The sequence below is a fragment of the Manis javanica genome, chromosome 13 (assembly GCF_040802235.1).
Source record: "Manis javanica isolate MJ-LG chromosome 13, MJ_LKY, whole genome shotgun sequence".
In the NCBI taxonomy this organism is placed as follows: domain Eukaryota; kingdom Metazoa; phylum Chordata; class Mammalia; order Pholidota; family Manidae; genus Manis; species Manis javanica.
This window is the reverse complement of record NC_133168.1, coordinates 92326282-92387229: the sequence shown is the minus strand read 5'-3', so window position 1 is coordinate 92387229 and position 60948 is coordinate 92326282. Positions and strand designations below refer to the sequence as shown.

Genomic DNA, 60948 nt, shown 5'->3' with positions numbered 1-60948 from the left:
CATGACTTGCGCCTGTGTGTATGTAAAAGCAGAAGAGAAAAAGGAAAACACACAGCCTCAGAAACCAGGAGCTGAGATGGATTCTTGTGCAATTGGCCACTCAGAGCCCCCAGTTAGGCCTCGTTAACACTGCCCGCCCCCATTTGTGTTTCAAATAAGCATTCGCAGAGGTCTGGGAGGAGGAGTAATGAAATCTGAGAGAGAAAATGAAGTGTGACAGTATTTCAGAATCTAAGGAAATGCACCCGCAGGTTCCTGCCCTGAGTTCTTTGTGCCCCTTAACTGTGTGAATGCACCCTGGGATTGGAAATGGGGACACCACCACACCCCCGCCCACACCCCTGGGTCACGGGCCCTAACTAAGCTTGTTTCTGGGTGGCTTCCTGGGACTTTCAGGGACTCACTTTAAAAAATGACATTGAATTTTATGAAGCATACTTTCACGTCTGTGACCTGCCTTTTGCCCAGAGGCTCCCCTCTCCCGGTGTGGTGTCCCTGTTCCCGCGGGCTGGTATTCTGTTACTCTGGCCTGAAGCGAGTTAGCAGCCAGCTGAGCTGCACCAGTTACATCGCCTGGCCGCTGACAGGAGCATAGTGACGTGTTGGAGCATGTTTATTGTGCATACGAACTGGAATGGCACTAGGACCGTGTGCCTGTGTTGGCTTAAACACTGGGATTTTATGCCCCTTCCGCCTTCCATCAGCTGGTAGCTGTTGGATTTTACAGTTATGCATTCGGGCTACAAATAGAGTAATAGTATTTTTGTTTGGCCAGATGTGGGGTGTGACCTTTGACATGGTGCTTGGCTGTGCCTGGGGATTTGATTCCTTCAGTTTAGGTGAAATTCCCTGCTTTGCTTCCTCTGATAGGGGAATACGCACTTTGGCTCTTTCCACTAGAGGTGGAGGAAGACAGGAAGAGTACAACTGGAACACACAGAGGGTATTCATTATTTTACTGGGTGTGATTCAGTTGGCGGGCTTTTCGTGGGAGTGTGAGCCTCCTGCGGCCGTTAGTTCTGCATACTGAGAAAGCGCTGTAATCACACTCAGTTTTCTTTGCTCTGTATCTAATTTTTGACCAGTCTGGGAGGACGAGTCCCTGCCTTTTCGTGGTGCCTTTGGTGCCGGGGTTCTTGTTCATCGAGCCAAAGAATGAACTTCGCAAACAGTCAAGGTAGGAGAACAAGGTTAAAGGCTTTAATTTAGAATCAAAGTGAGAGGACAGAGCTCCTAGCTCACGCCAGCAGGGGACCTGAGAGTCGTGGTTGGCTCGTTGTCTAGGGGATGTACGCGCAGTTGAGGATTTTCAGGAATGGGGGTAAAGGGCTACGGGTGCAGACTTGTTAAGTGGTCCCAGAATGCTCATTTTTGATGAGTAACAGAAGAAATTTGCTGCTGTGATTCTTTCTCAGGATAGCAGTGTCCCTCTGGGAGCATGTCAATTAAGACCGCCTGGCCTGCGCCCAAGGTGGGCTGGGTGGTTGCCTGTTTGCTAAAGTGTGTTAAGAATCTTACTTCTTAAACGTTTTGAGATGTTTCTAGCCTGGCTTGTTTACTAAATGAATCTTTTGCTCAGGTTGCGGATTACTTGGTTAGGATCAGAGAAGGAAACACAGCATATAGGTACAGTTACAAATAAGCTGGGCCTTTTGGCAAGCTAAGGTAAATTTTAGTGCCATGATCTAACTGATACAGAGAAGTCCCAGGTTATGCTGAGAGACTCTTCATCTGCAGAACACGCAGACATTCCAGGCCGAGTCGCTCCTGGCCTTTTGAGCTTGAACTGATTTCACGGAAGAATGTCTATATTCTACTCTGGTATCTTCACCCTGGAGAGTTAGTGTGACTGACTGCGTAATGCTTATCACAGAGTTTCGCTAGGGACTCCTTCGCACATTGTTACGTTGTTCTGACTGTAATGATCTTGCTCTGCTTTTTCTCTGGAGGCCCTCACCCTACTCTGCCTAAACCCACGGTCCCTTGTCTCACCAACACCAAATTCAGAAAGGTGCTCTTACCTCTAAGTAACTCTTGTTATTTTCCAGAGGCCCCCTGGAACATGCCAGAGGAATTTTTTCTCCTCATTAGGGAAAATTTGGCTAATTTGGCTTACATTTATCTCAGCTGTAATTACCTGGAAAGCACTGTCAAAGGAATAATGCTAAACTTTATTCAGTATTTTACATTACAGATATTTCCAAATATCCTTATATCCACTGTCTTATTGTAGATCCACTTCTCCTCAGCTCTTTAACCATTGTAAATGGCAAGTCTTTTGTTATTTATAGTTTATTACTCCTAAACTGGCAAAGAACTAGATGCCAGCAGCGGTGCTTATCTGGGGGCGAGGTCGTGTCTGTTACAGGTCCTCGCTGGCTCCCCACACAGCTGGTCAGACGTCATCATACAGCGGTCAGCTCCCAAAATGAGGGTGAAAACCCCCGTTCAGAAGTCTGCCTCCCTCAGCACCCAACATCACCTACAACTTCAGTTAAAGAGAGAAGGGTGCAGCTCCCAGCTATGCCCAGTGTTTTGCCCTGAGGATTTTCCAATCTTACCACCTTTCTTCCTGTTTGCTGGTTCTGTGATCTTTCTCCTTCCTTCTCAAACCAAATTTTTTCTTAAACTTCTCTACAGTGTTGTTTCGGAAGAAATATCTCACGTTATAAAAAATGGCCTGAGTTCCTCAAAATATATTACCTGAGCTGGGACCGTGCCGGCTGGCAAGGGATCCCTAAAGCAGGTACTGGGCACGGAGGCCACGGAGGCATAAGCAGCCAAGGAGACAGAAAACCCACGCCGCCTCTCTCTCACCCACATGCCTCACTTCGCCCTGATTGGCCCCGGAGGATGGCTGGCTAGCCAGAGACGGGTAAGATTCCTCAAGGGAGGAACAACCTAAGACAGGCACAGTCGCAGAGGGGCCATCAGGAGAGAACTTGGGGGCCAACAGAGGTGAGGCGCAGATCCTCACCGCCCCCCGCCTCTGCAGAGGCCTGAATCTTCACCATCTCCGAGCAAAGTCTCCTCCTCCCATGGCTGCGTCGCTGCCCAGGCTCAGCTTGAGACAGGGACCCTGGGCTTAGACACAATAGGGTGAGGGTGGGGGCCTCTGGAAAAAGCAAGGCAGGGTAATTACAGTCAGAGCAGTGTGACTACGTGCAAGGAAAGCCCCTATCAGAACTCTGTGTTAAGCATTATGCACAGTGAGATCAGTAATATTCCCCAGGTGAAGGAAAGTAGTCTGTGTTTTTATTGTGCTAATTGTTTGTAATCGTGTGTAAGATTTACTTTAGCATGCTAAAAGGCCCAGGTTGTTTTTCTAACTTTAAACCTATATGCTGTTTTTCCTCCTTCATCCCGTAATCAAGTAATTTGCGAACTGGACAGTTCACTTAGCAAGCTAGCCCAGCCATAAACAACAGCATAGTAAAGACAAGAAAGATTCTATCTTAAAGCTAAGATTGCATTTTAAAACCCAGGAAGTTAAGAAGTAAGATTTTTAATGTCCTGCCAGTGGGTTTCAACCCTGGGCAAAGTTCACTATGGATTCAATGTGACCAAAGAAATGACAGTAAAATGTTCTTGGGGTGAAGGGGTTATACCCAACTTTCAATCACTAACATCCCATCCATTCAGAGCGAGTCTGCATGCAGCAAGTCCTCTGGGACTCTGCCTACACAGCCATCCCACACAGACATCCTCTGGGGCTCTGACCTCAGTGCTGCCACCACTCCAGCCTCTGCTCTGCTCTCCTGCAGCCTCGCAGCTGTGTCACCGTGTCACCCAGAGCACTGGGTGGAAGCTCTTTCTATAGAGTCAATAGCAACATATTGCCCAAACACGTGTAGTGAGCTAGCTGACAAGGCCCAGGTGAGAATCCTGGCCACAGGAACTTCCATTTTATCCACACTTAACATACTCTTTAGCGAACATACAATAACTCAGCCCACCTTAGAGGTAAGGAAGGCAGTCTTAATTGATATGCTCCCACATGCATCCCACATGCATCCCACATGCTTCCGAGCAGTGCATTTCTTGTGTTAAGCTAATTTTGCAGAATTACCCAGAGGACTGATAAGAAACTTCATGTCTCATCAAAGAAAAACATCTTGAGACCACTTAACAAGTCCACACCCCTAGCCCTTTGTCACATTCCTGAAAAATCCATAAAAGGGGGAACCGGCAACCTTTCAGTGTGCCTCTCTCTCTGAGGTAGCCCACACTACTGTGTTCCTGCCCTTCAATTCTTGGTTGCGGCAGGGACAAGAACCGAGGAGAAGACACAACGCCCTCCTAACAGGAGTCCCAGGCCAGGGGAGGGATGGGGAAAGGAGACGGCTGGGAGGGCAGGGGGAGAGGGGTGCCCCAAGCATGGGAACACAGAGCTTGGAGAGTGCAGAAGGGAAGCCTGGAGGAAGAACAAGGAGAGAATGGCAGCAGCTGGGGAGGGAAGCCACGGAGCCTCAGTGGTAGTGACACAGGGACTGTGGGTGCAGACCGAGTAGGGGGGGCCTCCGGAATAAAACCCCTACTGAAACTCCATATGAAACAATTAAGCAAAGTCAGTCACATTAATTCTCTAAAGTGATATAAGCATTCTTCTGTGAGATTGATGAAAACTAAAAGCCCAGGTGTAACTTGGCCTGAAATGTTTGAATATCCCCCAGATAGGAAAATACCTCAGCATAGCCCTTGTCTTCATTGTGTCAGTTAAATGACACTATTGTAAAATTTACTTTAGCCTGCTAAAAGGCCCAGCTTATTTTCTTTAACTTTACCCAGATGCTGCTTTTCTTCCTCTAGCCCTAATCAACAATTTGCATCCTAGGCAAGTAATAATGGCAAGTGAGCCCAGTCACAAACAACATAGTAAAAACAGAAAAGATTCCATCTTCAAGATAAGATTGCATTTTAAAACCCAAGAAGTCAAAAAATGGGTATCTTAACATAGCGGACAATGACTCAGCTACCTTGGGAGCAGGACCAGGCAGTCTTGATTGATATGCTCGCAAACCAAGAAGCTGCTGTTCTGGGAAAGAATCAGAGCAGTAAATTTCTTGTGTTAACTCTGCAAAATAATCTGGAAGACTGATAAGAAATTAACTGTCTCTTCAAAAATAAGCATTTGGGGGCCATTTAGCCGGTCTGCATCCCTACCCTTTGTCTCTCAACCACCTGTAAATCCCCTACACGACGCAGAAACCCAGGGCTGTCTTGAGCCCTCCGGGCAGGTGCAAGCCAGGAGCTCTGCCTGCCTGCTTCATCTCTAAATAAAAGCCTCGCACTTGCTCTCCTACCTTTAGTGTTTCCTAAGTTCGTTATTCGACTCCGTGAACAAGAAATCCAGCATTAGCTTCTCTGAGGAGCCCGAAGACGGGGAGTCCCCAGAGCCCCGTGCCTGGGCACAGAGTCGCGCACCTGGTGCCAGAGGGCCTTGCCAACTCCCCAGAACACGTGGGGAAGGTGCGCTGCAGCCCACACAGCCATGTGAGCCTGGTGTTCCAGCAGCAGCAGTCCAGGGCGTGGCATGCTCTGGGCACCTGCACACACCGGGGCAGGACGGACTGCTGGCTGCAGTGACCACCCAGCAGTCCCAGGCCTACTGCTTTGTTTCTGGGCCCAGAAGTTCATCTCTCTAGGGTTGAAGCTGGTGGGCCGTGCAGGAAGACAGGTCTGACCTGGGCCACCGCCCTGCCAGAGGCCCATCTGCCCTCCTTCTGCCCAAACCTCCCTCCCTATGTGGCTGGGGAGCCTGAGGTCATCCCTGGGACCACCGTGCAGGCAGATGGCTCTGAGGGTGCTGTGGGCAGGGCCAGGAGGAGGAGGGTGGCCTGGGTGTCCCAATTTTACCTCCTGTCTCCTGGTCACCTGAGGCTGTCAGTAGGGCCCACTTCCGCTTCCCCAGTCCCCAGTCTGGGTCTCCACCTGCAGCATAAGACCTGGAGACTGTCTCCAGTCTGGAGCCCCCCAAGGGGGTGTTTGTGCTGATCCTGCAGCTCCCCTGCAGGCCAGGCCTCCCATCCTGGGAGGGAGAACACATCCTGAGAGCCCTGGGGGAGCGTTATGGGGGGAATCAGAGCCCAGTGCCTCCGCTCAGCCTCCCCAGCCTTTTGTCACAGACGTCAGGCCACTCAGCCAGGAGCCAGGAGCGGGATACCAGGGGCCTCACACCAGCCTGGCCTGGGGATGGATGGCTGAGGGGCACCATGGAGGAGGACTGGGGACCTGGGAGCTTTGGTGGGTGCTCTGAGGTGTGAAGCATGGAGAAATTGGGCTCAGAGAAAGGCCCCCAATGGAAGGAGTGCACATCTTGGAGGTGCTTTGAGACCAAGTTCAACATTTTTTGGAAAGGAATTTCTTGGAATGTGTGGGGCAGCTGTGTGTCATTAAATGGGACAGTGCTAGACTGGCGCCCTGCAGCCCTGGGACCTGACCTACTTGGGTTACGACATCTGCAGTGGTGTTCAAGACGTGAAGAGACACCCCGGGGCATCTACTGAGTAGATTTTGGTGTCTGATCATAACCTATAGGGGTCAGGAAGGAAGGTCCAGTTTCTGTTTGAACAGCCCTCCCCAGTCCTGCCAAGGTGTGCCGCCCTGGGGCTTGGAGCGCCCCGCTCTTCCTGAGCACCTTACAGGGGGAGGACAGAGGACGGAGGAAAACCTGCGTAGGTCAGGGACCCCTTCGTCATAGAGTTTGAGGGCTGGGGGTGGGGTGGGCTGGGGCACACGATGTCTGCAGGAGGGGCAGAGCTTTGAGAAGAAAGAGCAGTGTGGTGGCAATCCGTTCAGCATTTATTACATTCGGCACACGGATGACCCCAACCCCCAGTCCCCATAAACCTCAGACACAACACCCAGAGCACACTGCGCCTGGGGAGGCTATTTCTCAGGGATGAGGGGAGCGAGTTGCACAGGGGCTCCGCTGGGAGCATGTCCCGGGACCCTGCGACGGCCGGTCACCCCTGCAGCCTCGGATGCCTCCGCTGGGCACCCAGGGGGCGGTGGTCCCATGCAGCACTGCATCATCTCTGTGTCCATCCTGGGAAAGGCTGGCCATGGTGAGGACGGGCCCCAGCTCTTCCTGGACCGTTGTGGCTATGACTCGGTGACTGATGGCACCCAGGCAGCAGTTGGTGTCACGGCGGGAGGCCACCTACTCGAAGGGGAAATCCCTCCACACGGTGGGGTGGCTCGCCTTTGTCCAGCGGGCCACGAGCAGAGGGTAGGACACAGCACGAAGGCGGCCAGGTTGGCAGTGGCTACGTACAGGCCCTTGAGGATGCAGCGGCATCCTGGGGAGATGCCGAAGTCGGCCGATGGAGGAGGTGCCAGAGCACCTGCCCCAGCAGAGGCTCAGGATGAGCAGTGGGAGGAGGAGGAGCAGCAGGCAGGCTGGGGTCCTGGGGCGCCAGGTGCCGCCTGCCCGAAGGGGAAGAAGGTCTCCTCCACATGCAGCCAGGACACCAGCAGGGCCGAGGGCCCGATGACAGCAGCTACAGGGCCACGCGGGTGAGCAGAAGAGGCAGGTTATCCCGGGTTCCCCCCATTATCCTGCTTCCACCCCGTCCCCACTGCCCTCTGGGCTCTGCGCCCTGTGCGGAGGGTCCTGTCAATCACCAGCACCCAGGGAGTCCCTGTCACAGGAAGGCTCCTGAGCGTCACCTACTTACAGAGGAGAAGGCTGGGTCCCAGAGGGGGAGGGGACCACCCTTCAGTCTGACAGGACCGGTCAGCCGTGGAGCTGGGACCCCAGCCCCATCAGTCTTTAGGACGCTCCCACACCCAACATGGCCCAAAGCATCCCTGAGGCTGAGGAGCAGCCCACCCCCTGCCGATCGCCCCAGCCCAGAAGCTCACCTGGCCCTGGCCGGCCTGTAAGTTTACATCTTGTGGGACCTGAAGAACTGCAACAGTCCCTTTCTGCCGGCCCCCTGGCCTTGGGGCTCCAGCTGGCAGGACAGGCTGTAGCTGCAGGACAGAGGGACACCTGTGAGCCTCTGGAGCCACATGTCAGGGGGCCCTTCTCCCAGAGCCTGCCGGCAGCTGCAGCCCACGCCTGACTCCGGCCGGCCTCACCTCTGCTCCTCGTCCAGGGGCTCCATGGCCTGGGCAAAGGACATGAAGTGCTCGTCCCTCTCCAGGTCATACACCCCGGCCATGTGCTTGTGCACCATGATCTCGTCCTGGAGGGTAGCGACCTGGGGCAGAGGAAGGACAGGATGCAGACTGGGGGGGTGAGGAGTGGGGCACGGGATGGTGCTGGATCTTTGCTCACACGGGAACCCACTCTCAGGAAAGGTGGGGGACAGAGGGGTGGCCCGGTGCTGAGAGGTCCGGGCTCCTCACTGGGGGCTCTCTCCTCTCTGAAGCTCACCATCCTGCCTCCCTCCCCCCCCTCGGTTCCCTCTGGGCTCACTCACGTCCTTATTATGCTCCAGGAGTTTCTCTTTAGGCAGGTCAGCCAGAAACAATCCAAGGTAGGGGACCATGCCCTGTGCCACCGGGGTGAGGAGGTGATGAGTCCCCACCTGCCCCAGGGGCACCCACAGAGCCTCCCCTGAACCCCACACCGCAGCCCCCAGCTCCCTTGGACCACCCTGTGCTGACTCCCCACCTCCTTTCGCCCAGCTCTCCCCTCCTGGTCCCTCCCAGGGCTGGCTTTTGGCCATTCCCAGGCCCTGTGGGCCCTGCACCTGTCCTCCAACTTCCCCCTGTACCCAGCTGCTCTCACCCTCCTTCTGGTCACCCCAGTGTCGGCAGCTCAGGACTGGTGGCACCAGGAGCAGGTGCAGGGTCGCCCCCACCGCCCGTGACCCCCGGCACGCCTCTCTCACCTTCCTCTTCCTCTCCTCGGGTCCCATGCGGTCCCGCTGCCTTGCCCTCAATATGGACTCCAGCTCCTGCAAGGCCCAGGACACTCAGGTGCTCCTGCTCCCCTCCCACGTGCCTCCCACAGCCAGACCGTGGTGGATGGATGCCCTGCCCGAGCCCCCTGGCACCTATGCTGTCCCCACCTCCGCAGGCTCTCAGCATAGAGCGACCCCAGCTCCAACACACACAAACTCATGGGGGTCTTTGGGCCACGGCCGCCACCCTGAGAGGGTCAGGGGAGGTCCCTCTGCCTCCCAGGGTGCCCTGAGCACTCACTGTCACCCGGCTATCATCACGGCTCCCCTCACATGACCAGGTGGGGGGTGGGGCACACAGCTGAAGCGCGTCTTGGGCTCCCTGGACCCTGCTCACCAGGGAGGCCCACGCCCCAGGGTGACGGCAACCCTCCATGTGCACAAGAGGAGCACGAGGTCACAGAGGGGCAGTGACAAGCTCAGGGATCCCAGGGGAGAAGCCGACCTTGCTCAGTCACAGGCCCCACCCCTGCTGCCGACCCCAGGCCAGCTCCAGCCCTGACGGGGGCCTGTCCTCTGGGTCCTCACTGGATGCCAGGCCCCCAGTCAAGTGGAGCCAGGGAGGGAGACAGACAAGACCCTTGGGGCCTGGGAGACCCTACTTTCACCATCAGCTTCCCCCTCTCACCCCGCACACCTGGAGTCCTCCCCCAAGTTGTGCCACAGCAAGGCAGAGGACTTGCCCCGAGGACCCCTCCCTTCCAGACCTCCAGCCCCCATTTACCTTGAGGAGACGCTTCCTGGTAACCCACTTGACCTTCCTTGTCAGGTTTTTATACATCCTGGTGCTCCTCCTAAGGGGAGGGGAGAGGAGTAGGGAGATACATGGCCAGCAGGTGGAGAGCCTCGGGGCCGACCCGTTTTCCTGGAGATCCTAGAAGGTCCACTAGCCTGCAGGAGGCTTTCCACCACGGCCCTGAGCCCTGGGGAATCTGTGGCCTGTGGAGGGGCTCCATGTTTCCACCCAGGGCCTCCATTCCCAGTTCTCCCGGGGGTGAATCTGCTTTGGGCGAGGTCGCTGTCCTTGGGGCAGAGACCTCCTGCTGCAGAGCACAAGCTCCAGATCTCCAATGGGCTTCACCCCACACCTGACATTGCAGGAAACTGATTCCTACACGGGTACCCCTGGCCTAAACCACAGGGGTCCCCAAGAGCCCGCCATCCCTGCCCCTAGGCTCTGCCACCTCCCAGGAAGTCCCAGCCCACTGAGCGACACTGCAAGATGTGGGGGTGTCCCTGTCCACTCAGGTGCCCCGGTCCCAGGGACAGGACTACCCACCAGGAAACACATCCCCAGGTCCTTTCCAGGCGACCTAAGGCACGACTCTGCAGGGCCAAGAGAATGGCACGAAGGGCCGCGAAATTCCTGAGCACGTGACACTCCTGGGAGGGAAGACAGAGCTGAGAGCGTGGCCTGCTTCTCTGCTTCTGTCCCCCCATGAACTCCTGACCTTAAGGAGACAGACACTCAGGGAGCCCAGCCCACCTGGTACCTGCTGTGCAGCCCTCCTGAGTGGAGGACTGTAGCTCAACCCAAGGAAGGGGCCAGGGATGGCTGTCCCACCCCCGGGGCCTGCAAGTCCATGTCCGCATGCCCCTGGCAGGAGGGGCCCAGGGACGGTGCAGGGCAGACCGTAGGAACCCATCCTGAGAGCTGGCCAAGGAGGGGAGCAGGTACCAGGATGCCAAGATGGACCCAGGGGGCCGTCCCATGACTCACCTTGGCCACCCGGATCCAGAACTCCACCACTTGGGCCCTGTCCTGGGCTGTCATGCTTGGGGTCCTGAGGCAGGTAGTGGTGACCAGCTCTACCAAGGTGTCAAATTCCCTCAGGACCCTATGCATGGTGGGGGCCAGGCGCTCAATGTCTCCCGTCTGTGACTGCTTCCGTAGGTAGGCCTTGCATTCAAAATAGTTTATCCTGCTGTACAGCGTCTGTGGATCAGAAGGGAGGGAGGGTCATCCAGCTGTGCCCCTGGTGCCCCTGTTCCCAGGCAGGGTCACCTGTCAGACCTGGAGCCCAGGCAGCTGGGGACGTGCTGTGAGCCTCGTGGCCGTGCAGGCCTCGGACACCGTCCAAGGAGGCGCCGAGGACTGGATGCACAGGACCCCATAGTGGTGGGGAGCGGAGGGGCTCTGCTCGCAGGCACCCTCACTCACCTCCTCCCTGCCACACAAGGCAGCTCACGCTTGCCCATCCTAGGGCATCTGCCTCCCATTCTGCCACCCCGTGGATCCCGCTGCCCACTCAGGTGCAGTTTCACCCTAAACAACTCCACCCAGGGCCTTTGTTGGTGTCTGTCTCGCATGCAGTCAGATCCATGGCAGTGGGCTCTGAAGTGCAGAGGCCATGGAAGCCTGCCAGGCCAATGGCCCGAGGACCTAAGGCCCTGGCAGCACCTCCCTGAGCACCCCTCCCCTGCCTTGCCCCTCCCAGCCCACCAGGCCCTGCCCCCTTTCCCTCTGCTCCAAATCATTGGTCTGCAAGGACCCCTAAGTGCCAGCCCTACTGTCCCCCTGTAGACAGTGAGGGCTTGGGGGTGAGGAGAGTCTCTCGCGGCACATGGTGAGTCCAGGGGGAAGTTGGAACGTGGGCCGAGATCACAGGAGTCCACGTCAGGGGCGGCAGGTCAGGGGCAGCCCGTGACACAGGGCAGGCCCACCCCCAAACCCGAGACCCCGCTCCGCTCACCGCAAAGGCCAGGGTCAGCTGCTCGGCCACCAGGCAGAAGGGAAACACCAGGATGTTCCGCTCCTCCTTTCTCGTCACATCCCGGGTGCTCGCAGCACAGGGGTGGGCAGGCTCCAGGCCCGGGTCTGGCTCTACTAGGCCCGGTGCCATTGCTGCAGGTGCCATGGGCCCCAAGCCCGACGGCTCATGGGGCTCCAGCTCCGGGACAAGCTCCATGGCTGAGGCCACTGCTGGGACATCCTCCAGCTCTGCTGAGGCTGAGGCAGGTGACACCTCCCGTCGCTCCAGCACAGGGGTCTCAGGGAGCTCCTGGACGGGCTCTAGGCACGAAGCCGGCCCTCCCCGTGTCTCTGGAGCCACCTGCATCTGCCGTGGGTCTGGAGCAGGACACAGAGAAAGGGTCACCCCGGGGCTGATTCCCCGCACCTTACAATGACAGAAGAGCCCTCACTGCCTTGAAGGGAACCCCAGTCCGGGAAGCCCACCCTAGACGGTCCCCTGGCCACAGCCCCTCACCTTCCAGCTCTACCACCGTGGGCCCCAGGTGCTCCTCCTGGACCAAGTGGTGGAGGACTTGGCCCTCCAGGGTGGATGAAGGCTGGCTGGCATTGATGGTGCAGGGCACATGCTCGGGCTCCCAGGCAGGGCGCCTATCCCGTCCCATCCTGGGGCTGGGGGAACGCCGGGGGGTTGTCAGAGTGAGAAGCTTGGTCTTTCCAGCCACACTGCCCTCCGGGTCCACCCTTGTGTGGGCCTGGCCGCTGTGCACTCCCCTGCCTGTCCAGGCACCTGCCCCTCCCCCTCCTGACCCTGCGTGTCTGTCCTGGGACCCCATCCACTCCCATCCTCCCAAATAGGAAGTCCCCAGTCGTTAGCCTGCCAGTGGGAATCTGAAGATGAGTGACCTGCTGGGCTCTGCTGTGGGCTCATGGGGCTCCAGCTCAGAGGCTGGCTCTGAGGCTGAGGCCACTGCTGGGACATCCTCCAGCTCTGCAGGGGCTGAGGCAGGTGACACCTCCCGTCGCTCCAGCACAGGGGTCTCAGGGAGCTCCGGGACGGGCTCTAGGCACGAAGCCGGCCCTCCCCGTGTCTCTGGAGCCGGCTGCGTCTGCCGTGGGTCTGGAGCAGGACACAGAGAAAGGGTCACCCCGGGGCTGATTCCCCGCGCCTTATAATCACAGAAGAGCCCTCACTGCCTTGAAGGGAACCCCAGTCCGGGAAGCCCACCCTAGATGGTCCCCTGGCCACAGCCCCTCACCTTCCAGCTCTGCCACCGTGGGTCCCAGGTGCTCCTCCTGGACCAAGTGGTGAAGGACTTGGCCCTCCAGGGTGGATGAAGGCTGGCTGGCATTGATGGTGCAGGGCACATGCTCGGGCTCCCAGGCAGGGCGCCTATCCCGTCCCATCCTGGGCCTGGGGGAAGGCCGGGGGGTGGCAGAGTGAGAAGCCTGGTCTTTCCAGCCACACTGCCCTCCGGGTCCACCCCTTTGTGGGCCTGGCCGCTGTGCACTCCCCTGCCTGTCCAGGCACCTGCCCCTCCCCCTCCTGACCCTGCGTGTCTGTCCTGGGACCCCATCCTCTCCCATCCTCCCGAATAGGAAGTCCCCAGTCATTATCCTGCCAATGGGAATCTGAAGATGAGTGACCTGCTGGGCCCTGCTGTGGGCTCATGGGGCTCCAGCTCGGGGGCTGGCTCTGAGGCTGAGGCCACTGCTGGGACATCCTCCAGCTCTGCAGGGGCTGAGGCAGGTGACACGTCCCGTCGCTCCAGCACAGGGGTCTCAGGGAGCTCCTGGACTGGGGCCAGCTGCCTCTGCCATGGGTCTGGAGCAGGACACAGAGAAAGGGTCACCCCGGGCCTGATTCCCCTTGACTTACAATGAGAGAAGAGCCCTCACTGCCTTGAAGGGAACCCCAGTCTGGGAAGCCCACCCTAGACGGTCCCCTGGCCGCAGCCCCTCACCTTCCAGCTCTGCCACCGTGGGTCCCAGGTGCTCCTCCTGGACCAAGTGGTGGAGGACTTGGCCCTCCAGGGTGGATGAAGGCTGGCTGTCATGGTGGACCCTGGGCGCACTCTCGGGCTCCCAGGCAACGCGCCTAGCCCGTCCCATCCTGGGGCTGCGGGAAGGCCGGTGGGTGGCAGAGTGAGAAGCCTGGTCTTTCCAGCCACACTGCCCTCCGGGTCCACCCTTGTGTGGGCCTGGCCGCTGTGCACTCCCCTGCCTATCCAGGCACCTGCCCCTCCCCCTCCTGACCCTGCGTGTCTGTCCTGGGACCCCATCCTCTCCCATCCTCCCGAATAGGAAGTCCCTAGTCATCAGTCCGCCCATGGGAATCTGACGATGGGTGACCGCTGGGCTCTGCTGGGCTCCTCCTGCCCCAAGCCCCAAACTCCTCCTCCCCCCATTCTGTGAGACGGGCAGCGCCCCCACTGGACCCAGTGAATGCTCACATTTGCAGTTCCTCTGGCCACTTGTAAGGCCCCTTGTAACTCAAGGAGGCCCTGAGGACATTGCCCGTGACTCTCCCCGGCCGTGACCTGCGGATGACGCCTGAAGTGACTACCCGACTCGGCCCAGGACAGGGTTCCAGTATTGTGTCTGCTTCCTTCACTCAATTATGCAAAGTGTCCCCAAAGGGTGTGCACAAATACCTATTGTTGCTGAAGGAAGTTCTTCCCGAACCTTCCCAGGTACCCCTCTGCTGCCCCCAGAGGTCCCTCATGTGGCCACGGTGAGGACAAGGACCGGGCCCAGCCACAGGGAATCGCGAGCCTCAGTTCCAAAGGCTGCTTTCCATGTGCTTTTCCAAATGAGCCAGGCTCCAGGCCACTGATGGGTGAGGCCTAAGGCTTTTCATCAGGTACAGAGAAGTAAGCCCCGAAGTGGCCCAGCTTGGCCGGCAGTCCTTTACAGTGCCAGGCGCCAGGGGAGCCCCTCTAAGGCTCCTCCCGTGTTACCATGGGCACCCTAACAGGCTGATCGCCAGCCACCCTGCCCATCAGAGGAGCACACTGCGGCTCAGACACATGTGGGGACACGCAAGACACACCGCGGGCTGTGGGCAGAGGCCCGACTGTGCCGAGGATGGGGTGGGTGCTCACCGGGGGAGCCGCTGGTCCGTGGTCGGCTGGTCAGCGTCCTCGGGAGTGCTCCGGCTGGTGTTTGGAGCTCGTTCCTCCCATGCTGTGCGCCTTGTCTGCCTCCTCCTCACGCCCGTCTGGGGAACCCTGCTCATGTTGAGCTCACTCCGATAGAGAGTTAGCTCACCATCTCGCTGAGAGGGGCAGCAGGGATATAGTCAGTGGGAAATCCAGGAACCACCAGGACGAGGGAGGTTTGTGGCTCACCTGCGGTCCCCCAGCCCCCTGGGGTGCGAGCAAGGAGAGGCACGGGGTGCCCCCGGGAACAAGGTTCCAGGCCCTCTGGAGTGGTCCTGTTGGCCACTCTTGAGGGAGGGCCCTGGGAGGGCCTTGGCCGGTTGCCGGGTGTGGAACGGGGTCCTGGGGTGTACACAGCCTGCCCCAGGTCCGGGGAGATGGAGTAGGTGAATCCATCCACCAGCTCCTCCACGCTCCCCAGGGTGGAGCTCTGCAAAGCCGGCACCTGGTAGCTGGGGAGGAGGCACCCGGGGATGCCTGGACCTCCCCGCAGGGGGCAATGTGGGCCCCAAACTTGACGGAGATCAGGCGCACAGGGCCATCTGCGTAGACATCCAGTCCCTCAGGGAAGAAGAGGACACCCCTGGGCTCAGGACTAACATGTGGGTGGAAGTACCTGGTCCCAACACTCACCTCCATGTCCTGAATGATGAGACCAGAGCTGTGACACTGACTGCCCCACCAGGGGGCCACCACCTCACAACAAGCTCCCACCCTAGAACATCCCCCCTCCTCCCCAGCCTGCAGTCCCACCCCTGCCCCACGCCCACCGCAGACACATTAGGGGCGAGGGGGAAGGGCAGCCGGGGATGGGTCACACAGTGGCCTGGCCCTGGAGTGGCCCGCTCTGGGCTGCCCTGTGTTACCTCGGACTCCCCCAGGAGACACGGACAGAGGCGGTGGAGGAGGTCACTGAGCCAACGCCCACAGCGAGCAGGAGGACTCTCCCTCTCGGCTTCCCTGACTCCCACGCCTTCAGAAGGCTCCGCACAACAAGACCGCATGTTGCTCTGTCGAGCGCCTCCGGTCAAGTGAGCAGGACTGGGGTCTGCGACCAGGAGCTGGGTTCCGTCCGGGTCACAATTGAGGTTCTACTGGGCGTGTCATCAGAGACATCACTTCTTCAAGGGCCCCTCCCTGCATTCAGACACGCCCACATGCCCCTCTGGGCTGCTGACTGCCCACCCTCCTGGCCCTTGCCATGCCTGAGTACACACATCTCCACCAGAGTCTTCCCCACGCTCTCTGGCAATGTCACCGGGGTCCCAGCTTTGAGGAGACAAGAGCTGAGCTCAGGCCTCTTTTTCTCACCAGTTCCCTGTCCTGCTGAGGCCACGGCACCTCCCAGGACCTGCCCAACATCCCAACCTGCACAGGGAGGGTCATGCCAGACATTCCTCCCTAGGGACATCCCCAGGGATACATGGATGACACCTCCAGCTCCTGGGGGCTGGTGTCACGTGTGTCTGACGCACAGACTCAGAGATGGAAGAATGCCAAGCAGGCTTGGCATGGAGCGTGGACCACCATGCAAGTGAGGCCGGGGTCTGGGCCTTGTGATCTTGGGCAAGTCCGTCTCACGCTAGGCCGTTTCCAGGTGTGCACCTGGAAGGGGCGGCAATGAGAGGGGATCCGGGTGTTGTCATCTACTGCCTTCCACCTTCCAAAGGTCCAGGCTGCTCTCAAACTAGGTGCTTTTCAGACCAATCAGTAAATGGGTCAGAGTAGCCCACTGGAAATGAGGTCTATGCTGCCTCTGAAATCCGAGGTGGTCCACCAGGCTGCTGTGCATTATGTGTATGTGGGTGGGAAGAGGGGCCAGATACAGCACCTTATTCATCACCTTACAAGGGAGAGCTTAGCATGCCCACATGATAGACTTGTAGAAACTTCTCTAAGACAAAAGAAAGGCCCCTGAATTTTTGTTGGATTTATTTCCCACCTTCTGACACATGACTGTTTTATCAATATGCTTGATAGGTCAGTGCAGGTGGATCACACTTGTGGCCTGGCCCTGGAGTGGCCCGCTCTGGGCTGCCCTGTGTTACCTCGGGGGTCCTCGGGTGACACGGGAGTTGTACTTCCTGATCACTGCGTCCAATCAGCATAGTACTATCAATGTGATGGGCCAGTGTGATGTCTTCTGGAAGGAAAAGGAGACGAAGGTTCCTTCTGACTAAATGACAACCTAAGTCTGGAGGTCTGATATACCTCTGAGATAGTTTTCTCTCCTTGCCGGCTGAAAGCTAACTGCCCTGCTGGTCTGTACTCACAGGAGGAGAACAAAGAGCATTTTCCTGACCAATACTTACACACTGGCAGCTTGGGGATCAAGTGATGAAGCCCTATGTGCAGCAGTAACGGCAACCTGAGCCACTCTGATTACGTTGACAATCATGCACTGGCATCTCCAAGATTCATCTGTTTTCCGAGTAGGCCAAGTGAGTGACTTCCACAAGGGTATGTGGAAATCACCACCCCGACATCTTGCAAATCCTTGGTGGTGACACCAGTTTCTGTACTCTCTCCTGGAAGGCGTTACTGCTTTCAGTGTGTACTTTAGAGGGAAACCTAGAGGCTTGTGCTGGAGCTACCGCACAGCACGAATTCCTTGCCGGCACAGTCCCCTGTGGCTAGCGAGGAGGAAGGCAGGAGCTCTGCGTTCCTCCAGGACAGCTCGGCGTTGCGCCCTGACACCGAGGGAGCGGCACTGCGGGCACTTGGTCGGGGGGCCGCTCCTGGTACCGAAACCCAGTCCTTGTCCCTGAGGTCAAATCACAAAACACAGTGACAAGGTTTTGAGGAAAGGAAAGAATAGTTTATTGATTTCATAGCAAATGAGGGAGTGGCAGGCTCCTGCCTTAGAGAACCACCGTCTTCCTGACACACAAGTGGTCAGGGCTTTTCGAGGGGAAATCGTGGGAGAGGGGCTGGGGTGCAGACCCATAAAGCGGCAGCTTGCAAGGATCCAAGCAGACATTCCTGTGCTGATTCACTAGCTTTTAGTTTTTCTTTTCTGCTCCCCCTCAGTCCCCTGGGTCAGGATGCTTTTTGAGTCCCCATTTTAGTGAACTTTACTGGCCTTAATTCTCTCTCATCCCGCTCCTATCTATTTTTCTGCCTAACACTCCCAAGACTGACCAGCCTCTAGGTAAACATCCCATAGACATGCAAACAGGCACTTCAGGTCTACAATGGGTGACACCCAGGCAGGAATCCTGGCTATAACTTCCATTTTCTCCACACCATCCTGGTCCTTTTAACCAAAAGAGAGAAGGTCCTGGGTCAGCCCTTAGTAAACATAGCTACTTGACTGGTGGTGGGACGAAGAATTTCTTCCGTCCCTCGAGGTTCCCTTAGCTGGTCTAAGAAACAAATTGACATGAGACAGATTAACAGGAGAAAAAGGAACAAAATTTAATTAAGTACATACAGGGAAGCCATAGACATGTGTTCCACAGACAGGGTGTGGGTAAAATTGCAATATTTCCAGAATCTCTTGGCCTGACTTGAGTGCTTCTCCCTATCAACAGGTGTTTCCAAGGGGTGGAGAGAAGTAGTCCGTCTCCACGTCAGTGGGTCATTACGTGGGCGAGCGAGGGCGTATCTGGACCAGGGAGCTTGCTGGGAGTATTCGCTCTCTTCTACTGCAGCAGGAGAGAGAGACGCAGGGCGACTCCTTGTAGGCAATAAATGACTTTTAAACATTATTTCTCCCTTTGCCTGATTTCGCTTGCAAAGGTGTTTTGCCCTGGGATCTCCCCTCCCTGGAGTTAACGCAGGGAGAATGAGGTCTGTGTGTCATCCTGAACCAAGGAGAAGGGGTGAGGGTCTGCGACCTCAAAGGAAAAGGGAAGTAATTCACAGGAATATAAAACAGAAAACGTCTGATAAACAAAATACTTGATGGGACACACAGAAACCATGAGGGGGGAGAATGGGGAATTTTGACAGACTAAAATGATACCAGGGTCCTTGTTCCCCGGAGTCAAAGAATGAACTTCGCAAACACTCCAAGTAGGAAAGAAAGCCAGGGAAGCTTTTATTTAGAGAGAAAGTGGTTGGAAAGAGCTCCTGGGGCTTGCAGGAGGGGAGGGACAAGAGAGTCCGCTACCCACTGCCCCGCCCGCTCACCGCGGGTGCCCCACCCTCGCCCAGCCCCTTCCCGGCCCCACCGAGACCACCTGTGGCTGCCGGGGCCTCGTCCCCCACCCCGACACGCGTCCAGGGGCTGGGGCTGGGGCTGGGGGTGGGGTTGGGCACACCCGCCTTCAGCCTGGCAGCCCCGCCCAGAGGCAGGGCCAACCCGCGGGCAGGCCGGCAGGTCTCCCACCCTGCAGGCAGGCCTTGGGCTCCCTCCACAGCCCAGGAGCCTGGGTATCGGCTCTGAGTGGGAACCTGGACAAGGTCCTCTAGGCATGTTTATGCTTACCCTCCATCTTGCCTCTGTCCCCTCCGGGGTGCTCCACTAGCATCTGGGATCTTTCCTGCTGCGCCTGGTGTGCTGTGCCACTGCCACAGCCTACAGCTCCAGGTGGCAGCCAGCCCACAGTCAGGTCTTGGCTGCTCCCTACTGACCCTTGGGAGGAGAGGAGGCAATAGGGGCCTGTGTTCACCTTTGTCACCTAACCCCTTCAGCAGGCTGTACACACTCCGGTTCACCTCTTCCCTAAAGGTCTGGAAACAATTGCAGAAGGAACTTAGAATGAAGGACAGAAGTTCAAGTTCTAGCTCATCTGGACTTTTAGAGAAGGCTGGTTTCCAGACATCTCTGACCCGCCTGGCATCCTCACTGCCTCTCTTGGTGCCTTGGTTAAGAGGGTAGGCTTTGCAGGTTGCACTGCCCGGGTTTGTCCTTGTCATTCATTAACAGTGTGGCCTTGGGCTAAAATATCAGAGCCATTGTCAGAGTCTCAGGCATGTCAGAGCCAGTATGGACTGCTTATCAGTACTGCTCGTTTGGTTAGCTGTGATGACGGCATTGAGGGTTTGTAAGGAAATTTCTCCTCCTTTCATAAACCCAGGTATTTGAGCAGCGGGAAATGAGGTAGCAGTCTCTGGGATCCACTTTAGAAAATACTCTGACGTAAAAAGGAGGTGGTGATGTGACAGCAGTACACAGATGGCTGCTGAAGCAGGGCCGTGAGCACGTGAGGGGGGTACCCTCGTGCTCTCCAGACTTCTGTGTATGTTTGGGACTTTTCAGAATATAGAGTCAACATACAAAAGACAAGGAGGTCTCATTCCTTGTATCCCTGCAAACCTGCCAGGGACAGAAGCAGCACTTTAAACAACTGCTGCATTGGCAGTTTATTCTGAGTCTCCCTGTAGCTTCCAGCTCTCCTCCGAGCCACCACCTTGTCTAGGCATGGGCGGGGATCGCTCTCTGTAACAAGGCTTGCCAGGCCCAACGCTAGGGAATTCTTGTTTTGGACTCTGTATTCACATTTTTAAAAAATGACGAGTTTCCTGTTTGAAGGGACTTGAAAACAGTCGTCTTGTTTTCAGGTACGGCCGTCCTCTGCCTTCTCCTTTTTAAATGCTATTAGGAGTTTTATCTCCAAGGAGTGAACAGAATCGCGAGGAGCGGCCTAGGCAGACCCTGCAGGAAGGGAAGGCTTGCAGGTTGAGGAGTGTGAGTCGGTGTTGGCCGTGGCAGTCACAGCTTGCGGCAGGGACAATCGCAGAGACAGCAAGGGAAGAGAAAAATAAAATCTCTACATTAAATCGGGATGGGCTAGGGAGGCGGAGAGAGGCCCGAGAAATTTGGGCGGGCGGGCTGGCATGTGTCTGGGGGCGCATTCAAACCAGTGCTCCCCGGCCCCCCGCCCGCCGTGCGCCCCGGACCCCCGTGCGCTCCCGCTCTCTGCTCGGCGGCCTCTGCTCTGCCCTTGGCGCGCACGCCCCTAGCGCGGCCGCCCGAGAGGGACCTCTCTGCGCTCTGGGGAGTCTCTCGACCTCAGGTTTGGCGGGTGCAGCCTGGAGAAAGCACCTGTATGAAATCGTGCATATTAAGTGAAAAGGCCTGAAAAGTTCTGGGCAAGGGGTTTTGAGCCGAATGTGAAAGCCCCTGTTAGTACCCGACCCCGATACGGTGCAGTACAGTCAGGTCGCTAGTCCTCTTGCCAGAGAGGAGCTTGTGCACCAGGTGGTTTGCGTCTGCAAGCTCAGTAAGTACGTACCGTACGCATCTCTGAGCCGACATTACCTACCCCAGGGATCAGGCTGGCAAAGAAAGGCACTTGAGGTAAAGGTTTGGCTTGACATTAATCCAGAGCTTCTGGAATGAGCTATTTAAAAGTTTGGAATATTCTTGCAGACTTTTTTGCCGTATGCAGAGTAAACTGCTCTCCTGTCCTAATACTGCCCTACTTTATACGGTGAACTTGAAGTTGGTCTGCAGGTGACTGTAGGAAATAAACTTCAGATCAGAAATGTTTCAGAAAAAACAATTGACTGATCGTAAAGTTTCATCAGGCACAGCCTTGAAAGCGTCCAAGATTTTAATTAGAGCTCAAAGGAACTTTGCATACCTATTTGGTGTATTCCTCCAAATCTGTACTTCAACCATCAAAAATATATATTTATGTCTAATTTCTAAGGATTGAGATGTTTGACACCACTTAGTACCTTGTCTCAGTGTTAAAAGTTAAAAGTTTTGGCTGAGTAGAAAAAAGGTTTGAATTGCTTTTAAATGTCTTATTGTTCTTTTTGATGACTTCAAGTCATAATGTTTATTCTCTTTTTCTGGGTTAATTAGCCTATCTCTTTTTGATATTTGCATTCTGATCACATCTCCAAAACTCTGGTTTTAAAAAGTATTTACATCTGGATCCTCTCTGGTGACCATACCATTTTTAGTCTGTGGGGCTACCTAGACTCAAGAATAGTGGCACTCGTGTTCTTGTACGGTGATGTTTCAGCTACAGCTCTGTAACAACAGGTATGACTTGAATGGGATGTCCGAAAGAGAGGTCAGAGTGAACTCACAGACCCAGACCCAGAGACTCTGTTCCACCCCCTGGCGCAGAGCTGCCCTGAAGGGAGGGCAAAGAGAAAGAAAGGTTCTAGATGAGGAGAGGTACACTGGGAGAAGAAAAAGCACGCAGATCAAGGGCCTCGTTCCGGCTTCTCTGGCTGCCCAGAGCCTTGGAATATAGCAAACTCGTGTCCGTCTTTTGACTTCTTCAAGCTTCCCTTGAGCCCAGCACCAGCATTTTTTCTGACTCACTAGCCCCACCATCTTTCTCACGCTGAGCTGACAGAATGCCTTTAATAAAAGCAATTTCATCCCCAGCTCTTTAGGTACACGATTTATTCTCTCCATGTTTATTGGATGGATGATGGCATATGTAAGGTCTCAATAAAAAATGTTTAGAGTGTTTCGTTTTGAGTTATACCTTTTCTGAGTCATCCAGATAACCAAAGAAAAAAACTTGAATAATTTTGCCAGAAACTCTAGACCAATGTTGTATTTGTGCAAAATCCACAAGGGTCTTCACATAAATATTTTTCATTGAGATGACATTTCTAAAACACCACCAATGGATCTCAAACATCATCGGACCATGTTTTACAATCTGAATGCCAATCGATACATTTAATTCTACTTTTTACTTCTTTCAGACTTTATTTCAAATGCCATTCTGAAGTAAATCACACAACCTCATGTGACCAACCTTAAACTACCTTCAGAGCCTCGAATTTCACTTTTTAAACAATTTAAAGAAACAATTCTAGTGACACCATTGACGTTTCATGGATGATGGTTGAAATTTTATTGACTTGTCATTTTCTGCAAAGCAATTTTCTCTTCTCAGTAATTGGGTTTTGCAGATCCATGAGTTCAAATGGCAGTATCACGACCACTCAATATTATGATGTTTTTTGAAATCTTACTAACTTCATATTTGAAAAGTCTCAGTTACTTTCAACCATACATTAGAGTGTTTTAAAAGTCTTATATTACTTTCTAAATGCTTTCTGTCTGCTTTACCATCATTCTTCAACGTAAAACAATTTTTTTTCTTTGAAACTTTCTATTATTCAAATGCTTCTTAGTGTGACACTGAATAATAATGTTCTTTTAATTTTTCCGCATTGATGGGTACACATTTTCTTGACTGAAGCCAAAAACTGAACAAAACATGACTGCCATTCAGATGAAATAGGTAAGTATTAGCACTTCCGGTTTCAGCAAACAGCTTTTGAGCTGCATTTGTTCCCAGTATTTCTATCACCTGTCACCATAAACTACCCGTGGTTTAATTTTTTTTAATGCTTTTCAATTCCAAAAATATAAATTGGTTGTTATATCTTATGGTAAATCTTACACGGGCTACTCTGAGTTCTACAAATACTATCAACTGTGGTAGGGCCACCATTCACTTTGAACGCCCTTTCTGCCCTGTTCTCCCACAAATACAGCAGGGAGGTGTTTGCGATAATTATTCGAAACACTGAAAATCTTACCCAAGCTTTGCTCTCTTTTCCTCCTGGATACTTTCTCTTAATGTTTTATTATAAACTTGGTGTTGTAATTATCAAAGTATTGCACACGTACAACGTACGCAAAAAGTACCGTACAAAGTCAAAAGCCAAAGTAAATCTTACCTACTCAAAAACGGAACCAACCTCAAAACTTGAGGGCTATGACAAGTCGCCACCTCTCCGGTAACACACAGCATTTCATAAGCACACAGCCACGCTGCTCACAGTGGCAAAGGCGGAACTGGCAAAAACGTTTGCAGGTGTTTCTCAGATGTCGCCCATGTATCTATCACGCAGCTCGTGGCGACATTCAACAACAGTTAACTTCGAATGTTGAGTTGACATTATAATTTGTATTGTTAGTTGATTTTCCTACCCCTTGGAGGTACTGTGAGGATATTTTCCAGTCTGTGCCAGATGTTCCCAGATTTCAGCAATGAGACAACTCCGCTGGTGCATACTGGCTGTATTATGGCCTTGATTTAACAATAGAAGGTGCTGGTTGCTCTTAACATGCAAGGACAGGCAACGTTTCTGAGGAGGTTTGAGGTTCAAGGAGCAGAGAAGGGGGACAGGATTATTTGGGATGAAGAAGGGATTCTTTCCAAGATGGAAGAAATTTTGAAATCCTTGAGTCTTATTCTGGATTCTCCCCAAAGCAGGTTCTGGGTCAAGGACTTGAATGCACGTAGTTTATGTGGGAGCTTCCAAAGAGTCCCAGTGAGCGTTTGGGGAAGGGGCGTGTGGATAAGCGGGTTCCTGCTCTGGGCAGCTGAGGAGGGAGCTTGGTCCTTCAAGGGATCCCTGAGACAACACACTCCAGAACTGCCTCAACTCAGGAGCCGTGAGGCCGGGAGATTCACCCAACTAGCCCTGCCCTCTCACTGGCCACAAGTCATCCTGGGGGTGACAATTCCCAGCAAGTCCCTGTTACCCAGGGTGCAGGCCGAGCCTGCCCCTACAGCCAGAGGAAGCCCTGGGGGCATAGAGATATGGGGGATGGAGGTAAGAAGTAGTCCCCTTGGGAGCTGTCCACCAAGCTGCAGGTGACACCCCGCAGGTGGGCTGTAGGGAGGCGGTGGTGTGCTCACTGATGGAAGTGAGGCAGCCAATGGTTTAGCCAGGGCCCCTGGCAGCAACCCTGTTTTCCCCTCTGATTGATCCGGGATGACTGTGGAGGGGGCAGATTGCACTGGGGTCTCTGAGCTCCTGCTCCTGGGCCTCTCAGAGGAGCCTGAACAACAGCACCTGCTGTCCATACTCTTGCTGAGTATGTACTCGGTCACAGGACTTGGGGAACCTTCTCAACCTGGCCGTCGCCACTGATGCCCGGCTCCTTAAGCCCATGTGCTTCTTCTTGGCCAACCTGGCCTCTGTGGGCATTGCTTCACCTCTACCACCATCCCCAAGATGTTGGCCCACCACGTGTCAGGACAGGGACCCCTTGTGATGGATGCCTGACCCAGATGCTCTTCTTTATCTGGTTCGCAGGCCTCGACAGCTTTCTGCTAACCACCGTGGCCTACGACCAGTCCGTGGCCATCTGTCAACGTCTGCATTCTGCCATGTCTACTCCGGAGTTCTGTGGCCTCGTGGTGCTGGCATCCTGGACCACAGCCTTCAGAAATGCCCCGACCCACACACCATGTTACAGACCTGCCTGTCATTCTGCGCCCACAACCAGGTCCCCCATTTCTTCTGTGACCTCAGCCCCCTCTTGCAGCTGGCCTGCTCCGACACCTTTCTCAACAACATGATGGTGTACGCTGTGGGCGCCCTGCCCATCATCACCGCTCTGTGGCCGCCTTGGTCTCCTACGCGCACATCTTTGTTGCTGTGCTGAGGATCCCATCCACGAGAGGCCAGAGGAAGGCCTTCTCCACCTGTGGCTCTCATCTCTGTGGTGTCTCATTGGGGTTTATGTCAGCCCCCCGCCAATGCTGAACCCTTTCATCTACAGCCTAAGCAACAAGGACATGCAAGGTGCCCTGGGGGCCCTCATCAGCAGGAAGCCAGTTTTTATTCTGCAACCACCGCATGGGATGCCTGAGGGACCCAATACAGTGCCCATCTGAACTGAACTTCCCTGCACAGTTCCATAAGATTTTGGAGACTGTAACAACATAGTTCCTTTGAAACATCTAGTCTACTTACTTCTAGTTTGTTCCAGTGCTAGGAACGTGTCACACCCATTGTTCTTTTCTAGCCAGAGTTCTTGTGTCTATTTAATTTGAGGTATTGGCTTCCTTGAACTGCCTACATCTTTGTTACTCTATGTTATGGGTCTTCTGAAACAATTGACTTGGGCAGGAGGCAAGACCCCTATCTATACAGTTTTGGGGACAGGAAGCTGTTAGCTCTTCCAATCTTGTGACATCTCTGACTGAAAAATGGCCAGTTCTTGTCTAAGATCATCTCTTTCTTGCAATTCCTTGCTATTGCAGCCAGAGGCCGCTGACCCGCAGGGACAGGCTAATGCTTCCAGTTACTTCTAGAAACACAGGCTCAGTGGACATGCGATATCCCTTTTGGGTTATCACAGGTGATGATGATATTACTGAATGTTATTCTTTGGCATAGCGCGGGTGAGCAGCTTTCCAGCCTGCAATGTTTGTGCCCTTACCGCCAGCCCACTAAGCTAATGCGACCAACTTTTTGTTTTTATGATAGTAGCACCCCACTTCTAGTACTAATTTCCATATTAGGAAGAATAGCTTACTTGCTGTATTAGCTTTCTGGGGATTCTGCAACAAATTACCACGAACTAGGTGGCTTAAATAATAGAAATTTAGTATTTTTCAGTCTGGAGACCAGAAGTCCAAAATCAGGTGTTGGCAGGTGGGTCCCTTCTGGAGGTTCTGCGGGAGAACCTGTGCCATGCCTCTCCCCTAGCTTCTGTTTGTTTGCTCGCCATCGTTAGTGTCCCTTGTATGCTGCGGACCTATCTTTACATGGCATCCTCCCTGTGTACACACTATATACATTTCTGTTTCTAAATGTATATCTCCAAAATCTCCCCTTTTATAAAGACACCAGTTATCTGGGATTATGGCCCCACCCTACTCCAGCATGACCTTATTTTAACTATTACATCTGCAACAATCCTATTCTCAAATAAGCTCATGTGCCAAAATACTGGGGGTTAGGACGTCAAGATATGAATTTTGGGAGAGCACACAATTCAACCCATAACGTTTGCTTAGAAAATAAGACTCTAAAGGAATATGGTTCAAATAAGACAAAAATTTGTATCTCCTTCATATAACAGAGTTCTAGGTCAGTGGCTGACTCTGATGCTTTAAAACATTCAGAGATTCAGGTACAGTATGGTTTATTTCTTGCCCAGGACATTATTATTGTCTATAAGAGTGAAGCTGTGAACTCGAGATTACAAATAAATAATCAGAGAACACAGGGGAAGCAAGCCCAAAATCTTAAAGTACCATGTGGTTTTCACATTACACATTTGGTTACATGTAGTTGCAAGAGAGGCAGTGAAATGTGGTAGTGGTCTGCCACGTTGATAGGCTGTGATTCTGTTATCACACAAGAGAGGATAAATTTTTGTGGAGAGCCGGCAGTCCACATTCCTTCCTCTGGCCACCAAAGACATGAATGTATGTTTCTTTCTGCCCATAGAATCCACTTGTTTCCTGCCCCAACCCAAAGTCCCATCGAGTCCCATTAAGCTCAGATTCCTGAATCTCTGGCTGATACACAATCTTCTTCATCAGGGTGGAACGCTTCTCCCTTGGTCCAGTAGTTTGTAAATTAAAAGCCCATTGATCTGGCCCTCCCCTCACCCAATGTCCAATACAAGGCCAGCCACAACTCCACAATAACGATCCATCTCACGGGCAGGATTTATTTAAGCATTCCCTGCTCATGAAGTGGAATAAATTCCTTGGTGTTCTGTGGGAGACTCGCTCGTCTGTGTGGTCTCTGGTTTTGCCATCTGAGATGTTCTTCCGGCCTGTGTATCCTCTGTGGCTACATTTGAAGTGAACATGGAGAAAGACACCCTTCTGGGAACTCTGCAGCCATCACTGATGGAGTCGCTGGCATCGAGAGGGAGCCTGGGTATTCAGGGCTCAAGCAGGCACAGGCTCAGCTCTTTGTTTCCAGATAATTCTCTAGAACACTATTTGCTTTGAGTCAGTAACCACACCGGAAGTTCTTTCCTAGACTTTTCACTTTCTTGTATTCAGGTCTCTCTCATCTCACAGTGGGTACCTGAGGTCATTTGACACAAAGGTCTTGGGTGGGAAGGTGTTTTGGTCTTGGCCTGTCCATAGTGATGCTCTGCCTAGGGACACCTGGGGTGCTCATGTGGGCCTGTACCACCTGTGGGAGCCCCGCAGACATTTCCCCAACCACAGCCAATGCTGGGGCTGGACCGGCCCTTTGGTTCTTACTATGACTTCAGGACGCACCTCAGCAGCCACCATCAGGAGACTTTGCGAATGAAGGTTTATTACTCAGGAGTCCTGGAGAGTACGTGGCACACCCGGGGACCACAGGACAAGGTTGCAGGGTGGGGGAGAGAAGGAGGGAGAGAGGGTGTGTTAGGAAGCCAAGGAGACAGCTTCTGTTGAGGCTTCGGGAATGTGGAGGAATCACAGGTTGGCTGGGTGCTTGGGACGGAAACAACGGAACAGTGTATTCCCGCACTCTCAGTGGGACTCAGTGGGACTGAACAGCTTGTTGATCATAGTCATGGAATCCCATTAGTTTATAATAGGGTATCCAAGTAACCTTTACTGAAATAGATTAAAATATAACTAGCATCCTGAATACACCTATAGTGACCCCATAGCTCCCACTGCAGCAGTTTCTGGGTGCTGACTCCCCCCTAACCTTGCAGTGAGTGTATAAAAGGCACGGCCCTGCTGCACTGGGGGTTCACCCTGTGGATAGGAATCCGCCAAGCCAGTGCTGGCACTGATAAACGCCGCTTTTCCCCAAACATCTCGGTGTCCCGACTCCTTGTCCATAGTTCCCGCGGTTCCCGCAGCAGGGGAAGGAGAGAGACAGCACAGAACTCGGGTTCTGCCTTTAGTAGGGTCTGTGGGTGAGGTTTGGGTTTCGGTGGTTCACTCTTTATTGATGAATCTAAAGCATAAGAGTAGGAATTATGTTTCGGGAAGGGAAAAGTGGGGTCATTCATGTGGTCAGTTATCGTGGTTCCCCAGGGCTTTCTAAAAGTGGAACTTCACGGGTGGGGGTGGCCTAATTCCTTATCTGGTTGTATTGCTTGTAGCTGTGTCACATAGCTGGCGATATGTGTACTCAAGATGGATGAATTATTACTCATAGATACAGAAACAGATTGATGGTTACCAGAGGTAGAGGGCATGTTGTGGGGAAAATGGGTGAAGCTGGTCAAAAGGTTCAAACTTCCAGTTATGAAACAAAAGTCCTGGGATATCATGTATACAGCACAGTGACTATAGTTAACAATACTGTATTGTTGAATGTTGCTAAGAGAATAGATCTTAAAAGGTCTCCTCAGAGGAGAAAAACTGTGACACTGTCTGGTGATGGATGTTAACTAGACTTATTATGTCATATGGCAATACAGACCGATATCGAATCGTTATGTTTTACACCTGACTCTAAGAAAAAAAAAATGAGAAGAACAATCTGAGCTATCATTTAGGCCAGGAGTCAGCAAACAGCCTGTGGGCCAAATCTGGCCCACCACTTGATTTTGTAAATAAAGTTTTATTGGGATTCAGAAAAAAAAATGGCCCTGTTTTGAAACGGGTGCCTCAGCAATCAAAAGCTAATCAGCCACTTATGCTACAGAAAGCAATGGCCTTACTGACCACTGTTTTACAGCTCAGGATCATATGGCTTCTCCAGCTCTGAGGACTCTCTGCTGTAGACATTTCTCTCTCTACTGGCCAGTTCTTGTTCCCCGCCTCCATATTTTTCTTCTAATACTTTGCAAAAATAGTGCAAGAAGCAGCCAGTCCATAAGTGATACTCTTGCTCCTTTGAATCACTTCATGCAAGCTCAAAAGCCACTTGGACTATCTTTCAAGTTCTCAATGATTATAGTTTGACCTTGGCCTTCACCTAAGGAGGATACCCAGCTTTCCAGCTTGAACTACCTGTGTCCTCACCACCCAGCCGCGAAGCTAATGCCACCTTGTCATTAGCGTAGCACCTCGCCTCTAGAAGCAATTACTGTATTTGTTAGGACAGAGGTCTGAAGTGCCAATAAAAAAGAGAGAATCCCAAAATGCAATATTTCAAACAAGATAGACATTTACTTATCTCTCTGGTTCCAGGTCAGCAGGCATCTCTGCTCCAGTGCAGACATTTTAGGTCTGGTTTCCATCAATCCCTCAGACATTCGGGCTGTTTGCACACTGGGTCACAGGCACATCCAAATTCCAGCTTGCAAACAGAGAGGGGAAAATGAGCACGAGGGAGATGGGTCTTCTGTCTTAGAGGCTTCAGCCCAGAGGGGACACACATATAACTTGCATTCACATCCCATCGGTGAGAATTTACCTACCAACAGGGCTGAACTGTAAAGGAAGTTAGAAAACATAGCATAGCTTCAAGGTCACAATTCTGTCTGCTGCAGAAGAGCATTCTCCAAAGCAATCTTTGTCTTCCCATGTAGACTTGGACAAATCATTTCACCCCTGAGCTTCCATTTTCTCATATGTAAAATAATGGTAGTAAGAGCAAAGGGACGTTAGAAGGGTTAAGTGAGATAATGTGGCGCATGCATGACTAGCAAGCAAGATGCCTTCAGATGTTAAGTGAATATACATATCTTACATAAATGTGTGTCAAAAGAAAACACAGCTAGTACCTCAAGCCTGTGTTAGGATGAGGCCCAAGAAGCTATCTGAGATTTTTTTAATAAAAATAATCCCACAACACATAATGCCATCTGATCATAACACAAGGGTAATCAAAACAGTATGAACAAATGTTTTAGGACTATACTCCCAACAAAGTACACCTTTTAAAAAGCAAATGGGTTGCCTTCCATCAGTTTCTCATGTCATTGATCATTTCTGCCTGGAGACGCTTTGGAGCAGGGTAGTAACATTTCTTTGGGCGCGATCCAAGCCAGGTGCTGTCTTAAAACTTTGTTGAAAACAAACCTCTTCAACACCATCTAATCTGAGGTTCCTGTGCTCAGCAAAGCCAATGAAACAACGCTTCATCTGCATATACGCTTGCTCAAAAAGCCATGTCTGAAACTGAGGCCTCTTCTGCAAATATCTGAGGATGATGGGCTCCTCCATCACCTTCTGCACTTCTTGACTGTGGCCACGGTCCGCCATGGTGGAAACTTACGAAGACCACCGTTACCCACCTGAGACTTTTTCTTTTGGTATCATTAATCTACAATTACATGAGGAGCATTATGGTTACGAGACTCCCGCCATCACCAAGTTCCCCTCACACATACCCCATTGCAGTCACTGTCTATCAGCATAGTAAGATGCTGTAGAATCACTACTTGTCTTCTCTGTGTTGCACAGCCCTCCCTGTGCCCCCCCCCACACATGATGCATGCTAATCGTAATGCCCCCTTTCTTTTCCCCTCTCCTTATCCTTCCCTTCCCACCCATCTTTCCCAGTCCCTTTCCCTTTGGTAACTGTCAGTCCATTCTTGGGTTCTGTGAGTCTGCTGCTGTTTTGCTCCTTCAGTTATTTCTTTGTTCTTATGCTGCACAGATGAGTGAAATCATTTGATACTTGTCTTTCTCCACCTGGCTTATTTCACTGAGCATAATACCCTCTAGCTCCATCCATGTTGTTGCAAATGGTAGGATTTGTTTTCTTCTTATGGCTGAACAATATTCCATTGTGTATATGTTCCACATCTTCTTTATCCATTCATCTACTTATGGACACTTAGGTTGCTCCCATTTCTTGGCTATTATAAGTAGTGCTGCGATAAACGTAGGGGTGCATATGTCTTTTCCAAACTGGGCTGCTGCATTCTTAGGGTAAATTCCTAGGAGTGGAATTCCTGGATCAAAAGGTATTTCTATTTTCAGTTTTTTGAGGAATCTCCATACTGCTTTCCACAATGGTTGAACTAATTTACCTACCCACCAACAGTGTAGGAGGGTTCCCCTTTCTCCACACCCTCGTCAACATTTGTTGTTGTTTGCCTTTTGGATGGTGGCCATCCTAACTGGTGTGAGGTGATATCTCATTGTGGTTTTAATTTGCATTTCTCTGATGACTAGCAATGTGGAGCATCTTTTCATGTGTCTGTTAGCCATCTGAATTTCTTCTTTGGAGAACTGTCTGTTCAGTTCCTGTGACCATTTTTTGATTGGATTATTTGCTTTTTGGTGAGGTGCATGAGTTCTTTATATATTTTTGGATGTCAACCCTTTATCAGATCTGTCATTTATGAGTATATTCTCCCATACTGTAGGATGCCTTTTTGTTCTATTGGTGGTGTCCTTTGCTGTACAGAAGCTTTCCAGTTTGATGTAGTCCCACTTGTTCATTTTTGCTTTTGTTTCCCTTGCCCAGGGAGATACGTTCATGAAGAAGTCACTCATGTTTATGTCCAATTTTTTGCCAGTGTTTTTTTCTAAGAGTTGTATGGTTTAATGGCTTACATTCAGGTCTTTTATCCATTTCAAATTTACTTTTGTGTATGGGTTTAGACAATGATCCAATTTCATTCTCTTACATGTAGCTGTACAGTTTTGCCAACACCAGCTGTTGAAGAGGCTGTCATTTCCCCGTTGTGTGTCCATAGCTCCTTTATGGTATATTAGTTGACCACGTATGTTTGGGTTAATATCTGGACCTATTGGGTTCCACTGCTCTGTGGGTCTGTTTTTCTGCCAGTACCAAATTGTCTTGATTACGGTGGCTTTGTAGTAGATCTTGAAGTTGGGAAGCCAGATCCTTCCTGCTTTATTCTTCCTTCTCAGGATTGCTTTGGCTATTCGGGGTCTCTTGTGGTTCCATATGAATTTTAAACTATTTGTTCCAGTTCGCCGAAGAATGCTGTTGGTATTTTGATAGGGATTGCATTGAATCTATAGATTGCTTCAGGCAGGACGGCCATTTTGACAATATTAATTCTTCCTAGACAAGAGCATATGGTGAGTTTCCATTTGTCAGTGCCCTCTTTAATTTCTCTTAAGAGTGTCTTGTAGTTTTCAGGGTATAGTAGGTCTTTCACTTCCTTAGTTAGGTTTATTCCTAGGTATTTTATTCTTGTTGACACAATTGTGATGGAATTATTTTCCTGATTTCTCTTTCTGCTAGTTCATCATTAGTGTCTAGGAAAACAACAGATTTCTGTGTATTAATTTTGTATACTGCAACTATGCTGAATTCAGATATTAGTTGTAGTGGATTTGGTGTGGGGTCTTCAGGGTTTTTTATGTAAAATCTCATGTCATCTGCAAATAGTGACAGTTTGAGTTGTTTTTTACCTATCTGGATGCCTTGTATTTCTTTGTTTTGTCTGATTGCCGTGGCTAGGACCTCCAGTACTATGTTGAATCACAGTGGGGAGAGTGGGCATCCCTGTCTTGTTCCCGATCTCAGAGGAAAAGCTTTCAGCTTCTTGCTGTTAAGTATGATGTTGGCTGTGGGCTTGTCATATATGGCCTTTATTATGTTGAGGTACTTGCCCTCTATACCCATTTTGTTGAGAGTTTTTATCCATGAATGGATGTTGAATTTTGTCAAATGTTTTTTCAGCATCTGTGGACATGATCATGTGGTTTTTGTCCTCCTTTTTGTTCATGTGCTGGATGATGTTGATGGATTATCGAATGTTTTACCATCCTTGCATCACTGAGATGAATCCCACGTGGTCATGGTGTATGATCCTCTTGATGTATTTTTGAATTTGGTGTGCTAATAGTTTGTTGAGTATTTTTTTTTTTTTGCTCCCAACCATTTTCATTTTTGTCTTTTCAATGTACCAATTGTTTTTCCCACTATACCTGTTGCACACACATTAATATATGTACATATATGTATAAAGATAGATTTTTCCTTTAGAGAACACGCAAAATACAAAAAAAATGCCATTGCAAATCTGAACTGTTATCATCTGTTGCATATAAAATGTGGGTTTGTTCCCCTGCTTTTTTTTTCACAAGGCTCCCCTGATCTCAATGAAGTGGCCAATTGGATTTTGTCTCCTCTTCTCTGTGGTCCACTGATTTCAGCCTGTACGTACTGATTCTAGATTTTCCACGTGGTGCACCAACAGCTCAGGTTAAATTAACTTGAGGACAGTGTTTTAAAATGCAGAATTACTCACACATTTTTATGCCTGTTATTAAGCATTGTTTCCAGAAGATCAATCTTTTAATTACAGTGAGCTTCCCTACTGGTGCTCTCAGTACCAGGAAGTGTATTGTGTGAGCAGACTGGAAAAATAAATAGAAGGGAAAACATTGTTTATAGCACATTGCCTTTGTAAAAGTAACATCTCCAGGGTATTGAATAGCGTCTGGTCTTCACCAGCCTATCTAAGGTTGGTCCTATAATCTCCATGGAAAACTTACCTTCATGAGTTCATGCTTTATAGGAAGCACTTATAATAGATACATGCTAATACTTATTGTGTATGTCCTGTGCAGTGGGAATTTTGTTAGTCATGTTAAATTATATACCATGAGGTGGGCTCTGTTATCCTTCCCTATTTTAGAAGTGAAGAAACTAAGGCTATTCAACAGTTAATCTGTGGCCTTATAACAGTAAGTGGAGCACTATGTTCAATTTAGCTGTATCTTACCACAAAGGTAATGGTATTAACTCTGATGCCCTTCTTCCTTCCTTTCCTTCCTCCCTCCCTCCCTCTACAATTACATGAAGTACATTATATTTACTAGGCTCCCCCTTCACCAAGTCCCCCCCCCCGACAAACCCCATTACAGTCACTGTCCATCAGCATTGTAAGATGTTGTAGAATCACTACTTGTCTTCTCTGTGCTGCACAGCCCTCCCCAAGCCCCCCGCACTATACATGCTAATGATTATGCCCCCTTCTTTTTCCCCCTTTTCCCTCCCTTCCCACCCATCCTCCCCAGTCCATTTTCCTTTGGTAACTGTTAGTCCATTTTTGGGTTCTGTGATTCTGCTGCTTTCTTGTTCCTTCAGTTTTTCTTTGTTCTTATACTCCATATATGAGTGAAATCATTTGGTACTTGTAGAGTCACTCCAGGTCGTCTCCGTGTTGTGTCGCCCTCCCCGCGCCCCCCCACCCCCTTCATTATGTGTGGTGATCCCGATGCAGCTCATTCCCCTTCTCTCTCCCCACCCACACTGCCCCATCCCTTTCCCTTTGGTAACTGTGAGTCCATTCTTGGGTTCTGTGAATCCGTTGTGTTTTGTTCCTTCCGTATCCATTCATCTACTGATGGACACTTAGGTAGCTTCCATTTCTTGGCTATTTTAAATAACTCACGTGTTATTAAGTTACTTAATTTTCAAGTGACTGGAGATTTCCTAGATATCTTTCTAAAGGAATAAAACAGCAGCAGACTCAAAGAACCCAAGCATGGACTGACAGTTACCAAACGGAGAGAGAGACTGGGGAGGTGAGTGGGAAGGGAGGGATAAGGGGGAAAAGGGGCATTACGATTAGCACACATAAGGTAGCGGGGGGACACGAGAAAGGCAGTAAATACAGAGAAGACAAGTAATGACTCTAGCATCTTACTACGCTGATGGACAGTGACTGTAATGGGGTGTGTGGGGAGACTTGATAATGGGGGGAATCTAGTAACCACATTGTTGCTCATGTGACTGTGTTTTAACGACACCACAATAAATAAATAAATTAATTAATTAAAATAACACGTGGGACATGTCATGAAAAATTAGAAAGTACATGGAACAAAATGATAGTCCCGGCCCCGACTGACGGCACTGCAGGCCAATGAGGGAGCGGTTCCGCGGGGCAGGTACCCATTGGGCGCGCGCGCAGAAACCTGTATCTTCGGCGGCTGGGGAACAGCTGCAGGCGACGCAGCCGCCGTTTTGAAGAGTCATTAGGTTCGCGAGCGCCGCCAGGAGGAGCGGCTCCCACGGCTCAGTCCGTGCTCCGGTCCGCTGTCCATGTCCGGGCGCCTCCGTGCCGCGTCCCGTCCGCGCAGCGAGCCCGGCGGAGCCCTGATGGTGGACCGGCGCTGTGCTCGGCTGCGCCTTCCTCCCGGCGCGCAGGCACCGGCGGCACCGGCGATCGGCCCGGACTTGGAGCCGCCGCCCCGGCCGGACCTGCGCTCGTCCAGCGCTGCCTCCTCCAGCCTTGCACCGTCGGACCTGCTGCGGAGCGTCCAGAGCGGGCCCCGCTTCAGGGGTGAAGGCGACAGCGACGGCTCTGTGGGCCGCAAGGTACGTGGCGGCGGGGCCCAGACGGGGCGCGTGGACCCCTGCCTCCGCCTGCGGCGCGGCGGACCGTTGAGGGGGCGGCCGTGCGAGGGGCTCGGCGGGTCGCGTGGGGCCTGGGGCGGCCGACGCGGGTGGGGGTCTCGCGGGGCCCAGCCTGGAGCCGCGACGCCGACCTGCCACTACCTCCCGGTCCAGGTCGGCAGGCGGAGGTGCCGGGCCGGGCCGCGCAGACGGGGAGGCCGGCGGGCGTCTTGCCCTGTGCGCCGTTTTCCGTCGGCGGCCTCGGGGGCGAGGGCCGGGCGAGCCGAGGGTGGGTGGGACCCGCGGCGGGGCGGCGGGGGACAGGCCGCCGGAGGCAGCTCCTCCAGGAGTAACAGCTGTTTCCTGAGGCTCCTGTCGTCCCTGTCATTTGGGATTACCGGTGCCGTTTCCTTGCTGGTCATTGGTCTGTTCAGGTTTTCTGGTTCTTCCTGGGTCACCCTGGGAAGGTTGCATTTTCCTAGAAAGTTCAGCATTTCTTCTAGGTTGTCCTTTTTGTTACCAAATAATTTTTCATAGTATTCTCTAATCTTCTTATTTCCGTGGTGTCAGTAGTGATTTTTCCTTTCTCATTTCTGATTCTGTTCATGTCCGTAGACTCTTTTTTTCTTGATAAATATGGCTAGGAGTTTATCTATTTTGTTTATTTTCTCGAAGAACTAGCTCCTGCTTTCATTGATTCTGTTGTTTTTTTCTTCTCAATTTTATTTATTTTTGCTCTAATCATTATTATGTCCCTCCTTCTCCTGACTTTGGGCCTAATTTGTTCTTCTTTTTCTAATTTAGTTAAATGTGAGTTTAGACTGTTCATATGGGATTGTTGTTCTTCCCTGAGGTAGGCCTGTGGTGTAATACGCTTCCTTCTTACCACCGCCTTCATTGAGTCCCACAGATTTTGCGTTTTTGAATTATTGCTGTTATTTGATTCCATATATTGCTTGATCTCTGTTTTTATTTGGTCATTGATCTACTGGTTATTTAGGAGCATGTTGTTAAGCCTCCATGTGATTGTAGGCCATTTCGTCGTATTTGTGTAATTAATTTCTAGTTTCATACCCTTGTGGTCTGAGAAGCTGGTTGGTACAATTTCAATCTTTTCGAATTTTCTGAGGCTCTTTTTGTGGCCTAGTATATGATCTGTTCTTGAAAATCTTCCATGTGCACTTGAGAAGAATGTGTATCCTGCTGCTTTTGAGTGGAGAGTTCTGTAGATGTGTAAGGTCCATCTGTTGTAATGTGTTCTTCACTGCCTCTGTGTCCTTTCTGTCTGGTTGATCTGTTCTTTGGAGTGAGTGGAGTATTGAACTCTCCTAAAATGAATGCATTGCATTCTATTTCCCCTTTCAATTCTGTTAGTATTTGTTTCACATATGTAGGTGCTCCTGTGTTGGGTGCATAGATGTTTATAATGCTTATATCCTCTTGTTGGATTGACCCCTTTATCATTATGTAATGTCCGTCTTTGTCGCTTGTGACTTTCTTTCTTTTAAAGTCTATTTTGTTAAATACAAGTACTGCAACACGTGCTTTTTTCTCCCTGTTAGTTGCATGAAGTACCTTTTCCATCCCTTCACTCTTTGTCGGTGTTTGTCTTTGGGTTTGAAGCGAGTCTCTTGTAGAGAGTATATGCGTGGGTCTTGTTTTTTTATCCATTCAGTGACTCTGTGTGTTTTGATTGGTACATTCAGACCATTTACATTTAGGGTGATTATCGATAGGTATGTACTTATTGCCATTGCAGGCTTTAGCTTCGTGGTTACCAAAAGGTAAAGGGGTACCTTCCTTACTACCTAAGCATCTAATTTAACTCACTTAAGTATGCTATTACAAACACAATCTGAAGGTTGTTTTTCTTTTTCCCTCCTCATTCTTTATATATTAGGTGTCATATTCTGTACTCTTTGTCCCCTTTTGTTACTTCTGGTGACAGCTATTTAATGTTAGGAACACTTCCATCTGTAGCAGTCCGTCGAAAATACACTGTAGAGATGGTTGGTGGGAGCTAAATTCTCCAGCTTTTCCTTATGTAGAAATTGTTTAATCCCTCCTTCAAATTTAAATGATAATCTTTTTTCCCATTTTTTATTAAGTTGTTATTAGTATTTTTTGGTATCAAGCTTCAGTTACATGAGCAACATTATGTTTACTAGACTCCCCCCATCATCAAGTCCCCCCCACATACCCAATTACAATCAGTGTCCATCAGCGTAGTAAGATGCTATAGAATCCCTACTTGTCTTCTCTGTGTTGTACAGTACAGCCCTCCCTGTGGCCCCCCTATATTGTCTGCTAATAGTAATGCCCCTTTTCTTCCACTGCTCCCTCCCTTCCCACCCATCCTCCCCAGTCCCTTTCCCTTTGGTAACTGTTAGTCCATTCTTGGCTTCTGTGAGTCTGCTGCTGTTTTGTCCCATCAGGTTTTTTTTCCTTGTGGTTATACTCCACAAATGAGTGAAATCATTTGGTACTTGTCTTTCTCTGCCTGGCTTATTTCACTGAGCATAATACCCTCTAGCTCCATCCATGTTGTTGCAAATGGTAGGATTTTCTTCTTCTTCTGGCTGTATAATATTCCACTGTGTATATGTACCACATCTTCTTTATCCATTCATCTACTGAGGGACACTTTGGTTGCTTCCATTTCTTGGATAATGTAAATTGTGCTGTGATAAACAGGGGTGCATATGTCTTTTTCGAACTGGGCTGCTGCATTGTTAGGGTAAATTCCTAGGAGTGGAATTCCAGGGTCAATGGTATTTGTATTTGGAGATTTTTGAGGAACCTCCATACTGCTTTCCATAGTGGTTGAACTAATTTACATTCCCACCAGCTGTGTAAGACAGTTCCCCTTTGTCCACATCCTCGCCAACATTTGTTGTTTTTCGTTTGGATAGTGGTCATCCTTACTGGTATGAGGTGATGTATCATTGTGGTTTTAATTTGCATTTCTCTGATGATTATCGATGCGGAGCACCTTTTCATGTGCCTGTTGGCCATCTGAATTTCTTCTTTGGAGAAGTGTCTTTTCTAATCCTGTGCCCATTTTTTAAATGGATTATTTGCTTTTTGTCTGTTGAGGTTCGTGAGCTCTTCGTATATTTTGGATGTCAACCATTTATTGGATATGTCATGTATGAACATATTGTCCCATACTGTTGGATGTCTTTTTGTTCTGTTGATGGTGTCCTTTGCTGTACAGATGCTTTTCAGCTTGATATAGTCCCATTTGTTCATTTTTGCTTTTGTTTCCCTTGCCTGTGGAGATATGTTCATGAAGAAGTTGCTCCTGTTTCTGTCCCGGAGATTTTTTCCTGTGTTTTTTTCTAAGAGTTTTATGTTTTCATGACTTACATTCAGGTCTTTGACCCATTTTGACTTTCCTTTTGTGTATGGGTTTAGACAATGATCCAGTTTCATTCTCTTACATGTAGCTGTCCAGTTCTGCTAACACCAGCTGTTGAAGGGGCTGTCAGTTCCCCATTATAAATCCATGGCTCCTTTATCGTCAATTAATTGACCGTATATGTTTGGGTTAATATCTGGAATCTCTATTGTGTTCCACTGGTCTGTGGGTCTGTTCTTGTGCCAGTACCAAATTGTCTTGATTACTGTGTCTTTGTAGTAGATCTTGACTTTTTATGAAGATCTACTAAAATCTGAAGTTTGGAAGTGACATCCTCCTGGCTTTATTCTTCCTTCTCAGGATTGCTTTGGCTATTCGGGGTCTTTTGTGTTTCCCTGTGAAGTTTAGAAGGATTGATTCTGGTTCATTGAAGAATGCTGTTGGTATTTTGATAGGGTTTGCATTTGAATCTATAGATTGCCTTAGGTAGGATTACCATTTTGACAATATTAATTCTTCCTAGGTTACTCACAAGTATCCCAAACCTAAAGTCTTCCAAACGTAGTCCATTATCTTCCTCTGCCCACAACTTTCTTACCAGTATCAGTTCCTGTCCCCCAGCCATCCCAGGAAGAGACCCAGGAGACGGCTGTGCCTTCCATCCTGCACATAGCGAGTCAGGCCCAGTTCCAGTGACTTTGTTCTTTCTCACGTCTGTGTCTCCTCTCAGTTCTCACCACCACACTGGGTTTCCAAGCCCTCACCGTCTCTCACCTAAGCTGTGCAGTGGCTTCCTACTTGACCCCCAATCCTTCAGTGCCTCCCACTTAAATTCTTTCCCCTCACTACTGTAGATGACCTACCTATAAGAAAGTGATCATATTTCACTGCTCAAAATACTTCTCTGACCCTGTATTGCATATGAAATAGAGTCTGCACTTCTTAATAAGTTACATGGGGCTCTTTGGCTCCTTCTGCTTGTCCCTTCTCTAGGGTAAAAATAGCAAACTAAGAATATAGGCATTCTTCAGTGAGATCATTTAAAGTCCAAGAAACCAGGAGTAACTGGCCTGGAATGGTTGAGTATTCCTCAGATAAAGGAAGGTCTCTCAGCATACCCTTGTCTTTATTGTGTTTAGTAAATCACATCATGGTAAGACTCACTTAAACCCTGCTTAAAGGCCCAGCTTATTTTTTTACCTTTACCTATATGCTGTTTTTCCTCCTCCATCCCCATATCAAGTAATTTGTGGACTGTACAGTTCACTTAGCAAGCTAGCCCAGCCATCACAGCACAGTAAGACAGGAAAGATTCTATCTTAAAGCTAAGATTGCATTTCAAAACCCAGGAAGTGAAGAAGTAAGATTTTTAGTGTCCTGCCAATGGGTTTCAACCCTGGGTAAGTTCGCTATGGATTCAATGTGACCAAAGAAATTACAGTAAAATGTTCTTGGGGTGAAAGGGTCACACCCAACTTTATTTCCACTGTGGCAGGTCAGTCCCTAACATTCCACCCAATCAGAGCGAGTCTGCATGCAGCAGGCGCGTCTCTGCCTCTGGGCCTCCCTGCCTACACAGCCATCCCACACAGCCATCCTCTGGGCCTCTGACCTCAGCGCTGCCACCACTCCAGCCTCTGCTCTGCTCTCCTACAGCCTCGCAGCTGTGTCACCGTGTCACCCAGAGCACTGGGTGGGAGCTCTTTTATATAGAGTCAGTAGCAACCTATTGCCCACATGAGTGGTGAGCTAGCCGACTAGGCCCAGGTGCGAATCCTGGCCACAGGAACTTTCATTTTATCCACACTTAACACAGTCTTTAGCGGACATACAGTAACTCAGCCCACCTTGGAGGCAGGGAGGGCAGTCTTAACTGATATGGTCCCCAACCAGGAAGCTGCTCTCCTGGAGGGAATCTGACCAGTGCATTTTTTGTGTTAAGCTAATTTTGCAGAATTACACAGAGGACTGATAAGAAACTTAATGTCTCATCTTGAGGCCACTTAACAAGTCCACACCCCTAGCCCTTTGTCACATTCCTGAAAAAAATCTTTAAAAGGGGGACCCCCACCCTTTCAATGCGCCTCCCTCTCTGAGGTAGGTCACACTCCCCTCTCTCTGAGTGTGCACTTTCTCTCTGTAAATAAAACCTTTACTCTACTTCACTGCTGTGTCTCTGCCCCTCAGTTCTTTGCTGCGGTGGGGACAAGAACCGAGGTGAATGCACAACGCCCTCCTAACAGGAGTCCCAGCCCAGGGGAGGGGTGGGGGAAGGAGAAGGCTGGGAGGGCGGGGGGAGAGGGGTGCGAGCATGGGAGCAGAGAGCTTGGGGAGTGTGGAAGGGAAGCCTGGAGGAGGAACTAGGAGGGAATGGCAGCTGGGGAGGGAAGCCGCGGAGCCTCGGTGCTGGTGAGGCAGGGACCGTGGGTGCAGACAGAGCAGGGTGAGGGCCTCCGGAATAAAACCCCTACTGAAACTCCATATTAGACAAGTAAGCAAAGTCAGTCACATTCATTGTCTAAAGTAATATAATCTCTTGTGTGAGATTAATTAAAACTAAAAAGCCCAAGTAACTTGGCCTGAAGTGTTTGAATATCGCGCACATAAGAAAAGACCGCAGCATAGCCCATGTCTTCACTGTGTCAATTAAATGAGGCTATTGTAAAATGTACCGTCGCCTGCTAAAAGGCCCGGCTTATTTTCTTTATCTACCCAGATGCTGCTTTTCTTCCTCTAGCCCTAATCAAATGATGTGCAATGTAGGCAAGTAATACTGGCAAGTAAGCAAAATAATCTGGAAGACTGGTAAGAAACTTAGTGTCTCTTCGAAGGTAAGCATTTGGGGACCGTTTTGCAGGTCTGCATCCCTGGCCCTTTGTCTCTCACCTGCCTGTAAATCCCCTAGACAGTGCATCACCCTGGGGCTATCTTGTCCCCTAATGGCAGGGGCAAGCCAGGAGCTCTGTCCTCTGCTTTATCTCTAAATAAAAGCCTAGCACATGCTCTTCTACCTTGAGTGTTTGTAAAGTTCATTCTCTGAGCCTGTGAACAAGAACACCAGCATCAGCTTCTCTGAAGAGCCCGAGGACGGGGAGCCCTCAGAGCCCGTGCCTGGGTGCAGAGTAGCGCACCAGGGGCCAGAGGGCCCTGCCACCTCCCCAACACACGCCGGGTGGGGTAGGTGCACTGCAGCCCACAGTCAGGGTGTCCGGGCCGCCATGTGATCCTGGTGTCTCCGCAGCAGCCGTGTAGGCTGTAGCATGCTTGGGGTCCCCGCACAGACCCTGGGCAGGACAAACCGCTCGCCCAGTGACCACCCAGCAGGCCCAGGGCTGCTGCTTTGTTTCTGGGCCCAGAGCTCTTCTGTCTCAGGTTGAGGCTGGTGGGCCGTGCAGGATGACAGGTGTGACCTGGGCCACTGCCCTGCCATGGACCCGCCTGCCGTCCTCCTGCCCAAACCTACCTCCCTATGTGGGCAGGGAGCCTGGGGTCATCCCTGGGACCACCGTGCAGACAGTTGGCTCTGAGGGTGCTGTGGGCAGGGCCAGGGAAAGGGGGTGGCCTGGGTATCCCCATTTTACCTCCTGTCACCTGGTCCCCTGAGGCTGTCAGGAGGGCGACGTCCGCTTCCCCAGTCCCCAGTCTGGGGCTCCACCTGCAGCATAAGGCCTGGAGACTGTCTCCAGCCTGGGGCCCCCCAACGGGGTGTTTGTGCTGTTCCTGGAGCTCCCCTCCAGGCCAGGCCTCCCCTTCTGGGAGGGTGAACCCATCCTGAGAGCCCTGGGGGAGCATATGTGGAAAATCACAGCCAAGTGCCTCCACTCAGCCTCCCCAGCCTTTTGTTACAGATTTCAGGCCACTCAGCCAGGACCGACCCAGGAGCGGGATGCCAGGGGCCTCACACCAGCCTGGCCTGGGGATAGGCGGCTGAGGGGCACCATGGGGGAGGACTGGGGAGCTGGGAGCTTTTGGGGGTGCTCTGAGGTGTGAAGCGTGGAGAAATCGGGTTCAGAGAAATCCCCCCAATGGAAGGCGTGCACCTCTTGGAGGTGCTTTGAGAGACCAAGTTCAGCGTTTTTTGCAACGGAATTTCTGGAATGTGTGGGGCAGCTGTGTCTCATCAAATGGGACAGTGCTAGACTGGTGGCCTGCAGCCCTGGGATCTGCTTTGGTTACATGTGCATTGGTGTCCCAGACGTGAGGAGACACCCCGGAGCGTCTAATCAATAGATTTTCATGTGTGATCATTATCTATTAGTGACAGGCAGAAAGGCCCAGGTTCTTTTTGAGCAGCCCTCCCTAGTGCTGCCCTGGTGTGCCTGCCTGGGACTTAGAGTGCCCCACTCTTCCTGAGCACCTTATGGGCGAGGATGGAGGATGGAGGGCAACCTGGCATACACAGGTCGGGACCACCCTGAGTCATAGATTTTGAGGGCCGGGGTGGGTTGGGGGGCACACGATGTCTGTCTGTTGGGCAGAGCTTTGAGAAGAAATAGCAGTGTGGGGGCAGTCCTCTCACTGACTGTATCCCACCTGCACAGGTGTCCCCCCCAGGGACAACATCCATATCACACTGCCCTCAGGGAGGCTATTTCTTTTTTATTATTATTATTAAGATAAAACATATTTTATGAAAAAACAGTTGGGGGGAGCAAGGGCCAGGGCCTCCCCTCCTCCAGTGGCCAGCTGCCCCTCTGGCCAACAGGCCTCCCCTGAAGGGAAGGGCCGGGGCTGTGTCCATACCCTTGGCACCCAGAGGATCTGCCCACTGCAGCGGAGGATGGGACAGGCTCCTGACGTCCCTGCCCCTGGAGCAGCAGCTGCGGGCATCGATGCTGCTGGCAGCCTCGGCCACATGGCTTCTCTGTGGGGTTCGGTGGCGGGCAGTCCCCAGAGCCCCGTGCCTGGGCCCAGAGCAGCCCTCCCCCCGTGCTGCCACGTTTTGTATCCTGCAACTTGGCTGAATTCAGGTATTAGTTCTTGTAGTGTTGGAGTGGATTCTTTAGGGTTTTTTATGTACAATATCATGTCATCTGCAGACAGGGACAGTTTGACTCCCTTACCAATCTGGATGCCTTTTATTTCTTTGCGCTTTCTGATTGCTGTGCCAAGGACCTTCAGTACTATGTGGATGAAAAGTGGGAAGGGTGGGCATCCTTGTCTTGTTACAGATCTTAAGGAAAGGCTCTCAGCTTCTCCCTGTCAGTATGATGTTGGCTGTGGGCTTGTGATCTATTCCCTTTATCATGTTGAGGTGCTTGCCCTCTATGCCCATTTTGTTGAGAGTTTTATCATGAATAGATGTTGAATTTTGTCGAATGCTTTTTTGGTATCTGTGGAGATGATCATGTGGTTTTTGTCCTTTTTGTTGATATGGATGATGATGATGGATTTTCTAATATTGCACCAATCCTTGCTTCCCCGCAATAAATCCTACTTGATCATGATGGATGATCTTTTTGATGTATTTTTGAATTCGGTTTGCTCATATTTTGTTGAGTATTTTTGCATCTATGTTCATCAGGGATGTTGGTCTGTAATTTTCTATTTTTGTGGTGTCCTTGCCTGGTCTTTGGTATGAGGATGATGCTGGCCTCATAGAATGAGTTTGCAAGTATTCCTTTCTTTTCTACATTTTGGAAAACTTTAAGGAGGATAGTTATTAGGTCTTCACTAAATGTTTGATAAAATTCAGTGGTGAAGCCATCTCTTCTAGGGGTTTTGTTCTTAGGTACTTTTATTGTTACAAATTCAGTTTTGTTGCCAGTAATTGGTCTGTTCAGATCTTCTGTTTCTTTCTGGGTCAGTCTTGGAAGGTTGTATTTTTGTAGAAAGTTGTCCATTTCTCCTAGGTTATCCAGCCTGTTAGCATATAATTTTTCATAGTATTCTCTAATATTTCTTTTTATCTCTGTGGTGTCCGTAGTAATTTTTCCTTTCTCATTTTTGATTCTGTTTATGCATGTCGACTCTTGTTTTCTTGATAAGTCTGGCTAGGGGTTTATCTATTTTGTTTATGTTCTCAAAGAACCAGCTCCTGCTTTCATTGATTCTTTCTATTGTTTTATTCTTCTTGATTTTATGTATTTCTGCTCTACTCTAATCTTTATTATGTCCCTCGTTCTACTGACTTTGGGCCTCATTTGTTCTTCTTTTTCTAGTTTGGTTAATTGTGAGTTTAGACTGTTCGTATTGGATTGTTCTTTTTTCCTGAGGTAGGCCTGTATTGCAATGTACTTCCTTCCCTCTTACCCTGCCTTGTCTGTGTCCCATAGATTTTGTGTTATTGAATTATTGTTGTCACTTGTCTCCATATATTGGTTGATCTCTGTTTTTATTTGGTCATTGATCCGTTGATTATTTAGAAGCATGTTGTTAAGTCTCCATGTGTCTGTAGGCTTTTTCATTTGCTTTGTGTAATTAATTTCTAGTTTCATACCCTTGTTGTCTGAGAAGCTGGTTGGTACAATTTCAGTCTTTTTGAATTTACTGAGGCTCTTTTTGTGGCCTAGTATATGATCTGTTCTTGAAAATGTTCCATGTGCACTTGAGAATAATGTCTATCCTGTTGCTTTTGGATGGAGAGTTCTGTAGATGTTCAGTAGGTCCATCTCTTCTAATGTGTTGTTCAGTGCCTCTGTCTCCTTATGTTCTGTCTGGCTGATCTGTCCTTTGGAGTGAGTGGACTGTTGAAGTCTCCTATAATGAATGCATTGCATTCTAGTTCCCCTTTGAATCCTGTTAGTATTTGTTTCACATATGTAAGTGATACTGTGTTGGGTGCATAGATATTTATAGTGCTTATATCCTCTTGTTGGATTGACCCCTTTATCATCACGTAATGTCCTTCTTTGTCTCTTGTGACTTTCTTTGTTTTGAAGTCTATTTTGTCTGATAAAAGTATTGCAACCCCTGCTTTTTTCTCCCTGTTAGTTGCTTGAAATATGTTTCCATCCCTTCACTTTTAGTCTTTGTATGTCTTTGGGTTTGAAGTGAGTCTCTTGTAGGCAGCATATAGTTGGGTCTTGTTTTTTTATCCATTCATTGACTCTGTATCTTTTGATTGGTGTATTCAGACCATTTACATTTAGGGTGGTTATCCATAGATATGTCCTTATTGCCATTGCAGGCTCTAGGTTTGTGGTTACCAAAGGTTCAAGGGTAACTTCCTTAGTAAGAGCCTAACTTAACTCACTTAGTATGCTATTACAAACACAATATAAAGGTTTTTTTCCCCCTCCCCCTTTTTCCTCCTCCATTCTTTATATGTTAGGTATCATATTCTGGACTCTCTGTCTATCCCTTTTTATTACCTCTGGTGACAGTTATTTAACCCTGGGAATACTTCTATCTATAGCAGTCCCTCCAAAATACACTGTTGGGATGGTTTGTGGGAGCTAAATTCTCTCAGCTTTTGCTTATCCGAAAATTGTTTAATCCCTCCTTCAAGTTTACATGATAATCTTGCCGGATCAAGTATTCTTGGATCGAGGCCCTTCTGCTTCATTCCATTAAATATACCATGCCACACCCTTCTGGCGTGTAAGGTTTCTGCTGAGAAGTCTGATGATAGCCTGATGGGTTTTCCTTTGTATGTGATCTGATTTCTCTCTCTGTCTGCTTTTAAGAGTCTGTCGTCATCCTTGATCTTTGCCATTTTAATTATTATATGTCTTGGTGTTATACTCCTTGGGTCCCTTGTGTTGGGAGATCTGTGCATTACCATGGCCTCAGAGACTATGTCCTTCCCGAGATTGGGGAAGTGTTCAGTAATTACTTCCTGAAAGACACTTTCCACCTGTTTTTCTCTCTTCTTCTTCTTCTGCTACCCCTATAATACGAATATTGTTCCTTTTGGATGGGTCACACATTTCTCTCAATATTCTCTCGTTCCTAGAGATCCTTTTTTCTCTCTGTTCCTCAGCTTCTTTGTATTCCTCTTCCCTAATTTCTCTTTGATTTATCATCTCCTCCACCATATCTAACCTGCTTTTAATACGCTCTGTTGTGCTCTTCAACGATTGGATCTCCATCCTAAATTCGTTGCTGAGTTGTTGAATATTTTTCTGTACCTAATGCACATGTTTATGATTTTTATTTTGAAATCTCTTTCGGGAAGATTTATTAATTCAGTCTCACTCGATCCTTTCTCTGGTGTTGAGTTTGCTTTGAATGAGGTTCTTTTGACGTTTCATATTTGTATGTGGCGGGGGGTCGCAGGGGAGTGGTGCTGGTGCCTGGGGGGAGGAAAGAGCTGTTTTCCTGTTTCCAGGCTGCTATGCCTGTGTCCACTGCCAGAACCAGTGGCCGGACACACAGGTGTAAGCCTCTATGCTTTGTGTTTGTAGCTGCTTTAGGCAGGACGTCCCTCTGGCTGGCCTGATGCCAGGGCAGGGGCAGCCGGTTTGTGAGCCAGGTATAGGCTAGCCAGGAGGAAGACACAGCAGGCTGCATATCAGCGTGGGGGTCCTTGGAGCTGTGTAGCCAGCCAGGTGGATGTAGCGCCTGAAGATCATTTAAGTTCCCAACCTGCTGGGCAGAGTGCACCCGCCCAATTTTGCCTACCTGTCCTTTCTCCTGAGCAGTAAGCTCTGTGCAATCCTTGCCCCTTTAGCAGCCCTCTTGCTTTTAGGAAGTCTTTCAGACTGCCTGCCCAGATCAGCCGGATATGAATCCCTGTTCTCCACAAGCAGCTGGAATCTCCATCTCTCCAGGTATTCCAGCCCCACTAATCACCAGAGCACCATGCAATGTAGGTTTGTGCTCCAAAGACATCTCCAGGGCTAGGTGTTTAGCAGTGCCAGGCCTCCACTCCGTCTCTGGTCTCCCGCCGATGCACTGGGGAGGGGGAAGGGCTCGAGTCCCGCCGGGTCACAGCTTTGGTACGTTACCCTGTTCCGTGAGGACTGCTCTTTTCTCTAGGTGTATGCAGTCTGGTGCAGCGTTCTGTTACTCTTTCAGGCTGAGTTGTATTCATTATATTTTTTAATTATATGTGGTTTTGGAAGGAGGTCTCTGTCTCACCTCTCACACCACCGTCTTTAATCCCTAGGGAGGCTATTCCTCAGGGATGAGGGGTGGCAGTTGTACAGGGGACGCCCCTGGGAGCATGCCCTGGGAACCTGCGGCGGCCAGCCACCCCTGCATCCTCAGATGCCTCCTCTGGGCACCCAAGAGGCAGTGGTTCCACGCAGCACTGCGCCGTGTCTGTGTCCATCCTGGGAATGTCCAGACCTGGTGAGGACGGCCCCACCTTTTCCTGGAACTGTGTGGCTACAACTCGGTGGCTGACGGCACCCAGGTAGCAGGTGGTGTTGACAACACGGGAGGCCACATGCACAAATGGTGACACCCTGTGCGTGGGGGGAAGCTCGCCTCTGTCCAGTGGGCCATGAGCACAGGGGATGACACTGCATGGAGGAGGCCAGATTGGCTGCAGCTACATACGGGTCCTTGAGGATGCAGCGGCAGCCTGGGGAGCTGCCCGTGTCTGCCGACAGAGGAGGTGCCAGAGCAGCTGCCCCGGCAGAGGCTGAGGATGAGCAGGGGGAGGAAGAGGAGCAGGAAGCAGACTAGGGTCTGGGAGTGCCAGGTGCCGCCTGCCCGAAGGGGGAGCTCTCGTCCGCACGCAGCCAGGGCACCACCAGGGCTGCGGGCCCGATGACGGCAGCTGCAGGGCCACACAGGTGAACAGAAGAGGCAGGTTATCCCGGGTTCCCCCCGTTATCCTGCTTCCACCCCATCCCCACTGCCCTCTGGGCTCCTGGCCCTGTATGGAGGGTCCTGTCAATCACCAACACCCGGGGGGTCCCTGTCACGGGAAGTCTCCTGAGCGTCACCTACTCACAGAGGAGGCTGGGTCCCAGAGGGGGAGGGGAACCACCCTTTAGTCTGACAGCACTGAGTGGCCGTGGAGCTGGGATCCCAGACCCACCCACCTGTCTTTAGGACGCCCCAACACCCAATGTGGCCCGAAGCTTCCCTGAGGCTGAGGAACAGCCCACCCTCTGCCATTCGCCCCAGCCCAGAAACTCACCTGGCCCTGGCCAGGACGTTTAAATCTTGTGGCACCTGAAGAACTGTAAGAGCCCCTTTCTGCTGGTCCTCTGGCCTGGGGGCTCCAGCTGGCATGACAGGGTGTAGCTGCAGGACAGAGGGACACCTGTGAGTCCCTGGAGCCACACGTCAGGGTCCCTTCTCCCAGAGCCTGCGGGCAGCTGCAGCCCACGCATGACTCCTGCCGGCCTCACCTTTGCTCCTCATCCAGGGGCTCCATGGCCTGGAGAAAGGACTGGAAGCGCTCATCGGGCTCCAGGTCGTACTGCCTGGCCACGCGCCTTTGAATCCCGATCTCGTCTAGGATGGAAATGACCTGGGGCAGAGGAAGGACAGGATGCAGATGAGGAGGGGGGTAAGGAGTGGGGGCACTGAGATGGTACGGGATCTTTGCTCACACAGGAACCTGCCTTCCCTCCAATGCCATCCAGTCCTGCCTGTTCCCACTGTTGGGTCTCCAGCTCCTCCTCCAGGAAGGCGGCCTTGATGCCACACCCATCCCCCACCTGGCAAAGCCTTTAGTGTCCTCAGCTCTGTGTGGCTTAACTCTCTCAACACACGTTAGACGCAGGGTATGGGGTGGACAAGGTCCTGCCCAGGGGGTCCTGACTCCATCCCTCACCTTTCATGGCTGGGCACTCAACTCTTATTTTATACCATCACCCTGGAAGGCAGCAACGCAGCCAAAATGCATCAAAAACAGCCCCCTGAGCCCAGAACGAGGCCGGAAGGTCCCCACGCTTTCTCAAGGTGGAGGACCTCCAGGGCCTTCCAAGGGGCAGGCCTGCCCAGAAAGAGCACCCGGACCTGGCCCGGGATCGGGGCTACCGAGAGGTGGAGAGTGGACTGGAGATCTGAGGCCAAGCTTCCCATGCAACTCTCCGTGATGGCAGACAGGAAGACTGGGGCCTCAGGAGGGAAGGCACTGCCAGCCCCCTGATGTGCTTCCTGCCCTGAAGGAGCAGCATCCCTCCCCCTGGGCAGGGCCTGAGGAGGCGGCCAGTCCTGCCCAGATGCTGCCCCTCTAGCCCTCAGCCCAGCCTGCCCTGGGGCCAGGACCGGGGCTTAAGTGGGTCCTCTCCTAGATGTCCAGGTCCTGGGGTGGAGGGAGACTCTCAGAAGTCGAGGTGTCCGGGTGCTGAGAGGTATAGGCTCACTGGAGGCTCTCTCCTCCCCAGACCTCACCATCCTGCCCCCCTGTGCCCCGCTGGGCTCACTTACTTCATCATCATGTTCTGGGAGTTGGTCCATGGGCACGTCATCCAGAATATATCCAAGGAAGGGGACCATGCCCTGTGCCACGGGGGTGGGGAGGTGATGAGTCCCCGCCTACCTTAGGGGTGCCCACAGAGCCTCCCCTGAACCCCACACCCACAGCCCCCAGCTCCCTTGGACCACCCTGTGCTGCCTCCCTCCCCTCCTCCCTTCACCCTGTGCTCCTCTCCCGGTCCCTCCCAGGGCTGGCTTTCGGCCAATCCCAGGACCTGTGGTCCCTGCACCTGCCCTCCAACTTCTCCCCGTACCCAGCTGCTCTCGCCCTCCTCCTGGTCACCCCAGTGCTGGCAGCTCAGGGCTGGTGGCAACAGGCCACACCACTCTCACCTGATTCTCCTGGTAATGGGGTGTCCTCTGGTCCCCCTGCCATCGCATCAACAGGTACTTCGCCTCCTGCAAGGTGCACGACACTCAGGTGCTCCTGCTCCCCTCCCACGTGCCTCCCACAACCAGGCCTTGGTGGATGGATGCCTTGCCCGAGCCCCCTGGCACCTACGCTGTCCCCACCTCCAGCAGGCTCTCAGCCTAGAGCAACCCCAGCTCCAGCACACACATACTCATGGGAGTCCTTGGGCCGTGGCCAGCCGCCCTGAGAGGGTCAGGGGAGGTCCCTCTGCCTCCCAGGGTGCCCTGAGCACTCACTGTCACCCGGCTATCAGCACGGCTCCCCTCACACGACAAGGTGGGATGGGCACCAAGCTGAAGCCCATCTTGTGCTCCCTGGACCCTGCTCACCTGGCAGGCCCGCACCCCAGGATAGCGGTCTCAGAGGACCCAGGGAGCGGCCGACTTTGCTCAGACACGGCCGACCCAGCGCCAGCCTCAGCCCTTACCAGGGGCCTGTCCTCTGGGTCCTCACTGGATGCCAGGACCCCAGTCAAGTAGGGCCAGGGAGGGATACAGACGAGGCCCTTGGGGGCCTGGGGACCCTACTTCCCCCATCAACTCCCGCCTCTCACCCCGCACACCTCGAGACTGCCCAAGGCTGGGCCGCAGCATGGCAGAGGACTTGCCACAAGGACCCCTCCCTTCCAGACCTCTAGCCTCCATTTACCTCATGGAACCACCGCCGATCAGCCTTCTTGTCCATCTTTTTAAGTTTTTTAAACATGTAGGAGCTCTTCCTAAGGGGCGGGGAGAGGAGGAGGGAGACATGTGGCCAGCAGGTGGGGAGTCTGGGGGCAGACCCGTTTTCCTGGAGACCCCAGATATCAACTAGCCTGCATGAGGCTTTCCACCACAGCCCTGAGCCCTGGGGAATCCGTGGCCTGGGGAGGGGACTGCATGTTTCCACCCAGGGCCTCCATTCCTAGTTCTCCTGGGGGCGAATCTGCTTTGGGCCAGGTCGCTGTCCTAGGGGCAGAGACCTCCTGCTGCAGAGCACAAGCTCAAGATCTCCAGTGGGCTTCAACCCACACCTGACATTGCAGGAAACTGATTCCTGCAGGGGTACCCGTGGCCTAACCCACAGGGGGCCCCAAGAGCCCGCCATCCCTGTCCCTAGGCTCTGCTGCCTCCCAGGAAGTCCTAGCCGACTGAGGGGACACTGCCAGACCTGGGGGTATCCCTGTCCACTCAGGTACCCTGGTCCCGGGGACAGTACTACCCACCAGGAAACATGTCCCCAGGTGCTTTGAAGACGACCTACAGGAGGGCACTGCAGGGCCAAGAGAATGCCGTGGAAGGATGCAAAATTCAGGAAGGTCTTACAGTCCTGGGAGGGAAGACAGAGCTGAGAGCGTGGCCTGCTTCTGTGCTCTATCCCCCCATGAACTCCTGTCCTTAAGGAGACAGACACCCAGGGAGCCCAGCACACCTGGTTCCTTCTGAGTAGCCCTCCTGGGTGGAGGACTGTAGCTCAACCCAAGGAAAGGGCCAGGGATGGCTGTCCCCTCCCTGGGGCCTGCGAGTCCAAGTCCGCACGCCCCTGGCAGGAGGTCCCAGGGACCGTGCAGGGCAGATTGCAGGCATTCATCATGAGAGTTGGCAAAGGTGGGGAGCAGGTCCCAAGACGCCAGGATGGAACCCGGGGGCCATCCCATGACTCACCTTGGCCACCTGGATCCAGAACTCCACCACTCGGGCCCTGTCCCGGGCCATCATGCTCGGGGTCCCGAGGCAGGTGGTGGTGACCAACCTAACCGTGGCTTCAAACTGCTTCATGACCTTATGGATGGTGGGGGCCACGTGCTCAATGCTTGCCTTCTCTGGCTGGTACCTTCTTCCCATCTGTGGCTTGTATGCAACGTAGGCCTCGCATTCATAATGGCTGGCCTTGGTGAACAGCTCCTGGGGATGACAAGGGGTGTCATCCAGCAGTGCCCCTGGTGCCCCTGTGCCAGGCAGCCACCGGTCGGGACTGGAGCCCAGGCAGCTGGGGGTGTGCTTTGAGCCTTGTGGCCATCCGGGCTTTGGAGCCCGCCCACTGAGGCGCCCAAGACCAGATGCACAGGACCCCACAGTGATGGGGCACCGATGGGCTTTGCTCACAGGCCCCCCTCACTCACGTCCTCCCTGAGGCACAAGGCAGCTCACGCCTGCCCATCCTGGGGCATCTGCCTCCCATGCTGCCACCCCGTGGATCCCGCTCCCCACTCAGGTGCAGTTTCCCCCAAAACAACTCCACCCAGGGCCTTTGGTGGTGTCAGTGTCTCCCACGCCATCAGGTCCATGGCAGGGGCCTCTCAAGTGTGGAGGCTGTGGAGGCTGTGGAGGCCTGCCAGGCCAATGGCCCGAGGACCTAAGGCCCTGGCAGCACCTCCCTGAGTACCCCTCCCCTGCCCTGCCCCTCCCAGCCCAGCCAGGCCCTGCCCAGCTTCCCTCCACTCCTCCTTATTGGTCTGCAAGGACCCCTAAGGGCCAGCCCTACTGTCCCCGTGTGGTCAGTGCAGTCTTGGGCGTGGTGAGGGTCTCTCAGGGCACAGGGTGAGTCCCTGGCGAAGGTGGGATGTGGGCCCACATCACAGGAATCCACGTCAGGGGACGGCAGGTCTGGGGTAGCCCGTGACACAGGGAAGGCCCACCCCTGACCCCGAGAGCCCGCTCCGCTCACCGCACAGATCAGGGTCAGCTGCTCGGCCACCAGGCAGTGGGGGAACTGCAGGATGGTGAGTGGCTCCTCCGTCACGATACAGGGGGTGCTCCCAGCACAGGGGCTGGAGCACGCTGGCCCTGCCTCTGGCTCTGCCGTGCCTGGTGGCATTCCGGTAGGTGCTATGCACCCTGGACCCAAGGGCTCAAGGGGCTCCAGCTCGGAGCCTGAGACCACTCCTGGGATGTCCCAGGGGCTCATAGCACAGGGTCTGGTGGGGTCTAGGCCCGCCTCTGGCTCTGCCAGGCCCAGTGCCATTCCGACAGGTGCTCTGGGCCCCACGCCTGAGGGTTTATGGGGCTCCAGCTTGGGGCCTGGCACCGGGGCTGAGGCCACTGCTTGGTCATCCTCCGGCTCTGCAGGGGCTGAAGCAGGTGACACCGGCCGTAGCTCCAGCACAGGGGTCTCAGGGAGCTCTGGGATGGGCTCTTGACACAAAGCGGGCCCTCCCTGTGTCTCTGGAGCCAGCTGCATCTGCCGTGGTTCTGGAGTAGGACACAGAGGAAGCGTCACCCCGGGCCCGATTCTCCGTGCCTCACTGCCTTGAAGGGAACCCCAGTCTGGGAAGCCCACCCTAGACAGTCCCCTGGCTGCAGCCTCTCACCTTGCAGCTCTGCCACCGTGGGCCTCAGGTGCTCCTTCTGGCCCAAGTGGTGGAGGACTTGGTCCTCCAGGGTGGATGAAGGCTGGCTGTCGTGGTGGACCCTGGGTACACTCTTGGGCTCCCAGGCAAGGCGCCTAGCCCGTCCCATCCTGGTGTTGCGGGAAGACCTAGGGGTGGCAGAGTGAGAAGCCTGGTCTTTCCAGCCGTTCTGCACTCCCCAGCCTGTCCAGACACCTGCCCCTCTCTCTTCCTGACCCTGTGTGTCTGTCCTGAGACCCTATCCTCTCCCATCCTCCCAAGTAGGAAGTCCCCAGTCGTCAGCCCGCCTGTGGGAATCCAGAGCTGGGTGACCTACTGGTCGCCCCTGCCCCAAGTCCCAAATGCCTCCTCCGCCCATTCTGTGCACACGGGCAGTGCCGCCTCTGGTCCCAGTGAAAACTCACATTTTCAGTTCCTCCTCTGGGCCCTCATCATGCCCCCCATCACATGAGGAGGCCGTGAGGGCATCGCCCATGACGCTCCCCGGCCATGACCTGCGGATGAAGCCTGAAGTGACTGCCTGACTCCTCCTGGGACGGGGTCCCAGTATTATGTCTGCTTCCTTCACTCAGTTATGCTAAGTGTCCCCAAAGGGCCTGCACAAAGTGGGTGCTGCACACCTATTGTTGCTGAAGGAAGTCCCCCCAGAACCTGTCCAGGTACCCTTCTGCTGCCCCCAGAGGTTCCTCATGTGGCCTCAGTGAGGACAAGGACCAGGCCCAGCCACAGGGAGTCGCGAGCCTCTGTTCCCAAGGCTGCTTTCCTTGTGCTTTTCCAAATTGAGGCCACTAACAGGTGAATCTAAAGGCTTTTCATCAGGTTCAGAGAAGTAATAGCCCCAAAGTGGCCCAGCTTGGCTGGCAGTCCTTTCTGCAGCACCCAGTGCCAGGGGAGCCCCTCTAAGTCTCCTCCCGTGTTCCCCATGGGCACCCTAACAGGCTGACCGCCAGCCACCCTACCTGTCAGAGGAACACACCACGGTTCAGACACATGTGGGGACACTCAAGACACACAGCGGGCTGTGGGCAGGGGCCCGACTGTGCCGAGGAGGGGGGTGAGTGCTCACTGGGGAAGCCGCTGGCCTGTGGCCGGTTGGTCAGCGTCCTCAGGAAGGAGTGTGGCCTGGGGAGTGCTCCAGCTGGTGTTTGGAGCTGGTTCCACTTGTGCCGTGCGCTTTCTCCACTTCCTCCTCACGCCTGTCCAGGGAGCCCTGCGCCTGGGGACCTTAGTCCCATGAACAGTTGACTCATGTTCGGGCTGAGGGGGGCAGCACAGATATAGTCAGTGGGAAACCCAGGAACCCCCAGGACGAAGGAGGTTCGCAGCTCACCCGAGAGCCCCCAGGCCCCTGGGATGTGAGCAAGGAGAGGCACAGGGTGCCCCCTGGGACGAGGTTCCAGGCCCTCTGGAGTGGGCCCGTCGGCCACTCTCGTGGGGCAGCCCTGGGAGGGCCCTGGCAGGTTGCCAGGTTTGGAACGGGGTCCTGGGTGTAGGCAGCCTGCCCCGGGTCCAGGGAGATGGAGTAGGTGAATCCATCCACCAGCTCCTCCTCGCTCCCTGGGGTGGAGCTCTGCAAAGCCGGCATCTGGTAAGTGCGGAGGAGGCACCCGGGGCTGGGTGGACCTCCCCGCAGGGGGCAGTGTGGGCCCCAAACCCTGCCCCCGAGGTCAGGCACACAGGGCCATCTCTGTATAGGCGTCTAGTCCCTGAGGGAAGGAGAGGACACCCCCGGGCTCAGGACTAACATGTGGGTGGATGTACCTGGTCTGAACACTCACCTCCACATCCTGAATGCTGAGAGCAGAGCTGTGACACTGACTGCCCCGCTAGGGGGCCACCACCTCGCAACGTGCTGCCACCCAGGAATGGCCCCCCTCATCCCCAGCCTTCAGTCCCCCCATGCCCCACGCCCACCACACATACACAGGAAGGGCCGTGGGAAGCTCAGCCCGGGATGGGTCACACTGTAGCATGGCCCTGGAGTGGCCCGCTCTGGGCCGCCCTGTGTTACCTCGGGGCTCCTCGGGAGACACGGACAGAGGCGGTGGAGGAGGTCACTGAGCCAGCGCCCACAGCGAGCAGGAAGACTCTCCCTCTCGGCTTCCCTGACTCCCACGCCTTCAGAAGGCTCCGCAAAACAAGACCGCATGTTGCTCTGTCGAGCGCCTCCGGTCAAGTGAGCAGGACTGGGGTCTGCGGCCACGATCTGGGTTCTGTCCGGGTCACAATTCAGGTTCTACTGGGCGTGTCTTCAGTGACATCACTTCTTCAAGGGTCCATTTCCTGGGCCCCTCTGTGCATTCAGACATGCCCACATGCCCCTCTGGGCTGCTGACTGCCCACCCTCCTGGCCTTTGCCCTGCACGACTACACAGATCTCCACCATAGCCCTCCCCTCGCTCTTTGGCAATGTCACCAGGGTCCCAGCTCTGAGGAGAAAAGAGCGGAGCTCAGGCCTCTTTTTCTTACCAGTTCCGTGTCCCGCTGAGGCCACGGTACCTCCCAGGAGCTGCCCAACGCCCCAACCTGCACAGGTAAGGTCATGCCAGACGTTCCTCCCTAGGGACATCCCCAGGGATACATGGATGACCCGTCCAGCTACTGGGGGCTGGTGTCACGTGAGTCTGATGCACAGACTCAGAGATGGCAGAATGCCAACCAGGCTTGGCATAGAGTGTGGAACAGCACACAAGTCAGGCCTGGGTTCAGGCCTTGTGATCTTGGACAGGTCAGTCCCCTGGTAGGCCGTTTTCAGGTGTGCACCTCTAAGGAGCAGCAATGAAAAGGGATACAGGTGTTGCCATCTACTGGCATCCACCTTCAAGGTCCTGGCTGCTCTCAGACTAGGTGCTTTTCAGACCAATCAGTAAATGGCTCAGAGTAGCACACTGGACATGAGGTCTATGCTGCCTCTGAAATCTACCAGGCTGCTGTGCCCTTTGTGTGTTGGGGGTGGAGGAGGGTCCAGGTACAGCACCTCATTCATCACCTTAGGAGAGCTAGGCATGCCCACACGATAGACTTCTGGAAACTTCTCGAAGACGAAAGGCCCCTGAATTTTTGTTGGATTTATTTCCCACCTTCTGACCCGTGACTGCTCTATCACTGTGCTTAGACAGGTTGTACTTCCTGATCACTGGGTCCAGTCGGTGTAGTGCCATCAATTTGACGGGCCAGTGTGACGGCTTCTGGAAGGAAAAGGAGATGAAGGTTCCTTCTGACTAAGTGACAGCCTAAGTCAGGAGGTCTGATATGCCTCTGAGATAGTTTTCTCTCCTTGCCGGCTGAAAGCTGACTGCCCTGCTGGTCTTCACTCACAGGAAGAGGACAAAGAGCATTTTCCTGACCAATACTTACACACTGGGTGCTTGGGGACCAAGTGATGAAGCCCCATGTGCAGCAGTAACTGCAATCTGAGACACTCCGATCACGGTGACCATCATGCACTGTCATCTCCAAGATTCGTCCATTTTCTGAGTAGGCCACGTGGGTGACTTCAATAAGGGTCTGTGGAAATCACCACGCCGACATCTTCCAAGGCCTTGGTGGTCACTCCAGTCTGTAAGCTCTCCTGGAAGGCAGTACTGCTTTCAGTATATACTTTGGAGGGAGTTCTAGAGGCTTGTGCTTGACCCGCCACACAGCAGGAACTCCTGGCCGGCACAGTCCCCTGTGGCTAGCAAGGAGGAAGCCGGGAGCTCTGCGTCCCTGACAGCTCGGCCCTGTGGCCTCTGACACTGAAGGAGCGGCCCTGCGGGCACTTGTTCGGGGTACGGTGTGCTGCTCCTGATACCAAGACCCGCTGCTCGTCCCTGAGGTCAAATCACAAAACACAATGACAAGGTTTTGAGGAAAGGAAAGATTAGTTTATTGACTTGCTAGCAAACGAGGGAGTGGCAGGCTCCTGCCTTAGAGAACCGCCGTCCTCCTGACACGCAAGTGGTCAGGGCTTTTCGAGGGGAAATCGTGGGAGAGAGGCTGGGGTGCAGACCCATGAAGCAGCAGCCTGCAAGGGTCCAAGCAGATATTCCTGTGCCGATTCACTAGCGTTTTGTTTTTCTTTTCTGCTCCGCCTCAGTCCCCTGGGACAGAATGGTTTTTGAGTCCCTTTCTTAGTGAACTTTACTGGCCTTAATTGTCTCTCATCCCGCTCATATCTATTTTTCTGCCTAACACTCCCAAGACTGACCAGCCTCTCTGTAAACATCCCATACACGTGCTAACAGGCCCTTCAGGTCTACACTGTGTGATACCCAGGCAGGAATCCTGGCTATAATGTCCATATTCTCCACACGATCCTGCTCCTTTCAACAAAAAGATGGAGGGCCTGGGTCAGCCCTTCGTAAACATAGCTACTTGACCAGTGGTGGCAGGAAGAATTTCTTCTATCCCTGAGGTTCCCTTAGCTGGAGTAAGAAACAGATTGATATGAAACAGATTAACAGAAGAAAAAGTAACAAAATTTAGTTAAGTACATCCAGGGAAGCCATAGATATCTGTTCCACAGACAGGGTGTGGGTAAAATTGCATTATTTGCAGACTCTCTTGGCCTGGTTTTAGTGCATGTCCGTATCAACAGGGGTTTCCAAGGGGTGGAGAGAAGTAGTTCGTCTCCATCAGTGGGTGATTACGTGGGTGAGCGAGGGCTTATCTGGACCAGAGAGCTTGGTGGGAGTATTGGCTCTCTTCTACTGCAACAGGAGAGAGAGAGAGAGAGAGAGAGACGCAGTGCGACTGCTTGTAGGCAATAAACAGCTTTTGAACACTATTTCTCCCTTTGCCTGATTTCGCTTGCAAAGGTGTTTTGCCCTGGGATCTCCCCTCCCTGGAGTTACGCAGGGAGAATGAGGTCTGTGTGTCATCCTGAACCAAGGAGAAGGGGTGAGGGTCTGCGACTTCAAGGGAAAGGGAAGTAATTCACAGGAATATAAAACAGGAAACGTCTGATAAAATACTTGATGGGACACAGAAACAATGTGGGGGCAGAACGGGGAATTTTAACACACAAATGATACCGGGGTTCTTGTTCCCAGAGTCAAAGAATGAACTTCGCAAACACTGATCAAGTTAGGAAAGAAAGCCAGGGAGGCTTTTATTTAGAGAGAAAGTGGGAGAAAAGAGCTTCTGGGACATGCGCGGGGGGAGGTGGGGGGGACAAGAGTGTCCGCGGCCGTCGGCCCCTCCCGCCCGCTCACTGGGGGTGCCACCCCTCGCCCAGCCCCTTCCCTGCCCCACCGTGACCACCTGCGGCTGCCGGGCCTCGTCCCCCAGCCCCACAGGCGTCCGGGGCCCGGGGGTGGTGGTGGGCACACCCGCCTTCAGCCTGGCATCCCCGCCCAGAGGCAGGGCCAACCCGCGTGCAGGCAGGCGGGTCCCCCACTCCGCAGGCAAGCCTTGGTCTCCCTCCGCAGCGCGGGAGCCCCTAAGCCCTGCACTCCGATCGCCTCCACTTGCCCCCGCCCGCCGGCCAGCGCCGGCCTTAGACCCCCAGTCCCAGGTTCCGGGCCGCGCTCCCGGAGGCAGGGGTTTTCCCCTCCTGGCCACGGTAGGGAGGTAGGGCAGGCCCGGCCCCACAGGAGGGGACCATCGCCCCTGGGCGCTCCGTCGTCCGAGAGTGGTGTCCGTGGTCTCGCGCCCCGCCCCCCTCCCCCCCCCGTGCTCGGATATGGCCGACCCTCCCTGGCCACGTGCGGCCCTGGGCACCCTGCTGCCGCGCGTCCCGCGCTGCTCTCCCGCAACAGCAGGTGCGCTCTGCATGTGCCGGGGCGCCCGCGCGGAAGACACGCAGAGGCAGCGGGACCGGCCCGCGCGCTCACACCCATCTCCAAACATCATGAGGAAAGTATAAACTCACCAAGAAGATATATTAATGCACCTACTAAAAGCACCCCAAAATGCTAACAGAAAGAAAAGAAAAACTAATATAACTAAAGGGAAAGCACAGACAAGTCCATCAATCTACTTGGATATGTCAACACTTTTTTTCTCAGTAACTGACAGGACAAGTAGATAAAAAACTCAGCAAAGATGCAGAAAAACTGAATGGTATCCACCAACTAGATCTAGTTAACACTAATACAACATTCCACTCCACAACAACAGAATTTTCAGGAGCATATAACATTTTGATCACATAGATCACAAAACTGAACTAAATTTCAAAGAATTGAAATCATACAAAATATGTTTGTTCTCTGACCGTAGTGCATTAAATTACAAATCAGTAATACAAAGATATGTAGAAAATCCCCAGTCCCTTGAAAATTAAATAACTTAATAACAGGTGAGTTATTTACAATAGGCAAGAAATGGAAGCAACCTAAGTGTCCCTCAGTAGATGAATGGATAAAGAAGATGTGGTGCATATACACAATGGAATATTATTCAGCCATAGGAAAAAAACGAATCCTACCATTTGCTACACCATGGACGGAGCTAGAGGGTATTACGCTCAGTGAAATACTCCAGACGAAGAAAGACAAGCATCAAATGATTTCACTCGTGTGGAGCATAAGAACAAAGCAAAAACTGAAGGAACAGAACAGCCGCAGACGCACAGAACCCAAGAATGGACTGACAGTTACCAAAGGGAAAGGGACTCGGGAGGGTGGGTGGGGAGGGAGGGAGGGACAAGGGGAATGAGGGGCAGCAGGGTCAGCACACATAAGGCAGGGAGGGCGCGGGGAGGGCGGTACAACACGGAGACGACAAGTAGTGACTCTACAGCGTCTCACTACGCGGATCGTCAGTGACTGTAATGGGGTGTGGGGGGGCACTGGATAATGGGGGGAATCTAGTAACCACATTGTTCCTAATGTGATTGCGTAATAAGTACACCTAAATTAATTAATTTTTTAAAAAACTAACGCGTCGGTCATCT

At 52.3% G+C, this 60948-nt stretch overlaps 3 protein-coding genes and 1 pseudogene across 3 annotated transcripts; 1 reads left to right on the top strand and 3 right to left on the bottom strand.

The window, feature by feature from the left end:
- Positions 1-7240: 7240 nt before the first annotated feature.
- Positions 7241-11768, bottom strand: LOC140845815 (ral-GDS-related protein-like). Its single transcript, XM_073220901.1, has 9 exons — positions 11609-11768; positions 10636-10851; positions 10195-10298; positions 9640-9709; positions 8844-8909; positions 8430-8501; positions 8086-8207; positions 7867-7977; positions 7241-7502 (listed from the first exon to the last, which is right to left on the bottom strand). The coding sequence occupies exons 1-8, from the start codon at positions 11756-11758 to the stop codon at positions 7890-7892; spliced, it is 888 nt and encodes a 295-aa protein (XP_073077002.1). The 5' UTR covers positions 11759-11768; the 3' UTR covers positions 7241-7502; positions 7867-7889.
- A 567-nt stretch (positions 11769-12335) lies between these two features.
- On the bottom strand, positions 12336-15772 carry LOC140845424 (uncharacterized). Its single transcript, XM_073219499.1, has 6 exons — positions 15635-15772; positions 14712-14884; positions 14061-14147; positions 13572-13726; positions 13255-13432; positions 12336-13021 (listed from the first exon to the last, which is right to left on the bottom strand). The coding sequence occupies exons 1-6, from the start codon at positions 15770-15772 to the stop codon at positions 12784-12786; spliced, it is 969 nt and encodes a 322-aa protein (XP_073075600.1). The 3' UTR covers positions 12336-12783.
- Positions 13427-29511, top strand: LOC140845812 (olfactory receptor 1F1-like; annotated as a pseudogene).
- Positions 29512-49028: 19517 nt separating this feature from the next.
- On the bottom strand, positions 49029-51453 carry LOC140845817 (ral guanine nucleotide dissociation stimulator-like 2). Its single transcript, XM_073220903.1, has 5 exons — positions 51389-51453; positions 50662-50727; positions 50281-50352; positions 49254-49375; positions 49029-49146 (listed from the first exon to the last, which is right to left on the bottom strand). Exons 1-5 carry the CDS (start codon positions 51443-51445, stop codon positions 49059-49061), a joined length of 405 nt encoding a protein of 134 aa, XP_073077004.1. The 5' UTR covers positions 51446-51453; the 3' UTR covers positions 49029-49058.
- Positions 51454-60948: the final 9495 nt, after the last annotated feature.

Excerpts from the sequence above, each read along its gene's own strand:
- LOC140845424 (XM_073219499.1), bottom strand. The coding sequence starts at position 15,772 with ATGCGGTCTTGTTGTGCGGAGCCTTCTGAAGGCGTGGGAGTCAGGGAA. Across the intron at positions 14,148-14,711 it reads ACGGACCAGCGGCTCCCCCG|GTCACGGCCGGGGAGAGTCA; the intron begins GTGAGCACCCAC and ends CGTCATCCGCAG. Across the intron at positions 13,433-13,571 it reads CACGGTGGCAGAGCTGGAAG|ACCCATGGCAGAGGCAGCTG; the intron begins GTGAGGGGCTGC and ends GTCCTGCTCCAG.
- LOC140845817 (XM_073220903.1), bottom strand. The coding sequence starts at position 51,445 with ATGTTTAAAAAACTTAAAAAGATGGACAAGAAGGCTGATCGGCGGTGG. Across the intron at positions 50,353-50,661 it reads CCCATTACCAGGAGAATCAG|GGCATGGTCCCCTTCCTTGG; the intron begins GTGAGAGTGGTG and ends CCCGTGGCACAG. Across the intron at positions 49,376-50,280 it reads TCCCAGAACATGATGATGAA|GTCATTTCCATCCTAGACGA; the intron begins GTAAGTGAGCCC and ends CCTCTGCCCCAG.
- LOC140845815 (XM_073220901.1), bottom strand. The coding sequence starts at position 11,758 with ATGGCACCGGGCCTAGTAGAGCCAGACCCGGGCCTGGAGCCTGCCCAC. Across the intron at positions 10,852-11,608 it reads AGCTGACCCTGGCCTTTGCG|ACGCTGTACAGCAGGATAAA; the intron begins GTGAGCGGAGCG and ends TCTGATCCACAG. Across the intron at positions 8,502-8,843 it reads CCGAGGAGAGGAAGAGGAAG|GGCATGGTCCCCTACCTTGG; the intron begins GTGAGAGAGGCG and ends CCGGTGGCACAG.